The sequence below is a fragment of the Oncorhynchus kisutch genome, linkage group LG15 (genome assembly GCF_002021735.2).
Source record: "Oncorhynchus kisutch isolate 150728-3 linkage group LG15, Okis_V2, whole genome shotgun sequence".
NCBI classification, from domain to species: domain Eukaryota; kingdom Metazoa; phylum Chordata; class Actinopteri; order Salmoniformes; family Salmonidae; genus Oncorhynchus; species Oncorhynchus kisutch.
Genome location: NC_034188.2, coordinates 53,800,653 through 53,851,319, shown reverse-complemented (window position 1 = coordinate 53,851,319; position 50,667 = coordinate 53,800,653). Strand labels below are relative to the sequence as shown.

General features: G+C 41.6%; 3 protein-coding genes across 3 annotated transcripts; 2 read left to right on the top strand and 1 right to left on the bottom strand.

Moving 5' to 3' along the window:
* Window positions 1–11,652: 11,652 nt before the first annotated feature.
* LOC109905475 (cytochrome P450 2M1) lies at window positions 11,653–25,884 on the top strand. Its single transcript, XM_020502870.2, has 9 exons — window positions 11,653–11,877; window positions 15,939–16,101; window positions 16,253–16,402; window positions 23,885–24,045; window positions 24,211–24,387; window positions 24,647–24,788; window positions 24,990–25,174; window positions 25,334–25,475; window positions 25,693–25,884. The coding sequence occupies exons 1-9, from the start codon at window positions 11,668–11,670 to the stop codon at window positions 25,881–25,883; spliced, it is 1,521 nt and encodes a 506-aa protein (XP_020358459.1). The 5' UTR covers window positions 11,653–11,667; the 3' UTR covers window position 25,884.
* A 6,465-nt stretch (window positions 25,885–32,349) lies between these two features.
* LOC109904697 (cytochrome P450 2M1-like) lies at window positions 32,350–36,921 on the top strand. Its single transcript, XM_020501875.2, has 9 exons — window positions 32,350–32,633; window positions 33,235–33,397; window positions 33,543–33,692; window positions 34,178–34,338; window positions 35,250–35,426; window positions 35,619–35,760; window positions 35,980–36,167; window positions 36,267–36,408; window positions 36,648–36,921. The coding sequence occupies exons 1-9, from the start codon at window positions 32,442–32,444 to the stop codon at window positions 36,845–36,847; spliced, it is 1,515 nt and encodes a 504-aa protein (XP_020357464.1). The 5' UTR covers window positions 32,350–32,441; the 3' UTR covers window positions 36,848–36,921.
* A 69-nt stretch (window positions 36,922–36,990) lies between these two features.
* LOC109905471 (glucagon receptor-like) lies at window positions 36,991–48,829 on the bottom strand. The gene is made up of 13 exons (XM_020502861.2): window positions 48,266–48,829; window positions 47,674–47,770; window positions 47,191–47,298; window positions 45,082–45,203; window positions 43,823–43,929; window positions 43,246–43,399; window positions 42,948–43,107; window positions 42,776–42,836; window positions 42,611–42,680; window positions 41,522–41,610; window positions 40,519–40,657; window positions 40,266–40,307; window positions 36,991–39,781 (listed from the first exon to the last, which is right to left on the bottom strand). Exons 1-13 carry the CDS (start codon window positions 48,317–48,319, stop codon window positions 39,425–39,427), a joined length of 1,560 nt encoding a protein of 519 aa, XP_020358450.1. The 5' UTR covers window positions 48,320–48,829; the 3' UTR covers window positions 36,991–39,424.
* Between the last annotated feature and the right edge of the window lie 1,838 nt (window positions 48,830–50,667).

The window sequence follows — 50,667 nt, the reverse complement described above, 5'->3', positions numbered from 1 at the left end:
TTACTTTGGTCCCAGCTCTCTGCAGGTCATTCACTAAATCCCCCCGTGTGGTTCTGGGATTTTTGCTCACCGTTCTTGTGATCATTTTGACCCCACGGGGTGAGATCTTGTGTGGAGCCCCAGATCGAGGGAGATTATCAGTGTTCTTGTATGTCTTCCATTTCCTAATAATTGCTCACACAGTTGATTTTTTCAAACCAAGCTGCTTACCTATTGCAGATTCAGCCTTCCCAGCCTGGTGCAGGCCTACAATTTTGTTTCTGGTGTCCTTTGACAGCTCTTTGGTCTTGGCCATAGTGGAGTTTGGAGTGTGAATGTTTGAGGTTGTGGACAGGTGTCTTTTATACTGATAGCAAGTTCAAACAGGTGCCATTAATACAGGTAACGAGTGGAGGACAGAAGTTACAGGTCTGTGAGAGCCAGACATCTTGCTTGTTTTTAGGTGACCAAATACTTATTTTCCACCATAATTTGCAAATAAATTCATTAAAAATCCTACAATGTGATTTTCTGGATTTTATTTTCTCATTTTGTCTGTCATAGTTGAAGTGTACCTATGATGACAATTACAGGCCTCTCATCTTTTTAAGTGGGAGAACTTGCACAATTGGTGGCTGACTAAATACTTTTTTTGCCCCACTGTATACTGGGGTGTGAGGTAGAGGAATATGCAGTATAGGGGAAAATTGATATTATAACATTTAAAGTAAAACTATGCTACTGGAGGAATAATGATTATAGACATGTGAAGACGGGACATATGATACGCCACGTAGCAACAATAGCTAGAGATATTAAAGTAGCGTGGATAACAGTAGGTATGAGAGCATGGTCGAGCAATCCACTACTTAACAGACCACTAGGAAGAGATAGTCCAGGAAGGACAGGGATATATATTAAAGCAACAGAGGAGGATTGGTTTTAAATAGGTGAATTGCACAATAAAAAGAACTAAGACAGCATAGATAGTGCAGGTATTATAGGCAGCTAAAAGAATAACTAGACATTAAATAAACATTTGAAAGCAAGGATATCAGTAGCAATAGGACAAGAAAGAAAGATAAATATTGAGAATGTTTAAAGAAGGAGAAGGATTGTTGAAAAGTATAAAGATATCTAGAGGAATGTTGAAGAAGGACAAGGAAAAGTCAGACTGAAAGAAGATGGAATGGTTTGCAAAACCTAGAGTTGTGGAAATAAAGAGAAATAGAGGTGGAAGATAAAGAGGCTCTCTCTGTGCCCTCTTCTGTAATATAAAAAGACCTGGGAAGGACAGGGGAGGCTGAGCAAGGTCCAGGAAGGAACCCAGAAAAGTTTATGTGGAAATAGGAAGACAAGTGGGAATGGCTTTGGTAATGTTGGTTATCAATAATAGTGATGTTTGAGGCGCTATACTGGAATAAGACATGAAATCATCTGTATTATCCAGTAAAAAATGTGCAGACATTATAGAATAGATTCTAATACAAGGTATTAAGTGACGTGACTAATTAATTATTGTCCGGGGAAGTGGATAGCCCTACCTTGGAAAATAGTTATTTTGAAACCATGGATTCGCTGAAAGAAGCGCACAAACTACCAATTCGGCTCGAATATGAAAGAGTAAACTAGATAATGTAGGGCAATTTTACCCTGAAACAGTTGAATTCAAATCAAATTAAGAATTCAGGGAGGCAATTATGAATTGGAACAAACACATAAAACCAGAATAAGAAGCTCAATGTACAGGCATACTGAAATTAGCGTTCTATCAGCATCATTACTCTCACATTACTAATTTGAGAATGAATAGTGTAAAACGGGGTACTTGGTAATGTCGTTAAGGCTATTTTGGTTGGATTTCAAAGCACTAGATTGAATATACCAGAGTGCAGAATAACTGATGCATTTACAAAACCTCGAAGTTTGATTGAACATTGCCGGTGTCAGTGAATGTCAGGGAAATACCGTAATTTGAATTATTGCAAACGGCACAGTTAGTCCCCAACGTGTTTTAGGAAACAAGTAAAAGAGCCTAACCACTTTTGCTAGGTGAGTAGAATGGAGAGTGAAGGATGTATTTTCTTGTTTATATCAGAAAGTAGCGTTAGCTAAATTAGCCAACATTAGCAAGTTAACGTTAGCTTGGGTGCTTGACTGCCATGTGGGAGAAATAGTAAGAATTATGATTCAGACAGTTTGGATCAAACCCTGTTCATTAGCGGATTTTCGGGTTGAATAATCCTTCTGAGAATCAAGGACGAATATTGGGTAACATTAAAACGGGACGTATGGGCGAGAGCACGACTAAGTCATGTTTAAGAATAGTCTTAACATTGTATCACGCCGCATTCAAACGACCAGAAAATATTTAGATTTGGTGATTTTGTGTTGATACAATATGCATATGATAGAGCAGGAACCCAAGGAATTATAGCTATGGTAAAGTACTACTGGCGATAGACGACCTATTTGGGGTTCTGAGAACCATGCGACTCAAGAAAAACGTAGTATTTGTTTCGCTATAAATGTATAGAATTGACGTAAGGGGTGATGAGATAATAGTAATTCAAGTGGGCTCCCTGTAAAAAGTAGAAATAGGTTTGTTTTGACTATAATTAAAATGTAAAATTCACCTGGTAACAAACGTTAGCAAACAGAGAGGTGGCGTTAAATTGAGATTGAAGAGACATTTCTTAAATTAAGGGATGAGATGTAGACTAGTGAAGGTAACAAAAGACAGTAATTTGGAAAATAAGAATTTAGAATTTGTATTGATTAAGAATTGGCTGATGTCATTTCTACATTAGGCACATTACAGGTTAATCTTAAAATAGATGTTTAATGAGTATGAAGCCGTGGTTAGTAATAAAAATATAACTTTAGTCATTAATAAGGACGATGAGTGTTGCCAGTATGTGAATGGTAATATTGTAACGACCCTGAGTTTATAAGCGCGGAAATCGACTGCCGCACCAGTGTAACGGATGTGAACCGGATAGCTTAGTTAGCGGTGGTGAGCGCTAAATAGCGTTGCTCTGCAAGAGCCGTGGCTTTTGTGGAGCAATGGGTAACGATGCTTCGTGGGTGACTGTTGTTGCTGTGTGCAGAGGGTCGCTGGTTCGTGCCCGGATATGGGCGAGGGGATGGTCTAAAGTTATACTCTTACATTGGTGCCGTGACCCGGATCACTGGTTGCTGCGGAAAAGGAGGAAGTCAAAAGGGGGGTGAGTGTAACGGATGTGAAACAGCTAGCTTAGTTAGCGGTGGTGCGTGCTAAATAGCGTTTCAATCGGTGACGTCACTTGCTCTGAGACCTTGAAGTAGTGGTTCCCCTTGCTCTGCCGTGGCTTTTGTGGAGCGATGGGTAACGATGCTTCGTGGGTGACTGTTGTTGATGTGTGCAGAGGGACCCTGGTTCGCCCCCGGGTATGGGCGAGGGGACAGTCTAAAGTTATACAGTTACACGAGCATGCTTTTGCGGCACAGTCGAAAGCGCGCCGGACCTCGGTCTAGAAGGTTCGAGGGTTCGAGACCTGCTCCCTGCTGTTTCATTACAATATGTTATTATTATCTTTTTATAGCACTATAACGATGCGATATTTATGTAATTTGATAGGCTGATGATTCAATACAAGGTTAAAGGGTAGGTAGAGGGATTGAACCTGAAATGTAAAAAAGATTAGCTGCGGTTGAAAGCAAGCAGGCAATGGGACATTTGAAGTAGAAGTATGAGAAACATTCTTTAACAGTTTTTAAATATTGTTGCTTGGTTTTATAGTTAGGTAACTCCAGTGAATTTGAGCAGGAATTATAATATGTTTCCATTACGTGGAGCAGTGTCCAGTAATACAAACAGAATGAAATAACTATTAACCGCCAAGCTGATAAAACAGGACCAACTTTTTGAAGGTTCTGCATTTGTTAAACAACAGTTTTGTATTTTTACTAAACTAATGCAACCGTTTAAACTGAGAGGATTACTGGAAAAGGGGCTCTGGGATTGTTTATTTTGGATGGGGTCTTTTCAATTCAGTTTCAAATTGGGTATACAGAAGGATGGATATGTTTTTGAAAGGTATTTAAATGGTTTCGGGAAGGTCAGGGAAAGAAGAGGGAGAGGAAATATTTTAATGGTGCCGATTACTTTCCCATGAGACCTGATCAATCTCATTGGAAAGTGATCAAAAGTGGGATTAAACAATACAATGAATGAAAAACACCAGTCTATTCAAATCGTACCATTACTTTGAAATTCTATTATTTCGTGAGGAAATTATAAAGGAGTTGTAATCTAAGCTGACTAGTTATTCAAATATGTTTATTTTTTATTTAACGTGTTGTTTTTTAATCACGTGTTCAAAGGGAAAATTACCAGTTCCCTGGGGTCATGGTCTTCGGGTAAATATATATTAACAAGGGATGATAGTTACTCCAAATGGATTGTGATACATGTATTGATGATTTCATTTTTTGTTTTTGTTTCGATACAAATTTCACCAGATTGGGATTTATGGAGTGTGGGATTCTAGGAAGGGTTAGGGCAATAACTCCATGATCTGTAACTTGTCCTGAGAGGTCGCCAGTAGAATAAAGGAGTTATCTCAGAAGGTGATGTCAGATTGCATTAAGACACATGGTAGATTTTTTTTTACCACAGACAGTGTGTGTGAACCTCAAAGCCCTCCCTAACCGGCTGGAGAAAAGACAATAAGGGCGTGCAATTCAACAGCGACTTTTTGGCACTTCTGAGTCTACACGCATTGAGGTACTGATGTTTCATTACTTGGCTGTGATAAGTTATATTACTCATTTCATTATTTATAAATGTACATTTTAATAGGGATGATGTGTGCTAAATTGAGAAGTTTGAATGTGAGTTATAGTAAGCACTAAGGACTTTTATTCTAAATTTGGGTTGGATAATTTATAAAATGTTTTGGATATAGAACTGTTTAGATTTATGAGGCCTATGGAAGCCCTGGAAACCTTATCTCTAAGTATCCTTTGCTAGGGGGGTTAGAATTTATTGGGTGAAAGCTTTGGTTAACAAAAAGTTTTTGTTTATTTTGTTTAATTATGTCATAATGTTAATGTTACATTGTATTGATAAATAGAGATGTCTGGGTGATAGATTATAAGTAATTGCATGTAAGGTTTATAGTCTGTTTTGTAATGACACCCAACGATGGAGATGTTATTAAATATGGATGTATTTTAACATTTCTTTTTCTCTTTTCTTGTTAAGTCAATATGTTTTTAGGTTTTGTGGAACATAAGAGTGATCTTTGTTCCAAAGGAGGGATTGATGTATATTGACTAAATTGATATGAGAATGTTTTAAGTATGTTTCTAACTGTGGTAGTAAATTAGGAGTAGTGACGTGTGTTATGGGTTAGATGGAAGGATATTGTAGAGTTGCGTTTTTTTGAATCCGGTATCAGGAAGAATAAAAGTCAATCTGTCGTTAATTATCTTTAATTAAATTCAAGCAATAAATGGTAAATGCAATTTTCGTATATACGGGCTCTCTGTCCCACCTCGCAGGGCAAACAGAGAACTGACAGGATGTACGTAAACAGTTGTTCTTATACTGTGATAGGCCAACAGACGGGTTGGAACTATGTCTATCACACTAGATCCTGAGCGTGGTTTAGACTTTGCTCAGCCTATCGCAGGCGCTCAGACTAGTCCTAATCTCTTGGCGCTTCTTGGAGTCCACCCTCTGTCAATGTATAGATTCTCACTGTTCTGGTGCCATACCCTAGTTACTGCAACTACTCAGTTCCCGTTATCTGTTATTGTGTTATTCAGTATTTTCTAATACAATCAAACCTTGTGATGAGCCTCCCCTCCCTGTACCTGATTAATCACAACTTTGTAAGATAAAGCAAGTCACACCATGTGCTCAATATTGTCACATACAAACACAAGGACAAAGCATCTGCTGGGCTGTTATCTACAGTTTTGCAACATGCAGCAGTCTCAGCATGTTGCTCGGTCCTTCACAACTGCTGTTCAAACAATTCAATCTTACGTGATATAGTAGTGGGTTCTAGAGCATAGACATAAATCCTCACAATATGTAGGTTGAATATTCTTCCAACTCATTAATCTCTTTCCCAATTTCTAACAGCCGGCGAATACTTGATAGATTACAGGCAGTAGTTATTCTCACAGCAGTTGCCGAAGGGATCGCAATTGAAGGAGATTATAGGCATGGGCCATGTTAGTAGTAGCAGGGGTCACTTAAGTAGCATTGTTGGGATATCAGTTTATGAAGACTCATCCCACATGGATTGGTAACTGGGATACTGGTAGGAGTACAGGGGATGCGGTTATTCAAATGTCACAAATTATGGTGCCAGAAAATAACCCATGTGTTGCAGTGTATATCCTCAGGTGAAAGCAGAAATAATCAAGGGCATGGGCTGAATTCCGGAGATTGAGTGAACATCCACATACACCAGGAGGGGGTGTTGTGACAGATTTGGTCTGGTCCACACATACGGTAGTCCTTACAGCAGTGGTAAAGATAGTCATGTCTCTCTTCGGTGGGTGCATAATTCTCACAAGAAGTAAGGTCCAGCTGCATAATGGGTGAGCTTAAAAACACCATGACAGAGGAAGCGGAGCTAAAGAGAGAGAGACTAGATTCCACTGTAGACATACATACAGATGGGTTAAGTCTAGGCGTTACTTGTTCTATTGGTTAATGCATCATATGAAAAGGATAGATGTTAGGGTAATTGTACTCTAAACAACACGTTGAAGGCATTAATGTGAAAGCATATACAGTGCTGAAGTTACCTCAAGAGGAGGTAACGTTGATTAGGGATACGCACTTGCCTATCAGGAGATGTGCCTATTAAGTGGCAATAAAAAAGTTAAAATGACATGGCTTGGGAACACCTCTCAGAACCTGGGGCCAAAAGGGGAAGACTGGGCGAAAGCATGAGTAAGCTTCTTTAGGGCTTTTATTTTTGTGGAGTCCAGCAGAAAAGTATCCTGGAGGCATAGAATCCGGTGAAGAGAGAGTGGGAATTGTCATGGTCTCAGACTTTGGGTTTCATGAATATACTTATGAATAACTTATCACATGAATAATACTGTTGTGTTTTGTGTTTATCGTTGCTTTGTAAGTCCTACGCTATCTCACTCTCTTCGGAGCCAGCAGGAGAAAGTGGAGAAACTAAAGAAGTCACCAGCTTCAGCCAGAATAGCATTTTGTTGTGTGATGAGAGATAGAAATAAGATGGTGTAATCATAGAACAGAGGCCATAAAGTCTCTGAGTTTGAAAACCTTAAGCAAATAGCCTGAACCAGGATCAGAGGTTCCACGTCCGGTGATCCCAGGGGACCAGGACTACATCCGAGTGTTCCGGAGGAAGTGGAACAAGCCAAGGCGAGAGGGTCCCTACGGAGCGGTCCTAGCAACACCAACAGTCGTCCAGGTGAAAGGAAGCAACATCTGGTACCATCTAAACCACTGCACCAGAGTCCTAGCGGGGAGGAGGAGGCGGCGACCACCAAGCCATGAGGATGCTGATACACCAGGTGGGTGTCCGAAGGGAACGGGAGCAGAGGAGGTCGACACGCCAGGAAGAAGCCGAAGGAGAGGCGGATCAAGGAGCATCTTCTGAATATCCAGAGAGTCCAGGGATAGGGAGGAGTGACATGCCTGTTGCTCCTAATGACATATCTACTCTGGCAGATACCCCTGATGGAGGCACTGTCCAAGGGGACAAAGAAACAACGACAGGAGAATGGGAAGGAGACTTTCTTACCATCGACTTCTCTGCCATCACACCAGGACAGATGAAGAACGGTAGAATGGCCTTGACAGCAACAGCAACAGCGACCAACCTAGAAGAAATTGTAAACTCACCTCCCACATGCACTAGTACACCAACTAAGACAATGACAACCACAAGAAAGTGGGTTGATGCAGAAAATCTGGACATCTGTTACCAACTGGTGTAGCCATAATGAAGAAACTACCCCAGAATCAAACATTGACCAAAAATGTAGAAACGCATTAACAAATGGCTGGTATAAGTGGGTTCAGTGGGGCCAGAAAAAAGTATTACCATGTACTCAATGTAACAGTTGCTGAATGATAAATGCTGTTAGACCATCTGAATATCTGTTCTAGACATGTATGTGACATAGGGTTTGTCCTCAATCTTCTAACCGGTTTATTCACTTATGTCAAAAATAGATGTTAGAGAGGTGTCTTTGAGGAAGGGCAATATGTTTAGGTGTCATATTGAGAATGACAATATAAGGGTTTAGGATGTTTAGTTTATTGATTTGATTGTTTATTTATCTTGTATTCAACTGAGAACATCAGGTAAGGCTAAGAAATGCACATGCTTTAACATTATACAGTATGTCCTGACTCACCAGTGTATATGGGAAAGTGGAGCTCAAATTGTTAAAATGGATGTGAGGTTGATTATCTCTAGAGTTTCAGAAGGTCCCATTCTCATCTCTACTGGAAAATGTAATTGTGTGTGACACTGAGTTTCAAAGGGGGGGTTATGTTGGAGATTTTCCAGTCATCTGATGATTTTCAGTAACCTATACTGTTCTCTTTGAAGTAGATAGAATAATCAATATAAGCTTACATATTAGAGATATGTAAGCAGAATGAAGGCTAAACCTATGAGTGTCCAAGCTAGAGCAACATCGAATTGACCATTTGACATGTAAAGAACAGAACATAAGCAGAATCTGTGTAGATGCGGCAAGGTAAACCAACAGGACTTGAGTGGTCTGGGCCATATCTAATCTTGTGAAGGCTACTGGACACGCACATAAGTTAAGCATACATTGATAATGTAGGTCTGAACTTGTAAAGACCTTTGGGCAGGAACGTTAGCTAAGTGGTGTGCATGTCATGCCACCAATAGAATCTATGCCCCAATGTCTGAGCCAATTAGAGAATGGAAACTAAGTAAGACAACAAGATTCGTAAAATTGGGTGATGACAAGGGTAAGACTGTATAAAAACCAAGCAGTAAGAATAAAGATTCAGTTTCATGAACTAACTCGGCTTTGTTGCTCTCTGTGATAAAGTCTAATTGAATTCACAAGCTCTGGTATCTGAGAAGTATTTGAGTCAATATTTTTCCACATAAAAAAAACCTTTGCCCTCAGAACAGTTTCATTTTGTCAGGGCATGGACTCCACAGGAATGCTGGCCCATGTTGACTCTGTCACATTCTGACCTTAATTCCTTTTTTTATGTCTTTGTGTTAGGTTGGTCAGGGCGTGAGTTGAGGTGGGTAGTCTATGTCCTTTTTCTAGGTTGTTATATTTCTATGTGTTTGGCCTAGTATGGTTCTCAATCAGAGGCAGGTGTCGTTCGTTGTCTCTGATTGAGCATCATACTTAGGTAGCCTGTTTTTCCCCATTTTGGTTGTGGGTGTTTAATTTCTGTTTAGTGTCTGTTCACCTTGCAGAACTGTTTAGTTTTCTCTTCGTTGTTATTTCGTGTAGTGTTCAGTTTTTTCAATTAAATTATGACGAACACTTACCACGCTGCATATTGGATCCTTCTTACTCTTCCTCAGATGATGAGGGATATCGTTACAGACTCCAATGCTTCCCACAGTTGTCAAATTGGCTGGATGTATTTTTGGTGGTGGACCACTCTTCATATACACGGAAACTGTTGAGCGTAAAAAACCAAACCGCGTTGCAGTACTTGACACAATCTGGTGTGCCTTGTACCTACTACCATACCCCGTTCAAAGGTACTTAAATATTTTGTCTTGCCCATTCACCCTCTCAATGACACATATGCACAATCCATGTCTCAATTGTTCTTTACCCTGTCTCCTCCCCTTCATCTACAATGATTGAAGTGGATTTAACACGTTACCTCAATAAGGGATCATAGCTTTCACCTGGTCAGTCTATGTATTTGGATGCCAACCGCTGTAAAACCTAATCCAAGAAGAACAATGTCTATAATTCATATTTTTTGATAGACTAGAAGTTTGGTAATGTTTAGGCGTCCTCCGATACACAAATCAAATCAAATTGATTTATATAGCCCTTCGTACATCAGCTGATATCTCAAAGTGCTGTACAGAAACCCAGCCTAAAACCCCAAACAGCAAGCAATGCAGGTGTAGAAGCACGGTGGCTAGGAAAAACTCCCTAGAAAGGCCAATACCTAGGAAGAAACCTAGAGAGGAACCAGGCTATGTGGGGTGGCCAGTCCTCTTCTGGCTGTGCCGGGTGGAGATTATAACAGAACATGGCCAAGATGTTCAAATGTTCATAAATGACCAGCATGGTCGAATAATAATAAGGCAGAACAGTTGAAACTGGAGCAGCAGCACAGTCAGGTGGAAGTTGAAACTGGAGCAGCAGCATGGCCAGGTGGACTGGGTACAGCAAGGAGTCATCATGTCAGGTAGTCCTGGGGCATGGTCCTAGGGCTCAGGTCCTCCGAGAGAGAGAAAGAAAGAGAGAAGGAGAGAATTAGAGAACGCACACTTAGATTCACACAGGACACCGAATAGGACAGGAGAAGTACTCCAGATATAACAAACTGACCCCAGCCCCCCGACACATAAACTACTGCAGCATAAATACTGGAGGCTGAGACACAACCCAACCAAGCCGCACTGCTTCTTAACACAGTGCCATCCAACCCGGAAGCCAGCCGCACCAATGTGTCGGAGGAAACACCGTGCACCTGGCCCGTGACATTTTCTGGTGTTATTGGAGACTGATGTGAAAGCACCTATCGTTCTTACTCTTCTCAACGAGCAGCGAGTGCTGCCGTGGGCCCCACCCCAGTCCAAAGCACTCACAGGCGGCCCAGTCCTCGCCCTGCAGTCAGAGCAGGAGATGTTCAACCCTCCGCGTCCAGGATGCAAATGAATCTCGCATGAAGGAAGCTGCCGCTGGCTGATCCCGCCCTGGCTTACATAAAAAAAAACAATGAACCTGAATTAGGGCCAGAATAGTTACCATAATTTTCTCACATTGCCATTGACAGTTTTTTTTCTATTGTCTCTTTTTGGTCTATTTAGATTGTTAATGTAGATTTTATACAAACAAAATGTAACAAATGTTATGGTTAAAAATGTTCATGTTTTACTGTGACTTGTTGTAGGCTCCTAAGTGGACCATAAGATTAAAAACCAAACCAAATTAAATAAAACATGAAAAACGATGTAACTCCGCCAGAGTGTCTCTTTTGAGTCACTTTTGCCGATCCCAAGACCGGATAATGGAGGAGGGTTGGAATTGTTACATTAAAAAAAACAAGATTCGATAGAAAGTTAATTTGTAGTTCTAAACATATTTAGGGTGTTTTTGACTCAGTCTCTCCCACGACGTTATTCCTCTGCCCGATAGCATCACAATTACATTCACATGGGCAATTATACAAATTAGGCAATGATGTAATTTAGCGACTTAACTAGAGACATTTAGGACAGCCAATAGCTACTTTCCTTACTGAGGAGTTGGCAACACTGCACAATATTTGCACAGTTACTTGGCTTTCTTGTCAATATAATGGATCATCACTGATGAAACTCACAACTGTGCAAACTATTGCACAACTTCAACTTCTATCCACTTTTTGCAGTAGAAGGCTATGACCCGGTACAGCATAAAGCTTTCCGATATCAGATTTTCTGTTAACTCCGTAGGCGATCAATGTCCTCGACTCTACTGAAGATGGATGTACTTCATATTTTGCAGACGAACTTTGTGTCTATTGTAATCGGATTTGTCGTTATTATTTTATTGTGGATGAATCGAGGCAAACAAAGCAACTCACGTTTGCCTCCTGGTCCTTCACCGATTCCTCTGCTTGGTAACTTGTTACGAATGGATGTGAAAGCGCCATACAAGCTCTACATGCAGGTCAGTCAAATACTTGAGCTAGATCAGTGGGCAAGGTTAGGTCAAAGATGCAGAATCAGGTGTAGAATGGGATATCCATTTAATTACTTTTCCACAGAACTTGGCAAAAATTTATTATTTGCATTAATACAAGCTAAATGTAGGCGAGATTATTATTGTTTTACATTATTTTCTGTGTTGGTTACTTTAGCAACAAAGCAGTTCAGTATTTTCATGTGACTGCTTAGTTACCAGCCTTCTGTACATTTTAATTGAATTGCCCCTCTTGGTTCAATATTCATTCATGTATACTACATGCATGTATTTGAGAACTGAAAAAGTGTGTGTGTGTGTGTATATATATATCGATTACATAAATACATTTGTGGAATTTCTTTCCTTCTTCTTTGAGCCAATCAGTTGTGTTGTGACAAGGACATTTTCTGTTTTGACTGACCTTCATGTCTTAAAGTAATGATGGACTGTCGTTTCTCTTTGATTATTTGAGTTGATCTTGCCATAATATGGACTAGGTCTTTTACCAAATAGGGTTATCTTCTGTATACCACCCCTACCTTTTCACAATACAACTGATTGGCTCAAATGAATTCATTTGTAGATTTTCTTTCCTTCTTATCTTTTAAGAAGGCACACCGGTTAATTGAAAAGCATTCCAGGTGACTATCTCATAAAGCTGGTCAAGAGAATGCCAAGAGTGTGCAAAGCTGTCATCAAGGCAAATGGTGGCTACTTTGAAAAATCTGAAATATATATTTTGATTTGAACACTTTTTTAGTTAATACATGATTCCATATGTGTTATTTCATAGTTTTGAGGTCTACACTATTATTCTACTATGTAGAAAATAATTAAAAAGAAAGAAAGACACCTACTCATTCAAGGGTTCACTTTTGACTGGTACTGTAGTTGCTTGTTTGTGCGTGTGTTGGTTTGCATGCTCAAACCCACAGCCTTTGTGCATTTACTACTACTACTGTAAAATGCAGTGATGAAAATGAAGTACATACTAACAATTAACGTCACACCTTGCAAAATTTGGACTTTTTGTATAATGTGATATTATACATGATATTGTAGATGAACTTTTGGTTGAAGAGATTTGTTGTGGCCAAAAAATGTCTGTCTCTCTAGTTGTAGGCCATCTGTTTGATGCTGTCTGGTCCAAACGAGTATGACATTGTTCCAACCTCACTTTGCGGAATTGAAAATGATGATGTTTGTCTTCCATAATTCAGATATACGGTACCAGTTAAAAGTTTGGACACACCTACTCATTCCAGGGGTTTATAAAAAAATAAAAAATATTTTCTACATTGATGAATAATAGAAGACACCAAAACTATGAAATAACACATGGAATCATGTAGTCAACAAAAAAGTGTTAAACAAAACGAAATATGTTTTATATGAGATTCTTCAAAGAAGCCACACTTTGCCTTGATGACAGCTTTGCACAATATTGGCAGTATTGTCACCTGGAATGCATTTCAGTTAACAGGTGTGCCTTGTTTAAAGTTAATTTGTGGAATTTCTTTCCTTCTTAATTAATGTATTTGAGACAATCAGTTGTGACAAGGTAGGGGTGGTACACAGAATATAGCCCTATTTGGTAAAAATCCATATTATGGCAAGAGCAGCTCAAATAGGCAAGAGAAATGACAGTCTATCATTACTTTAAGAGACGAAGGTCAGTCATTCCGAAAAACTTTGAAAGTTTCTTCAAGTGCAGTCGCAAAAACCATCAAGCGCTATGATGAAACTGTCTCTCATGAGGACCGGCACTGGAAAGGAAGACCCAGCGTTACCTCTGCTGCAGAGGATAAGTTCATTAGAGTTGATGAGTCCAAATTTGAGATTTTTGGTCAAGTGAGGCTTCTGTTTGCTCCTCATTACACACCACGGACCAACAAATATTCTTTACATCAACATAGGAATCACTACAACTTTTTACGTGACATCTTATACACTATATTAGGCCCAGCCTTTGGAACGTTGATCTTCCTAGATATGGCTACGATATTGTGATCACTACATCCAATGGACCTAGATACTGCTTTCAAGCCTATTTCTGCAGCATTAGTCATGATTTGGTCAATACATGTTGATTTCATTCCTGTGCTGTTTGTAACTACCCTGGTAGGTTGACTGATAACCTGAACTAGTGCGCAGCTCGATGAAAGCCAGTCAATATTTAAATCACCCAGAAAATATACCTCTGTTCATATCACATGCATTTCACAAATGTTATCCAGATACTGACTGTTAGCACTTGGTGGTCTATAGCAGCTTCTCACAAGGATGGGCTTTAGGTGAGGCAGATGAACCTGTAGCCATATTACTTCAACAGTATTTAACATGAGATCCTCTCTAATCTTTACAGGAATGTGGTTCTGAATATAATCAGCAACACCTCCACCACTCGCATTTCTGTCTGGTCTGTAAATGTTATAACCGTGTATTGCTACCACTGTATCAAAGGTATTATCCAAGTAGGTTTCAGAGATAGTCAACATATGAATGTCATCTGTTACTAGCAAGTTATTAATTTCATTAACTTTGTTTTTAAGCTACATATGTTAACGTGGGCTATTTTGAGCACTTTTCTGGATGCTTGCTTGTTTTCATTGCTTTACTGGGAACTTTAGCAGAAGTAGATATTCTCACGTTATTTATATTAGTGCAGGGTTAAACCATGCATATTGTTTATAAGAGATGTGATTTGGAGACTGTATTCTGTCATTTACTATTGTATCTTTTTTTATTTCTTTACTTGCAGACCACGCACGCACACACACACACACACACACTTTGGTTAAAGCAAGTTGCCAGGCCACTTAGTGCCTTATCCCATCCATACTACATACACTGTGCAGTGCTGTTCTGTGCATCTTAACCGTTATTAAACCACCTCAACTGGAATCCTACCTGTCTGTCATCTGTGCCTTTACCAGTGTAATGTAGTGATCATTAAACCATAATTCAGTCCGTGTATTGGTACTGTAGGATTCCGGTTCCATGTTTTACAGTAGCCAGACAGCGGGAGTGATATGCCATGTGAACTGTGTAATACCAGCATACTCCTGAGTAAAGATAAACTAAAGTATACAAACGCCCCTACCTCAGTTCTTATAAACATAAGCAATCTAAATAACTGTGGATGTTACAACCAGCACACGGGAGGGAATACAAAGTAAACCTAACCTAAAGAATATACAGTCCACCAAGTCCTCACTTTCAGGTGTGGTTAAATGGTCCGTCACGCTCGTTGTATGGATGAGACCAAGGCACAGTGTGATGTGAATACATCTTCTATTTTAATGAAACAAAGAACACTTCAACAAACTTACAAAACGACCGTGACAGCTATATAGAATAAGTACAGGCAACTAATACATAGACAATTACCCAAGGAATATGGCTGCCTAAATATGGTTCCCAATCAGAGACAATGATAAACAGCTGCCTCTAATTGAGAACCAATCTAGGCAACCGTAGACATACAAAACACCTAGACTAGTTAACAACCCCATAAACATACAAAAATCCTAGACAGGAGAAAAACCCAACAAACCGCCCCTCATCACACCCTGACCTAACCAAAATAATAAAGAAAACAAAGATAACTAAGGTCAGTGCGTGACATGGTCCTCTTATTGGCTCTGCCTATATATATCGCAAAGCATATGAATTGAAAGGTTATGGAGCAAACAATTCAATTATCACAACACAGGTTGTAATATGGATTGGGGGGGCTCGACTTCCTCAGTGATTTTACCCACACACCGCTACTGTTGGGAACATAAAATGACATGCTATAAATACACTTATTTTGACACATTTTCTATATCTAAGTGAGTATAATGTACTCTATCAATTTGCCACTGCATTTCTTGCTCTCTTGTGTCTCTCCATCACTTATCCAAAGGAATAGCAAGGCCACAATCATTTCACTTCCATGTCATACATCCCAGGACTGTCAGCTGTGCTCCATATAAACCTGGGATCTGAGACATCACTGTACAAGTTCCCTAACTATAATCCTGTGGTTCTTCTCTCCTCAGCTCAGTAAGAAGTATGGCTCAGTGTTTACTGTATGGCTGGGCTCCAAACCTGTAGTGGTGATCTCTGGCTTTCAGGCTATCAAGGATGCTTTTGTCACACAAGGAGAAGAGTTCAGCGGCAGAGCCAACTACCCCGTGATCATGACAGTCTCTAAAGGATATGGTTGGTGATTTATATATATATTTTTAATGGGAGTGGTTAGGTGTCATTGTCCTTGCCAAAGTCAGTCTGTGTGGAAATTACGTTACATTAGGTTTATGTTATGCTATTCTAATTCTTCCTCTTTGTGCTTCTGTCATACTGTTTACTGTAGGGGTGATGGTGAGCAGTGGGAAGAGATCAAAAGATCTTCGCAGGTTCTCGCTGATGACCCTGAAAACCTTTGGGATGGGGCGCAGGAGCATCGAAGAACGTGTCCAAGAAGAGGCTAAGATGCTGGTGAAAGCCTTCGGTGAATATGGAGGTAGGTTGTTTTTCTTAGTATTTTTCTTGCCTTTGAAATACATTTTATAATAACTTTATGGGCAATATTACTCAGGTTGTTGGAATGTAAGAAACTGAAGATAAATGGTTTATTGCAGAATATAGTAACAGTAAAACCCATGGGGTGTACAGGGTTTTTATAGTATAGACATGTAATTTACCTGTAAACATGTACCTTTTTAAGTTCTGAGGGATTGCTGCTGTTTGAGGTCGTTTTGATTAGAAATCACGGTTTAAATGTTTTTTTAAACATGAAGTGCAGTATGCATTATGTGGGTTGAATGTTGTTATAACACAGAATGAAACAATCAATACAAGTGTTTGCCCGTTATTCATTTATTAACCCATCATTTCTTCACATTACTTTACTTTCCTTATTTTCAGCCACTTGCAAATTTATCTCATCGGAGAAAGCATTCGAGCGAAACAACGCCCCTCTGTCTCACGGACACTATTCAGACCCCTTGACTTTCCACATTTTGTTACGTTACAGCCCTATTCTAAAATGGATTAAATAATTTTTTCCCTCATCAGTCTACACACAATACCCCATAATGACAAAGTGTAAACAGGTTTTTAGAAAATGTAAAAAAATGTATACAAATAAAAAAGACACCTTATTTACATAAGTCAGACCCTTTGCTATGAGACCCAAAATTGAGCACTGGTGCATCCTGTTTCCGTTGATCATCCTTGATGTTTCTACAACTTGATTGGAGTCCACCTGTGGTAAATTCAATTGATTGGACATGATTTGGAAAGGCACGCACCTGTCTATATAAGGTCCCACAGTTGACAGTGCATGTCAGGGCAAAAACCAAGCCATGAGGTCGAAGGAATTGTCCGTAGAGCTCCGAGACAGGATTGTGTCGAGGCACAGATCTGGGGAAGGGTACCAAATAATTTCTTCAGCATTGAAGTTTACCAAGAACACAGTGGCCTCAAATGTTTTAATTGAAGAAGTTTGGAACCACCATGATTCTTCCGAGAAGGACAGCATCCGAGTCGCCTCTTCACTGTTGACGTTGAGACTGGTGTTTTGCGGGTACTATTTAATTAAGCTTTAATGAAGCTGAAGAAAGTGCTTTGTTTCTGGCCATTTTGAGCCTGTAATCGAACCCAGAAATGCAGATTTTTCTTATTTTGGAAAAGTTTTATTGACACAATTCCTTTAAAATCAGCTCATACATTTTTTACATCATTTATACACATAAAAACGGCAACAAAGCATAAAACACAGCATTTGAAAGTTACATTTAAATTTGTTAAAAAGTACAAAAAGTTAAAACCAATGAAAACAACCATGAATAAAAGTACTTTCCTTGTAAAAACATCAAATCTGTAAAAGCCATTTAAAATGTGTACTAATGATCTAACAAAGGTGAAACATTTTTAAGACATGAAAAACATGTTAAAAAGCCACTTTGTTAAAAGGCTGTCTTCAGCCCCTTGTACAGGAGCGGGGTGAGTCTTTATCAAGCTCACCTCATCCTGCTCTTCTGAATAGATCATCGTCCCGTCCTTCGGGGCCCAGAGGAGATCCCTCCCCTAGGCGCCGCAGTGCTGTCAGGCCGTGGCCGCCGGGACCTAGGGTGTTGTGGGGGACCCTTCGCCTGGGGTCGAGGCCCCCTTCCTTCCGTACCACCCCAGGGCTTCCGTGGCTACCATGGCCACTGCCTGGGGGGTGGTCTCTACGTTTTTCGCTACCAGCAGGTTACGGGAGGACCACAGTGCTTCCTTCAGGCACGTGAGGGTGGGCCAGAGCTTGGTGAAGGTCTTCGATGGAATGGGCCTGCGGCCCACCCCATACAGCACGAGCTGAGGTGTTAGGTCCTCCCCTGCTGGCAGACACGAGGTGATCAGGGGGCCTGCTTCCTTCCACAGGTCCCTGGCGGCTCTGCACTCCCAGAGCATGTGCCTCACCAACTCTTCTTGGCCGTAGCCTGGTCGGGGGCACGCGGATGTCCTCGCCAGTGCATAACGGCCCTGACCGGGAGGATCTCGTGGGCGACCATCCAGGACAGGTCCCGATGCCGATTCGGGAGAGCAGGATGGGCCACGTTGCGCCAAACCGTTGTGGGCTCACCTATAGCGAGCCCGCGCACTGGACATACTGGTTCCCGATCCTGCACAAGAGAGAGAAGAGAGCGGTGTTTTGTTAAGACCGTGACTGTTTCTTTTTCCAGTTTAAAATGTCTTAACTTCTGGAGCTGGACGTAGGGCGGGGGTAGCAGGAAAGAGATTGGGGCTCGCAGGTCGACTGGGATCAGCCTCAGAGTCCTGAGGTAAGATCCCAGCCAGAACCGTGCGAGGGCCTGAGTCTTGTTGTTGACCGGAGGAGGTGGCAAGAGTCAGATGTAGCGGCTGCCCAGGAACAAGTAGAGGTCAGGCAAGCCTTTCCCCCCCTTGGACCTGGGCCTCTTGACCACCTCCCTCCTCAGCCTCTCCCACTTGCCTCCCCACAGGAAGTAAAAAAGCATCCGCTCCAGGTCTAAAATACTCCTTCGAGGGGGGATAAAAACAAAACTGATTAATAAAAGCACAGGTAAAATCACAGCTTTAATGATTAAAACCTTGCCCTCAAAAGTCAGCTGTCGTAGTCCCCAAAAACCCAGTCTCTGTCTTACCGTCCCCAGGATTCCACTCCAGTTACCGCTCCCTCCTCCCCCCCCGGTCAAACTTTACCCCCAGTACCCTTATGTCCGTCGGTTTAACTGTCAGAGGTAGTCTGGTCAAGTCTGGGTCTGCCCATGGGCCGAAGAATTGGGCCTCTGTCTTGTCTCTGTTCAGTCTCGCCCCAGAGGCTCGTCCGTACCAGTCAGTCCTGTCCAGAGTCCTGTCGACGGATAAAAGGTCGGTACATAAAATGTTGACGTCGTCCATGTAAAAGACGCACTTGGCGGTCATCCCCCCACTCCCCGGGATACCCACCCCACTGATCCCTTGGTCCCTTCTCAAGACCTGTGCCAGTGGTTCAATACAGGCCACGAACAGAAGAGGAGATAACGGACAGCCCTGACGGACGCCGCAGTGTACTCCCACTGCTTTTGACAGATGCCCATTTACAAGGATTTTGCTGGTGATGTCCCCATACAGCAGTCCCACCCAAGCTAAGAACCTGCCCGGGAAACCCATTTTTTGCAGTACCTTAAAGAGGTACTGGTGCGAGACCCGATCAAAGGCTTTTTCAAAATCTAAATTTAGGACTAGAAGCCGCATGTTTCTGTCTCTCGCATAACAGATGGCATCTCGGATCAGTATCAGGCTGTCCGTGATCTTCCTTCCGGGCACGGCACAGGTTTGGTCCGGGTGGATCACCTCCGCTAAAACAGAAGACATTCTGAGTGTTAAAACCTTGGTAAAAAGTTTACAATCAAAGTTTAAAAGGGTAATCAGTCTCCAGTTTTTCAGGTCCGTCCTGTCGTTTTTCTTGTATAAAAGAGTCACGATCCCCACTCTAAAACTATCGGGTAGTCTGTCGAGGTGTTCGAAGTCAGTAAAAACAGTCAGAAGTTCGTCGGCTAAAACATCCCAAAAGGTCAGATAAAACTCCAAAGGGAGGCCGTCCTCCCCCGTTTTTTTACCCCTCGATTTCTGTCCTCGTCAGGTCTTTTTTCAGGTCGTCTGTATTGGGTAAGGTCTTGTCGATGTATGTTAAAATGTCCCCCATTGTTCCCTCGCACACATCTTTTACCCCAAACAGTTCCCCATAAAAGTCCTCGACCACTTCCTTTATTCCCTCTGTGTCTGTTTTTAAAACCCCGTCCTTGTTTCTCAATCCTGTCATAATCCTACCCGTACTAACAATTTTCTTAAAAAAGTACCTAGTGCACTTCTCCCCCTCTTCTAATTCCCTTTCCTTGCTTCTTAAAACAACCCCCTTGCTTCTCTGTTCTGCTAAAAGTGCCATTTCCTTTTTTACTTCTTTAATTTCTTGGTTAAAATCAAGGCCCTGTTGGCATAGGTTAAAATACCTTTCCAGTCGCTTTTGCAGTCCCACCATGCGTCTATCTTTTTCTTTGCTTTTTTTCTTTCCTATCTCTCTAAAAAAGGTCCTCGTCCTTCCCTTCACCATTTCCCACCACTGTGCTCGCGTGTCAAAGAAGTCCTGTAGCGTCTGCCACTGGCTGAACTGCTCTCTCGACTGACTAACTACTCTATCATCTTCTAAAAGGGAGCAGTTCAATTTCCAGGGCCCTCTTCCCACAGTCACACCCGAAGTTAGTGAAAGGGTGCACGTCAGCATTACGTGATCTGAGAAGAAAGCAGGGGTTATTCTAGCATCAGTTGGGGGACAGTCCCGGGTAAACAGATAATCAATGCGAGGGGCTCTGGTGCCATCACCACTGGTCCAGGTGAAGCCCTCCTCTCTTGGATGCAGGGTTTTAAAACAGTCAGTCAGTTTAAAATCCCTGCACAGCCCTTGCAATAAAACACTTGACCTGTCTACCTTAAAATCCCCTCCTGCCCCTCTCCTGTCTGCTCTACTGAAAACACAGTTAAAATCCCCACCCACCACTAGAGGATCCCTCCCTAGCATGTGGGACTGCAGGTCTTCTAAAAGTGTGCACCGGTCATGTTTATCGTTAAAACCATACACATTTAGCACGTTAAAATCCCTCCCCATAAAAGTACAATTTGCTAAAAGAGCACGCCCACCTACCACTACCGTGCTCCCCTTCACCACCACCTGTGTGGTCTTGATTAAAATGGCAACACCGTTGTTCTTGTTCAAATTGGAACCACTCCAAATGGAGGGCCCGTGCTGCCACTTATCCTCCCATTTCCAGTAAGAGGATAAAAAGGGTAGACCACACTCCTGTAGTAAAAACACATCACTTTCTAAAAAGGATCAAACCGACTGTGCTCTTGTTGCTGTTCTTACACTCCTCACATTTATAGTGGTCATTTTAAAAGCCATAAAAGGGGTGAATAAAAACAGTGCTAAAAGAAAAAGCATTGAACAGTTAAAAGGGGGTTAGTTTTCAGGGACTTTCTCTCTCTCCCTCTGGGGTAAAGGGGTTTGGAAGGGAGAGGAGGTTAAAACAGGACTTAAAAAGGAGACTTGATTGGGGGAGTTGGAGGGGAAGGTTCTGGGTTCTTCCTCCCCCTGGGAGCTCTCCCACTCTACCTTTCCCTTTTTCTCCTCACCCTGTTCGGGGTCAGAGAGCTCCTCAACGTTTCTTTTACGTGGGGGGAGGTGTTCCTCCAGAATCTCCCCCTCCTCCCCCGTACCTTCTGACACCGTCTCCATGGTGCTTTCCGACACCGACACTATTATATCTGACCCACTTGGGGAGCTTTCGCTGAACATCCACAAATGCTGATGCTCCAGATACTTTGAAGATGGCCAGTTGTATTGCTTCTTTAATGAGAACAGTTTTCAGCTGTGCTAACATTTGCAAAAGGGTTTTCTTGTCACGGTTGTGTGGAGAGACTGATCAAGGCGCAGCGTGATTAAAGTTCCACTTATTTATTTAAGCGAAACTTCCGAACAAAAATAAACAAACAACGAACCGTGACATCATCGGTGCTACATGCACTAACTCAAAACAGTATCCCACACAGCAGGTGGAAACAGGGAACAGTTAAGTATGATCCCCAATTAGAGACAACGAACCTCAGCTGCCTCTAATTGGGAACCATACCAAGAGCACCAACATAGAAATAATTAACCTAGAACAACCCCTAGTGACGCCCTGACCTACTATACCATAGAGAACCAAGGGCTCTCTATGGTCAGGGCGTGACATTTCTAATGATCAATTAGCCTTTTAAAATGATATGTTGTGTTAGCTAATTCAAGATTGTCATTGGAACACGAGTGATGGTTGCTGATAATGGGCCTCTGTGCGCCTATGTAGATATTCCATAAAAAAATCAGCCGTTTCCAGCTACAATAGTCATTTACAACTTAACAATGTCTACATTGTATTTCTGAACAATTTTATGTTATTTTAATGGACACATTTTTTTGCTTTTCTTTCAAAAACAAGGACATTTCTAAGGGACCTCAAACCTTTGAACAGTAGTGTATGTAAATTACATATTTCTGGTTTTTATTTTTATAAATTTGCTAAAATTTCTAAACCTGTTTTTGCTTTGTCATTATGGGCTATTGTGTGTCGATGGATGAGGGGGAAAAAAGGCTGTAACATAACGTGGATAAAGTCAAGGGGTCTGAAAGGTATGACATGCCATACTTTTTTGTCCAGACAGCATCAGATACATGGGCTACACATACATGTCCTCAGACCCCACCACAATGGCATTGTCAGCAGCACCTGTCCTTTTTACCAAATAAATGTAAGATTTAATTTGAACAAGAAATTATCTTTCTTTTCTCTGCCCTGCTCAGAAAGTGCCTCATTTTGCTGCAGCTTAATTTCAATAAGTTACTTTTGCAATAATATTGTGGGAACTGTAAGGGTGGAATGGTCCATTATTATGAACCTGTCCGTGGGTGATTAATGGGGCGGCAGGGCAGCCTAGTGGGTAGAGTGTTGAACTTGTAGTAACCGAAAGGTTGCAAGTTCAAATCCCCGAGCTGACAAGGTACAAATCTGTCATTCTGCCCCTAAACAGGCAGTTAACCCACTGTTCCTAGGCCGTCATTGAAAATAAGAATTTGTTCTTAACTGACTTGCCTAGTTAAATAAATTAATAAAAGTTTCTACTATTATGAGAAACTTTGATTATATTGATATGAAATATATGTATGGAAATAAGATATTTGTGTACCATGAATTATTATTGGATGGATTAATTTACTTTTTTCAAAGCCTTTCCCCCCCCCCCAACAATGTGGCCTCATCAACCTGGGCACAGTGGCCAGGCAAACCCCCCCCCTCCCTCCCAATTTCCCTTGCAAACTTAAAGCTTCCTGCAGATGTTTCTGCTTCTGAACCAACCTGATCATGCAAGACAGAATGAGAGCGACGAGCTGAGCAGTACACAACAGCGGGTTGGGGGGGGCCTCGAGTGGTGCATGGGGGGGGCATCAAGCTTTGAAATGATTTATTTAAAACAACAAAGATATTATGCCCAGCTCACGAGCGAGGCCCCTTGATCATGTGAGCCTAATAGTAATTCCACCATTGGTTAAACCTCCACACTACAAAACCAGACAGAGCACTTTCCCAGGGCCTGCCTGTCCCTCCAGGACCCTAGCGGTAACGTTTGTTTTCTAATCAGTGTAACTGAGATACATTATTCTGTAATCCATGTAACTGTATACATTATTCTCAGTATATTATCTTCAGCAAGGTTTTTACGCTAAACATGTCATTGGAAAGGTACCATTTTACGTTAAAATACATGGAAAATTGAGTGTTTAATTCAAACGTAGTTGTTGCTTCTCACAGCTATTTCTAAAAGTTTCACCATCACAATATTATATATGGATAACCAATCAGGTATTTTAAAAGTATCTGTGTGTTCTTGCCTTCCTTCTCTAATCTAGATTCAGTTGTCAATCCCAAAGAATTGCTTTGCAATTGTGTTGGCAATGTGATCTGCTCCATAGTCTTTGGGCACAGGTTTGAAAATGACGACCCAATGTTTCAGCTCATCCAAAAGGCTGTTGATGCCTACTTCCTTGTACTCAGCAGCCCTATTGGAGCGGTACAGTAACTTTTCAGCTCATCTCTTTTCATAGAATCTTCCATTGCTCCCAACGCCCTGCTAAACTGAAGGTCTATCACAGTAATTGCACAAAATGTCCTTGGGCTGACCAAGCCATTGTTTTCACTAACAAAACCCCCTCCCCTTCCATCCCCTTTCTTTAAGATGTACAACATGTTCCCTAGAATCGTTTGGTGCTTTCCAGGCAAACACCATGAGATGTTTGCTATCGTAAACAAGGCCAAAGATTACATACAAGGGCAAGCAGAAATCCGTCTTAAAACCCTTAACATCTCTGAACCTCAGGACTTCATCGAGGCCTTCCTGGTTAAAATGATGGAGGTAGAAAACACATCATGATCCTCACATTGGAGGTTGAACCTCTTACACATTATGAAAATATGGAATGTGGCTTGAATTAAGATACCATCCATGTCCACTTATGTGAGTTTGGCTATCATGAGTGAATAGACAAGTGAGAGGCCAATCTCTGGTTTTCCAACGTATTTAGAGGCAATAAGTATGTGGAGATGGCAACAACTAGCCACCAGATGTCGCTGTTTACTTACATAACTGATGGTGACTTATTCTCTTCTCTTAGGAGAAAGATGATCCTAACACTGAGTTCAACAATGATAATATGGTGATGACTGCATGGAGCCTGTTTGCTGCTGGAACAGAAACCACATCATCCACCCTAAGACAATCATTTCTGATGATGATAAAGTACCCTCACATTCAAGGTACCCTACTACCCAAGTCTTTATCGATTGTGTCCAAGTCACCTAGACCTATTAGATAACATTGTAATACAAAAAAGTATAATTCTGGACTATGAATTGTTTAAAATGTGTTAATACGATGTGACATGTAATAACTCCAACAACAATCCGTACATAGTATCAGTGCAACATATTATAAAGTGTGACTTAAATCTTCCTAAGAGAGTGTTCAGAAGGAGATAGATGAGGTGATTGGCTCAAGAGTGCCCACGGTTGACGACAGAGTTAAAATGCCCTACACGGATGCTGTCATTCACGAAGTCCAGCGATACATGGACCTCAGTCCCACCTCTGTACCCCACAAAGTGATCAGAGATACAGAGTTCTACAACTACCACATTCCAGAGGTGACCACAATTGTGTAACTGTACAACCACTGAATGTTCAATCTCACTGTATCTTGTTTGACGTGGTGGAACTGTTGTTTAAAAAAGATGATTTACATTTTATGGATCAACATGCATTTTTCATAGCAAGTGATGGGTGTTATTTTGTCATTCTTTCAGGGTACCATGGTCCTGCCTCTGCTGTCCTCTGTGCTTGCTGATCCCAAACTGTTTAAAAACCCAGATGAGTTTGACCCAGAGAACTTCCTGGATGAAAATGGAGTCTTTAAGAAAAATGATGGATTCTTTGCTTTTGGAGTGGGTAAGATCATGGTCCAAGTAGTTTGTGGATTATGTGTTAAAATCAAGAAACCTAGTGGCCTGGGGTGGTCTTGCAGTCGACGGTAAGCTGCTGCCTCTCTGGAGGTACTATGTTCCGCTGCCAGCATGGGTTTGGTTTGAATCTGACCCGCTGCTTATCAGCACACTCTCCTAATAACTTTCCTGTATCTCTCTATCCTATCCACAAAAAAAAACAGGGAAGCGGGCTTGTCCTGGGGAGGCTCTGGCCAGAGTGGAGCTCTTTCTCTTCTTTACCTCCCTCCTGCAGCGCTTCACTTTCACCGGCACCAAACCTCCAGAGGAGATCAACATCGAGCCATCGTGCTCCAGCTTTGGCCGCGTGCCGCATTCCTATGATTGCTACATCAAACTCAGGACTGAGGAGTGACCACTTTACTGTGGAGACGTCACAGGCTCAGCTTCACAGTCAGCTGCTTGTCATTATATAGTAACCATAGCCTTACATTTACCACCTTTTTTTTCTTGTAGACAACTATATAAGCGTTAGTGAGTCGTATGCCTCTTGCTATCATCCTCAGGTAGGATCTCTAAAGTATGGGTTGATATTTTAATGCTAATAAGCAACTGTAAGCAACTGAAATTGGTCTTGTTTTGTAGGTTGTTACGTGGTTAGGACTGTACATCTATACTGGCAAAGTACTTAGGGGTACTGTACACTATGTATACTGTGGGGGTCACTTTGTTATTCTGCTGATATATTGTAACAACATTTGGTTGTCATTTTTGCTTCAACTAATAAATAGTACTGCACACTTCAGCCAGATTCAAACAATATCTTGTGTGTCCAGACCTGTCATTAATAAGCAAGCTTCGTGTTCCAATTACCTGCTCACATATAACTGTTGTTTTGGCCTTAAGTGTAGACACACAAGTATAGCCATATCCATGTCCACATATAATATCTGTTTGACAGAAGAAGAACACTGTTACTGGAATGTTAGTGGTTACCAGAAAAATGTATCAACTAACTCATGAAAATAGTGACTTGTAACCTTTTCTGAAAATGTTTACGTAACAGCCTCATTCTAAAATTGATTACACACAATACCCCAGAATGACAAAGTGAAAACAGATTTTTTGACATTTTTGGAAATCTATTTATCACATTACCTAAGTATTCATACCCTTTACTCAGTACTTTGTTGAAGCACCTTTGGCAACGATTACAACCTCAAATCAAATCAAAATGTCTTTGTCACATACACATGGTTAGCAGATGTTAATGCGAGTGTAGCGAAATGCTTGTGCTTCTAGTTCCGACCATGCAGTAATATCTAACAAGTAATATAACCTCACAATTTAACAACTACCTTATACACACAAGTGTAAAGGAATGAATACAAATATCTACATAAAAAATATATGAATGAGTGATGCCCAAACGGCATAGGCTAGATGCAGTAGATGGTATAGAGTACAGTATATACATATGAGATGAGTGATGTAGGGTATGAAAACATTATGTAAAGTGGCATTGTTTAAAGTGGCTAGTTACACAATTCATTACATCAAGATGGCAAGATGCAGTAGATGGTATAGCGTACAGTATATACAGTGCCTTGCGTAAGTATTCGGCCCCCTTGAACTTTGCGACCTTTTGCCACATTTCAGGCTTCAAACATAAAGATATAAAACTGTATTTTATAAGTGGGACACAATCATGAAGTGGAACGACATTTATTGGATATTTCAAACTTTTTTAACAAATCAAAAACTGAAAAATTGGGCGTGCAAAATTATTAGCCCCTTTACTTTCAGTGCAACAAACTCTCTCCAGAAGTTCAGTGAGGATCTCTGAATGATCCAATGTTGACCTAAATGACTAATGATGATAAATACAATCCACCTGTGTGTAATCAAGTCTCCGTATAAATGCACCTGCACTGTGATAGTCTCAGAGGTCCGTTAAAAGCGCAGAGAGCATCATGAAGAACAAGGAACACACCAGGCAGGTCAGAGATACTGTTGTGAAGAAGTTTAAAGCCGGATTTGGATACAAAAAGATTTCCCAAGCTTTAAACATCCCAAGGAGCACTGTGCAAGCGATAATATTGAAATGGAAGGAGTATCAGACCACTGCAAATCTACCAAGACCTGGCCGTCCCTCTAAACTTTCAGCTCATACAAGGAGAAGACTGATCAGAGATGCAGCCAAGAGGCCCATGATCACTCTGGATGAACTGCAGAGATCTACAGCTGAGGTGGGAGACTCTGTCCATAGGACAACAATCAGTCGTATATTGCACAAATCTGGCCTTTATGGAAGAGTGACAAGAATAAAGCCATTTCTTAAAGATATCCATAAAAAGTGTCGTTTAAAGTTTGCCACAAGCCACCTGGGAGACACACCAAACATGTGGAAGAAGGTGCTCTGGTCAGATGAAACCAAAATTGAACTTTTTGGCAACAATGCAAAACGTTATGTTTGGCGTAAAAGCAACACAGCTCATCACAATGAACACACCATCCCCACTGTCAAACATGGTGGTGGCAGCATCATGGTTTGGGCCTGCTTTTCTTCAGCAGGGACAGGGAAGATGGTTAAAATTGATGGGAAGATGAATGGAGCCAAATACAGAACCATTCTGGAAGAAAACCTGATGGAGTCTGCAAAAGACCTGAGACTGGGACGGAGATTTGTCTTCCAACAAGACAATGATCCAAAACATAAAGCAAAATCTACAATGGAATGGTTCAAAAATAAACATATCCAGGTGTTAGAATGGCCAAGTCAAAGTCCAGACCTGAATCCAATCGAGAATCTGTGGAAAGAACTGAAAACTGCTGTTCACAAATGCTCTCCATCCAACCTCACTGAGCTCGAGCTGTTTTGCAAGGAGGAATGTGAAAAAATTTCAGTCTCTCGATGTGCAAAACTGATAGAGACATACCCCAAGTGACTTACAGCTGTAATCGCAGCAAAAGGTGGCGCTACAAAGTATTAACTTAAGGGGGCTGAATAATTTTGCACGCCCAATTTTCCAGTTTTTGATTTGTTAAAAAAGTTTGAAATATCCAATAAATGTCGTTCCACTTCATGATTGTGTCCCACTTGTTGTTGATTCTTCACAAAAAAATACAGTTTTATATCTTTATGTTTGAAGCCTGAAATGTGGCAAAAGGTCGCAAAGTTCAAGGGGGCCGAATACTTTCGCAAGGCACTGTAACTGTTGTTTTGGACTTGTGTAGACACACAAGTATATCCATGTACACATATATCTGTTTGACAGAAGCAGAACACTGCGACTGGAATGTTAGAGGTTACCAGAAAAATAAATCAATTAACTCATGAAAATAGTCTTGTGATGGTACAACACAATTTGCATATGCTTTTGACACAATGGTTGTGATTGGCACAACTGATATTATTGGTTGTGCCAGATTTTGCTGCAATGACTCCAACCAAACTCTTGCTATGGTTGTTAATCAGTCTCTCACGTCGCTGTGGAGAAGTTTTGGCCCACTCTTGCATGCAGAACTTCTTTAACTTTCAAGCATTAACTGCTCGTTTCAAGTCTTGCCACAACAGCTCAATTGGGATATGGTCTGGACTTTTGATAACTTTGTTCATTAAATAAATTAAATAAGTATACATTTGGTTTGTTATTTGTAAATGCAGGTTTCCCTTATCTAATAAGATCTGAAAGTAATCAGTTTTAAAAAATGTGCAACAATAGAGAAAATCAGAAAGGGGGCAAGTACTTTTTCACTGTCAGTGATACTGGCAAGAAACTAGACTGGCTAGCTAACAACGTCATGAAAACAATGTTCGCTTCAAATGGACGGAAAGTATGTATGTTATGGTTCTGGATGGCCAGATAGCTAACAACAATGACACGAAACTGCCATGTCGTGGACCGTAAGTGGCTCGTTTCAGCTCATTTGATCTTGCTGTTGATACAATATCTTGTTTTGAGGTGTTTTGACTGTCACATTTCTGCTAATATGGCTAATATTAGCTATCTAGCTAGCTACCAACAACCATAATGATGTATTTGAGAGACCGGTGCTCACAAAATATAGTTTACATGTTATCAACAATCTAAGCCAATTCAGTCTGTTTTGCCCCATAGTTGTGCACACATCGGTTTTGTTGCTAGACAACCAACACCATAGTGCACTCCAAGCTCATCATTAAGCTTCAAGTTCATCTGCTTCCACATCCCTGACAACCTGAAATGGTCAGTCCATACAGACAATGTGGTCAAGAAGGTGCAAATTTGGCTTTGCCCCTGCCCCTGCCCCATCCTCAAGGACCTCAGCCACAGCCTGTTCACCCCATTACAATCTAGAAGGAGGAGACAGTACAGGTGCATCAAAGGTTGCACAGAGAGCCTGAAAAACAGCTTCTATCTCTAGGCCATCAGACTGTTAAATAGTCACCACAAGCTGGCCTCCACCCAGTACTCTGCCCTGTTCTTAGTCACTGTTACTAGCCAGTCTCCGCCCAGTACCCTGCCCTGAACTTAGTCACTGTTACTAGCCAGCCTCCGCCCAGTACCCTGCCCTGAACTTAGTCAATGTTACGAGTCGGCTACCACCCGATACTTTACTCTGCACCTTAGAGACTGCTGCCCTATATACAGTTGAAGTCAGAAGTTTACATACACTTAGGTTGGAATCATTAAAACTCATTTTTCAACCACTCCACACATTTCTTGTTAACAAACTATAGTTTTGGCAAGTCGGTTAGGACATCTACTTTGTGCATGACACAAGTAATTTTTCCAACAATTGTTTTCAGATTATTTCACCTATAATTCACTGTATCACAATTCCAGTGGGTCAGAAGTTTACATACACTGAGTTGACTATGCCTTTAAACAGCTTGGAAAATTCCAGAAAAGGATGTCATGGCTTTAGAAGCTTCTGATTGACTAATTGACATAATTTGAGTCAATTGGAGGTGTACCTGTGGATGTATTTCAAGGCCTATCTTCAAACTCAGTGCCTCTTTGCTTGACATCATGGGAAAATCAAAAGAAATCAGCCAAGACCTCAGAAAAAGTTGGTAGACCTCCACAAGTCTGGTTCATCCCTGGGAGCAATTTCCAAACGCCTGAAGGTACCACGTTCATCTGTACAAACAATAGTACGCAAGTATAAAAACCATGGGACCACGCAGCTGTCATACTGCTCAGGAAGGAGAGGCGTTCTGTCTCCTAGAGATGAACGTACTTTGCTGCAAAAAGTGCAAATCAATCCCAGAACAACAGCAAAGGACCTTGTGAAGATGCTAGAGGAAACAGGTACAAAAGTATCTATATCCACAGTAAAACTAGTCTTATATCGACATAACCTGAAAGGCCATTCAGCAAGGAAGAAGCCACTGCTTCAAAAACGCCATAAAAAAGTCAGACTACGGTTTGCAACTGCACATGGGGACAAAGATTGTACTTTGTGGAGAAATGTCCTCTGGTCTGATGAACAAAAATAGAACTGTTTGGCCATAATGACCATCTTTATGTTTGGAGGGAAAAGGGTGAGGCTTGTAAGCCGAAGAACAGCATCCCAACTGTGAAGCACGGGGATGGCAGCATCATGTTGTGGGGGTGCTTTGCTGCACGAGGGACTGGTGCACTTCACAAAATAGATGGCGTCATGAGGAAGGAAAATTATGTGGATATATTGAAGCAACATCTCAAGACATCAGTCAGGAAGTTAAAGCTTGGTCGCAAATGGGTCTTCCAAATAAACAATGACCCCAAGCATACTTCCAAAGTTGTGGCAAAATGGCTTAAGGACAACAACGTCAAAGTATTGGAGTGGCCATCACAAAGCCCTGACCTCAACCTATAGACAATTTGTGGGCAGAACTGAAAAAGCGTGTGCGAGCAAGGAGGCCAACAATCCTGACTCAGTTACACCAGCTCTGTCAGGAGGAATGGGCCAAAATTCACCCAACATATTGTGGGAAGCTTGTGGAAGGCTGCCCAAAATGTTTGACCCAAGTTAAACAATTTAAAGGCAATGCTACCAAATCCTAATTGAGTGTATGTAAACTTCTGACCCACTGGGAATGTGATGAAAGAAATAAAAGCTGAAATAAATCATTCTCTCTGCTATTATTCTGACATTTCACATTCTTAAAAGAAAGTGGGGATCCTAACTGACCTAAGACAGGGAATTTTTACTAGGATTACATTTCAGGAATTGTGAAAAACTGAGTTTAAATGTGTTTGGCTAAGCTGTATGTAAATTGCCGACTTCAACTGTACAATAGTCATTTAACACTGGTGACTTTAATAATGTTTACATACTGTTTTACCCACTTCATATGTATATACTGTTGTCTAGGCAAGGCTCATCCTTATAGAACAGGTGCTGTTCACACCTTTTCACACCTTTTCTATTCATATACTGTCCATAATGTCTATACACACCATCATAAACATATATATTTATATTCTAGAGTCTGACGTTGCTCGTTCTGAAATGTCTTAATTGAATTTTTGGGCTTTGTGTGTATTGTCTTCTATTGTTAGGTATTACTGCACTGGTGGAGCTAGAAACAGAAGCATTTCGTTGCACCTGCAATAACATCTGCAACATATGTGTACACAACCAATACATTTCGATTTGAACCCGTCTATTGTGCGGTTTATTTTCTTAACTGATTTTGTCTGCGTAGCGTTTTTACAAATCAGCTATACACGTTGTCTGTTAAAATAGGCTACATACAGTGCAGGAGAGTGTACTCTACATACCCCAGCCCTTAAAAGAGTCACTATTTTTTATGACAGTCGTCAGACACATCTTTCTTGTTTATTAGTCATTCACTAAATGATAGTTCCTGTCTACCCTCCAACCACAGCTTACCTGTAACATCTTGCACACAACGTTCCACTTTCTCTCTTTGCCTACAGTACATAGCTAAGAGTTGCCACACTGCTCGGACACATCTTAGTCCTTATGTGACTTGAACATGGATTTACTACATGTACTGCAGACTAACATTTTGTCCATAATAATGGCTATAGTGGTTATTATTTTACTTTGGAAGTACATGGGGAAACAGAGCAGCTATGGACGTTTGCCTCCGGGTCCTTCACCAATTCCTCTGCTTGGTAACCTGTTACAAATGGATCTGAAACAACCGGACAAGTCCTACATGAAGGTCAGTTAATTTGACGCTACAGTATACATTGTTTGCAGTGTTGAGGATGAACTAATTACATGTACTGTGATCAGTTACATGTAATCTGATTACAATACGAATCAGTTACGTACCACCAAAAATATTGTAATCAGATTACAGATATTTTTGAAAAATGAGATGATTACTTATTGGATTATTCAGAAAGGATGTTCGCAATAAAAATATATAGTTTTTTGTAAATGATATTTAATTCTGCATTTAAAAAAGGCACATGTTGAAGTTTGTTCCACCTGAGCGAGTCTGATCACGAGTCAGAGACCACTATGAAGACACACCAAATGAGTTTGATGGATCATTTGTGTCTTTTTCTAATGCCTCTTGAGGGGAAACTAATGTTACTGAGTTTGGATATTTCAAAAGTTAACATTACTGATTCTTATTTTGGACAGTTACCTAGCAACTGTAACAGATTATATTTCCAAAATAATATACTCAGCCCTGATTGTTTGCTTAAAGACAATGGGATAAAATGAAGGGATAAGACAGTTGTACAAAGTTCATGAAGGAGTTATAAGTTATATTCTTCAAGAATCAATGGGTTCCTCTCATCTCTCCTCAGCTCAGTAAGACATATGGCTCAGTGTTTACTGTATGGCTGGGCTCCAAACCTGTAGTGGTGATCTCTGGCTATCAGGCTATCAAGGATGCTTTTGTCAACCAAGGAGAAGAGTTCAATGGAAGAGCCAACTCTGCCATTACCCTGAAACTCGTTAACGAACACGGTGAGTAAAATGACTGGAAGAGGGATGTAGTAAGATACACGTGTAATAGTGTCGTAATCTGTGTGGAAATGGACTTTGCTTAGAAAAGGGATGTACTGTGCATTGTTCATCCTATCTCTCTGTCCTGTTGTACACATCAATCTAGGGGTGGGATTGAGTAATGGGCAGAGGTGGAAAACTCTTCGCAGTTTCTCCTTGATGTCCCTGAAAAACCTTGGAAAAGGATGCAGGAGCCTCGAGGAGAGGGTCCAAGAGGAAGCTAAGAGTCTAGTGAAAGCCTTCAGTGAATATGGAGGTATGTTGTTTTTGTCTGTGACATCTGTCGGTACATAATAATGTCTGGAAAAGAGTGAATGGAATGGCATCAAACACATAGAAACCATGTGTTTTAATGTATTTGATACCTTACCACTTATTCCGGCCGGGATATCCTTGTCCCATCGCGCTCTAGTGACTCCTTGTGGCGGGTCGGGCGCATGCACGCTGACTTCTGTCAAGAAGCAGTAAGGCTGGGCAGAGTCGTGTTTCGGAGGACGCATGGCTCTCGACCTTCGCCTCCCAATTCCGTACAGGAGTTGCAGCGATGGGACAAGTCTGTAACTACCAATTGGATATCATGAAATTGGGGAGAAAAAGGGGTAAATATATATATATATATATAAATAAATATAAGTAAATATATACTTATATACTTATATATATATATATATATAATTTGCCACCAACCTCCTGTGATGTGCAAGCATGTGTGTTTATGCTTGTCTGCTGTCTCTATTCCAGATTCTACTGTCAACCCCAAAGAACTCCTGTTCCATTCTATTATCAACCTATTCTGGTCCATCGTCTTTGGGCGCAAGTTTGAATACAACGACCCAGAGTTTCAGATCCTCTACAAGCCTGTCTATACATACTTCGACATGCTAAAAAGCAAAATGGCAATGGTATGGTAGCACATACAGTGCCTTCAATTACCTGTAAGGTCCCTCAGTCAACCAGTGAATTTCAAATGCAGAGTCAAACACAAAGACCAGGAAGGTTTTCCAATGTCTTGAAAAGATGGGCCCCTATTGATAGATGGGACGGGGGGGGGGGGGGGGGGGGGCGGGTGTCCTTCCTGACTCAGTTGCCAGAAAGGAAGGAAACCGCTCAGCGATGTAAATTTTTTTTTAGGATTGGTTGTATTGATACACAATCTAAAGCCTAATTAATAACTTTACCATGCTCAAGGAGTTATTCAGTGTCTGTAAATTTTTATTTATTTTGTATATACCAATTGGTGCCTTTCTTTGCGAGGCATTGGAAAAGCCAATGTGGTTGAATCTGTGCTCAAAAAACATTACTCAAGGGAAGGTACTTACAGATAATTGTATGTGTGGGGTACAGAGATGGTGTCGTCATTCAATAAATCATGTTAACCCCTATTATTGTCCATGCAACTTCTATGATTTGTTAGGTAAATGGACTCCTGAACCCAATAAGGCTTGCCACAACAAAGGGGGCAAATACTTACATAACCAATTTAATTTGTAGAAATGTATAGAATGTTATTTTCACTGACATTATTTGGTATTTTGTGTAGATCAGTGACAAAGAAATCATCAATATATACATTTCAAACCCAGTTTGTAATGCAACAAAATGTTTAAAAAAAACCAATGTGGATAAATACTTATGATATGCACTGTATGCCTGTTATTTATCTATACCAGCTCTTCCAAAGCATGACTTGATTGTGTCTTATAAGCTTGCCTGCCGAAATGGATAATGATAACACAAGTATGTGGGTCACCATTTGAATATAACAACCACCACTTCTTTCCTTCCCATGTTTCCAATGTTGCGTCTCTTCTAGCTGTACAACATTTCCCCGAGAATTGTTGAGTGCTTTCCAGGAAAACACCATGAGCTGTTTAAGGCCATAGACAAGGCCAAAGCTTACATACGAGAGGAAGCAGATCGTCGCCTTAAAAACCTGGACACCTTTAACCCCCAGGACTACTTCGACGTCTTCCTGGTTAAAATGCTGGAGGTAAAACAGTGATTGATTCCTGGAATTTGATGTTGAACCTCTTACACGGTATCAAAATATTGTAATAGCACCAACAATATATGATCAATGTTTACGTGTGTCTGAATCTTTGTCTGACTCTTTGTGCAAAAATCATACTTTTTCACAAATCAATCAGTATAGGATTTAGAGGTGTCTTCCAACTTTCCTTAGGAGAAGGGTCAGCCCGAGACCGAGTTCAACTATGACAACTTGTTTCCGTGTGTGTGGGATCTGTTTGCTGCCAGCACGGAGACCCAGTCCTCCACCCTATCACATGCCTGTCTGATGATGATCAAGTACCCTGACATCCAAGGTATTCTTTCTTCTGTATCACTGTTATTGAAATTATACTAATTTATTGCTAAATAGAAAATAGTTCTGGTAAACCAGCCAAATAGCTGCAACATAGAGTTTACATTACACACCATGTAAGCAGCACATACATGCGGGCATTTCTTAATTCCCAACAGACTATAAACACTGTATATTAACCCAAATGCTATGAAGGCCTATGACTGTCTATCTCCCTCAGAGAAAGTTCAGAAGGAGATAGACGAGGTGATTGGCTCAAACAGAGTCCCCACAGTTGACGACAGACATAAGATGCCCTACACGGACGCTGTCATCCACGAAATACAGAGAAGTATGAGTCTTGCTCCCATTGCTTTCCCTCACCAAATGACCCGAGACACAACGTTCCACAACTACCGCATCCCAAAGGTGACCACCATTTCCGCAAACCTATCCTACACGTCTATTATTTTTGACTTGTTAAACTGTCAATTGTTTTATGTAATTACTCTTTTGTAATTCTTCCAGGGAACCACAGTGTTTCCACTGTTGTCATCTGTGCTGTTTGACCCCAAACTGTTCAAGAACCCGGATGAGTTTGACCCAGAGAACTTCCTGGATGACAATGGAGTCTTTAAGGAAAACAACGGATTTCTTGTTTTTGGACTGGGTAAAATGATGTTACAATTGTCTAATAGAATAATATGAGAATGTGAAAAACAATAAGCACTCTGTAGTAGCTCTCAGAGAAAAAAAGACTCAACATCATCACACAATGTACATACACATGGCTAGCATCTTGTTTGATAGGTTTTGCATACATCAATCGAGGCCAATGTGTAGGTTTCAGTCTCAGGATTGTAGGTTGACCGCTGAAGGTAACTTCTCTCCTCTCTCACTGTCCATCAGGGAAGCGGTGCTGCCTGGGAGATGAGATGGGGATTCCCAGGACGGTGCTCTTCCTATTCTTTACTTCCCTTCTTCAGCGCTTCACCTTCAGGGGCACCAAACCTCCAGAGGAAATTGACGCCAGTGTAGTATCCTACTTCCATGGTCGCCTGGCGCGCCCCTACACCTGCTATGTCAAACTCAGGACACCAAATATTTAATTTCTCAAACAGCTTTTAATCTGGATGAAATTCAATGTGATTTACTTTTTGAATAAAGGAAGCTCAACAGCAAAGTTGTCATGTCATTATTAATTTATCTCTTATTTTTTGTTAGTTACAAAAAAAACAATAGACAAACACTGTCAGATTAAGAATAATTTAATTTAAATAACAAACATGTAAATAAAAAGTGAGTAAAAATAGTGTCCATTCATGTCACATAGTCTTATATGTGAGATTTTGTGATGCTCTTTGTACAGTAATCTCCCTGTGATGATAACCTACTCACACGGAGTTAAATATAATTTGAGTGTCAGTGCGCCAAGTTTACCCGTTGACAGGTATATAGAACATGTGGAGTCACGTCAGAAGGTCATGTCCGTTTATGTAACACGTTCCACCTCTGCCACAATGGACCCAATGTATTTTGGGTCCAGGGTGACAGTACAGTCCTAACGCACTGCAAGGTTCTAACATAAGCATCCACTGAATCTACCTCCCTTTGACCTCGGTTTACTGGGTCCACTCTCTAGATCCAGGTCACGGCACCACTGTAACACATACTAGCAATGCTAACTAACTATATGCTACATCTGGTAATTTTTTAATTTAAAGGTCAATGTCTGACATAAGCTGTTTTACAAACAACACAGTATTTTGTAATGTTTGCCAAAGAAATTCCAAAGGCTACGCGTGCATGTTGCCAAAGGTACATTATACTAGAAGATATTTGTGAAGTGCAATGCTCAGTTTGTGAATGCTATTTCAGTTGTGAGGATCAGCCAAGCCACTTTGGAAATTAAGATAATAACACACACATACACACACACACACTAGGGTAATGATCTATGCCACCAGAGGCGTTGAGGCCCCTCTGTCAAGCACCAGTAATGACCCTAGTAGGAATACTCCTGGTGATAAAATGCATGTTCATTAGTCTGACATGCTACATTTTGATGAGAGATGGTGGACATGTTTGGGTAACGGGTTAGCCCCATTTGGAGTGAATGGGAAGACAGAAAGACAAGGCTACCTCATTACTCCATTGGTATGTGTGAAGATGGGGCCTCTGTGTATGCGGGTTAGAGGAGCTATTTCAAAAGGGAAGTTGGAAATTGTCTGGTTTAATTGCCTACATTTATACAGAACCCCTGTTCAACCGGTGGGGAGCCATTAGGTGCAATGTGACCCTCAAGAAGAGACTAATTACAAAAGGTAAAATGAATTGAGGGCTCTGGACGCTCAGACAGATCCATACACACCGAGTAGTCAAGCTATATCTGGAGAAGTTAGGGTTGTGCTGTACTAGTTTTAGATTGAAACCAGTCTTTAAATAGGACTGGGGGATTGTTAGCTGGGTTAAAATAAAGCACCTTTAGCTAAACTCATATTGGGTAATTGGTATTTCAAAACTTCACTGAGGGTGAGATCAGTGCAAAATATTTAGTTTCTCACAGATTCCAGCATGGAGTTTTTGGCAACCTTACACAGATGTATGTAACGTACCAGACATCTTCACAGAGGATGAACAGAATGGATCCTAGCTTTGCAAACATGACGTCAGACATGTAGACCTACAGCATACCATCGACACACACGCAGCAGAATACTAAATGTGTATTTTGTGGCTGTGGTCTATCGTGTAGAGAGCCATTTCCTATTGCCCCATTTTGATTTAAGCTACATGGCAGCAGGGGTGCTGGGACCTTAATCCCCAGAAGCAGAGGAGAGATGCCATCTTGGCATGTTACGACCTGTGCTCAGCGGGATGTAAAGCCTTCAGCTGGGTGGTAAGTGGTTGTGGTTAGTCTGGAAAAGATACAAGAAAAAGTAACAGGCTACCATAACTATGACTATAAGGTTGCCATAAATGTATGACTAGAGAGCAAGGGGCATGACAGGTTTTCAACGGTTGGGTGATAGGAATTCAAAACACAGAATTGCCTAGGGAAACCATAGTGTGTGTGTGTGTGTGTGTGTGGCTAACTCACTGGGGAAGACAATATTGGTTTGCTCACCTCTTGCCTTCTCTAAGTCCCTCACAGAGACTTTTTCCAATACCATCATATAAAACAAACTATTGTTATAATATCCATTGCACATGAAAAGACGGTCCACGGTTGGTACGTAACCTTTCCATTTTGTCCACAAGTAGAGCGAGAGGTAGAGAACAAAGAGGCAAACCCCCCAAAACAGTCAAATCTGAGCAGATAAAGGTTGGACAGTGTTCATTTTTCTAATTTAAGTAGTAGCTTTCCTCAACATCTGGGTCGATTGCGGCGATATTGCACTTGGGATGGGTCATCTTATCTCCCACTGGAAGCCTATGGGAGTCACAACACATAGCCTGATTGGCCAGGGCAGAAAAGGCATTCTGGCAATCATCCAAAGAGTCCCGGATCATGTTCACACAATTATTAAGACATGGGTTCCACGAAACACCAAGTAGGCCACATAGATCTGGGAGTATACAACTGAATTGGAAGCAGGTGATTGTCTGGTTCGGATTCCTTCCACTAGAAATTACAAAAGGTAGCCAGCTACTCGTTAGCCCTCATTAGACCCCAACAGGGCCACTCAGCAGTAGCTCTCAGAGTATTTGATGACTCCTTCTCCTCCCCCGTTGCCCAGCGGAGTTCCATCAAGGCCGTTCAGCGCCTGCTTGCGGGCGGAAATGTAGCAGTAGGCCTTGCCCTTCTTGGCCCCTGGGTGGTGGTGTGGGCGCGGGTGGGCATGCGGCCCTGAGGCGGAGGCGTCTGAGGAGAGGTTGTGGGTATCCTCCTGTGGACAGTCAGGCTGGCAGGGCGGGTCGTGGTGGCACTGCCCTCCGCTGGTGCCCCCCTGTAGCGTGTTGCTGCCGGTGTTGCGAAGGTCGTCCAGGACGTTCATGCCCAGCTTCCATCGCTGCCACTTCTTCTTTATCTCTGACTGCACCTGGGACAGATGGACAGATGGACAGATGGACAGATGGAGAGAGAGGGATGAACGAGGGAAAGTCATGAGTTTTCCCTGACCTTTTGATCTGGTCAGACCAAAAGACAAATTATTTCAAATTTGATCATTATTCTCTTTACTCACTACTCTGTAGGCTACCTCAACCAAACTAGCCCATATCTCCACAGGAGATACATTGGACCCTTCATGTCACAGTGGCCTATACACTTCTTGACTCTACACATGGCTGGGTCCCTCACTGACATCCCCTTGCCCCATTGATGTAGGTACTGAGCTTCTCTGTGTGACAGATAACCCACAGTGACAAGGTGACATACCCAGCAGGTCACAGAAAGCGCTGGCTTCTCATAGGAACAAACAGAGGTGAATGTGCCATCACCTCAGGTGTTTGCTACTGATGTTCAAGTGCACTTGTTTTGACCTGGGCTTGGTTGAGAGCACACTTCACTTCATTACTACTCACCTCTTTATTGACGAAGCAGTACAGGATGGCAACCAGGAGACCCTGCGGGAAGAGAGAGAGACAGGTATCAGAAGAAGAGTGCTCTCCATTTTCTAACACACACATCTAACACACACCTAACAGAAGCACCACTGAGAGAAATAACATGCAGTAACAAGAAAGAATGCCTGCACGCATGCACACACACACACACACACACACACACACACACACACACACTCAAATGCGTAACCTTTGTACCTCATCATATTACCTGGAAAGAATTGAAGAAAAGTTCAAAGAAGAGGTTGATATTTCGGAGGATGCCCTCTGTCTGTTCCTCTGACATCACGGCAAAGACAACCTCATGGATGCCCAGGAGAGGGATGAGGATCAGAGTGGACTTTGCCAACCTGCACACACAGAGCATCCTTTACAGAGCCACGCAAGGGCAACTATTTGAGAGGTCTGTTTGGTCCTATATGGTGAATCTCTTTCATCAATGACATCAATGGATGGTTCACGTTTCACACAAACACAAACACATAAAACGCCAAACAAGGAAAGCCACAACTTCCACACCTGGACTCAGAGTCAGGGATGGTAAGTAACGGCTTCAAACAAAGCATCTTGGGAAATCAAAAAAAGCCTCCTCTTCCCGTGACTCTTTTGGTGGATCAGAATCTTGTGTATCAGCTGCATTTGTGCTTAGATTCCAATCAGACTCATGTTGTCCAGCGTGCCTCGAGGCCAGTCTTAGTTCAGAGGATTAGGTATGCGACTGGTTTCCTGGATGTGGCTGGTTCCATTAAAAAAAGTCTATGCCGTCTCAAAGGACCACGGCTCACAATCAAAGGACGGGAAGGCCCCTTCGAATACCACAGAAACATCAAAGGGATTCCACAGCTCCCTTTACTCTGCGTGCCATAAAGGGTTAGTAGAAGTGCAAGTCAACTTAGTTATGGTTTATTGAGGTAATGGATGTCAACGGAGTTTGAAGCAAATGTCTTTAGTGTGGATAGTGTTAGGTCATCACAATGTCTTCTGGCTCGCACAAGAGCAGAGTCCTTGCGTGTTCACGCCAGACGATAGTTGACAATAATATAAGGCAATACGACAGAGACAACAGTTACGTGGCAAGAAACACGTAGACATGTGTAAGCAATGAGTTGACTAAATCAGTTTCAGAAGCTACAAAACACGGTGTTTGTTTTGTGTTTTTATTCTGGTTTGCTGTTACGTAATTCATGGATTAGAAGGTGCTGTATCTTTCTTACCTGAATTTATAATCTGTGTACCTCATTTGGCGTGCCTTTAATTTGGAGACAAGGATCTGTATGATCCGAATAAATATGAAAAAGTTGACCTGGAAAAAAAAAAAAAATGAACATCAAAGCACCCAATATTAGCTTTATTGACGCCAACAAGAAAATGTAACAATCTGACATCTAAAAAGGATATATATCCTAATAGGTCTGTTCTGCGGCATTTCAGTATTATATGAGAAAGGGAAACAAGGATAACTGCTACTGTTGAAGCAGGGTGAGTATGTGAGAATTCCACAATAATGTGAAAAGCTAAAGTTTGAGATCCAAAGTCAGACTGCAGCATGTTAGGGGTATTAACTGCAAAGTCCAGGTGACAGAGTGCAGCTGCACGCCATATTACGTATGAATTACTCCTTTTATTTATTTAACCTTTATTTTGACAGGGAGTCATGCTGAGACCTCTTTTACAGATGAGCCGTGTAATTACAAAAATATACACATTAGTACAATACGGAAGGTGAAACAGAAATGCAAAACACAGTAATTGTCTAACATTAGTGATTATGTCAAACCATGTTAGGCATTTTGTCCTGAGGGGAAATGCGAGAGTTGTGGGACAAATGGCAAGTCATATGTGAATCCTCATCTCTTCTGGCATGTTGCTTCTGATGCAAAATACCACAGGAAAAAAGTATATTCTCTTCCTTGCGGATTTTTACTGAGAGATGCTAATTAAACACTCTCAAGATAAGGTGGATTCAAGCTTCAAGAACGTGTTAAGCATAAATATTAAAAGTCTAGGTCCTTATTCCTAAGTGTTACTAAGAAAAGAAAAGAAACCAGGTGACATTCATTTTTATCTCTTCTAGGTTTATGAGTCATCCATTCATTTTAAGGCATTCCGGAAACCAAAACATGCACCAGTCAGCTTTCACGTACGCACAATTTCCCCAGGTTTGTCACGGTCTGCTAACTTCAAAGAGACAAAACTGTGCGGGGGGGGGGGGGGGGGGGGGGGTTGACGAATGACTCACCCATAGGCCCCCATTGCTTTAGGGTCGCACAACACAGTCGACACGCACATCAACACACACTCACCAGAATGGCCAGGAGGATGGGTGTGCGGATGATCCACCAGTGTGCCATGTTCTCGTTGATCTCCCAGCACCTGGGAGGAGGTGAGTCACAATCTCTTAGTTGTAATTTTGTTTTTAGTAACAGATGAGGAGGAAATAAAACGGAATGGAAATGAGAGTGACTCACCGTGTGTTTTCGTACAGGTACCGAACTATAATCCAGGGGACCACAAATAACACTGGGGTTCCTACACACAGTGTCATAAACCCATACATTACTGTCAGGAAACAGCATTTATATAATTTATCATATGTGTGTGTGTGTCCATCTGTATGTGTGAGTGTGTGTATGTATCTACCCCAGCCGATGAAGAGGTATCCACAGAAGTAGCTGTTCTCAGAGAAGACCATGAGCACCAGCAGGTTGTGAAGGTACAGTCCTTCCACCAGCAGCCAGTAGTAGTTAGCCCCCACACAGTACTGCATCAGCACCTGGGCCACACGGCAGCCAGAGAGAGCCTGGGGGCAAAGGTCAGGGGAAGAGGTCAAGGATGGCTGTCCAAAGTACGAGTGATGAATTGAGTCTGTAAACTGTTTGTTTGTGTGAGTGCGTGTTTCTATAACCTGCATTAGTGTGTATAGCCTTTAGTTCCCGACCTGATCACTGAGGACATTGGACACGTCTCTGTTGTCTCTGAACTCGGGGGTGTCCCTGGTGAGAACAGCATCTCTGGTGAGGATGGATATGGCTCGCAGGATGAAGGACGCAAACAGATTGGTGTGGATATAGTTCCTGGTGCACCTTAGTTTCCTAGGGTACAACACTTGACATTGAGATTACTGTATCACAAAATTCTTTCCAGCATCATGTATATGTCATATACAGATGTAGGATCTTAATTTGATCACGCTTTTGTTACTGAGAATTTTCCTGCACAGCAGGAAATGCAAACTTGTAGTGTATCCAAGGTTCTAAAGTTTGTAATTTACACTTTAAAATGTCAGAATTTGCAGTAACAAAAAATATCCATTCATTATAATCCACATAATAATTCAAATGTCCTGTTGCTGCAGGGTTATTTCCCTACTACTGTATGATTTACATTTTCCTAATTCACATCAGAATACTAGAAGTGAAGCCATTGCCTTGTCCAAACAGTCCCATAGAGTCAAATCCGGACATATAAAGATGTACTGTATGCTGTTAACGACTGTGGTCAGAGCCAGTATTTACCTGAAGATGAGCAGTATGACAAGGGCCAGGGAAAGGCTGGCCAGGGATAGAGAGTAGCCCACAGTGTACATCACCCGGAAGTAGGCCAAGATCACCATCTGGTTCTCCTGTGGACACATAAAGACCTGCACTCAAATCCTAAGTAGACGAGGGAACAACATGACCCTGTTTTCATCCTATAACTCTCCGACTCTCTTATGGATGTGCTGTACTGAACAAATGACCTGTCCTTTTAGTAGAGTCCAAACAGAGACACAGATACAGACGAAGCAGATGCACTGACTGCAAGAAGTCCTCGTCTTGATGCCTATTATGCCTCGGAAGATGCTCATGAACGCTTTAATGACGCTCAGTACACTAATAAGCTCCTGTTGAAAATATGTGACACTCCATTATTGTATACTCTAGGTTTATGAATCTCACAGATTAGAACATGTGAGTGTAACTGGTGTCAAACAATGGTGAAGTGGAGCGTAAAACGCACATTTACCCACCTATCATGGAAAAATGCATTGGAAACATAGGGAGCGTTGTTTTATTCACTACGAATGGCCGTGAACGGTGATAAACGTTTGCCCACCTATTTTTCTTATCATCAGAAAGTCTGGCTGCAGACTGGAGTACATTTCAGTTGTGGGGCCAATGAGGCAATGCAGCGTTGCGTCATCGGTTGCCAGCAACAACGTAACCCCTAGGTGACGGCTGTCTCCCTCTTCATAAAGAAAGGACTGTGTGTCTTTCAGCGCTCACCCCCGTAGCCCTGGCAGATCTATAACCCTGTATGTAATACCGACTAAGTATTGAGATCTTTTATATGTACGTAGTAAACGGGCCATTCATTACTGAGCTCGTAATGGAGTGCAGCACTAGATGTGAAATTAAGAGAGGGTAAGGAGGACGCGAGTTGAGCATGCTGATAGGGATGAGTGGACGTCAACATTGGGGCACAGCGACGGCTGCTGCTGCTGCTAGCCTACCTCAACATTCATAAGCAATCAGAGCACTCTGGTAGAATCCCAATGGAGTACCTACTCTATTAATCCTTGCTTTTTGAATGGCTATTAATTAGTTTACCTCTCAAAACATCTGTCAGTACTTGGTGGGTCTCCTAAGACTACTGGTGTAGTTTTCTAAAAGTCACATTCAGTCATTAAAAGCATGAATCCTTTAAAAGTCTACTGTCCTACTCTTAGCCATGCATGTTATTATGTGCTCTGAGAGGAGGGTCTACTTCAGGAATGGTGCATGATGGGTATTACCTGTGCCACCTGCTGGTTATTGTCTGCGTTGCACTGGGAGTGGTCCCTCCAGGTGCTACTGGTGTTGTTAATGGCCCACTGGCCATCAGGCCCACACTCCCGCAACACATATCCATTACGAACTGCACAGACACGGGGAGGGAGAGATAAAGGAAGAAGGCAAACAGATGAGACAAATTCAATTCTGCACATAGACATTAAAACCAGCAGATAGTGATAGCGCTGACATCATACACGTATTCCCGATGGCGCATGAAGCCGGAACTATTTGAATGTTAAGCACGCCATATCGCTGAATGGATCTGAATGGCACCACAAAATTGTTAAGGATCATGTTGAAAGTGGCAATAACTAGCAAAGGATCATGGTTAATGTAGTCGCTTTCATCCTGACTGAGCGTTGAGGGGAGCCTCCTAATAGCCTCCCGGTCTGTGTCAGCACACGGTCCTGTGTGACGACAAATGTAGTAGTCAGAATGGATCACAATTTAATTTAATATCTCAATTTGTAGTGGACTTTAAAATTATTCACAGTGGGGATCGAACATAATCATAATTAACACATTTTAGAGGCCAAAATAGTTTTTTGCTGGGTCCGTTCTGTCGATCGTAATTTACATAGGCTTTTTAGGGCAGACCAGGGGCCTCATTTATAAACCATGTGTATGTACAAAATATAGCCCAAAATGTGCGTGCGCCAGTTTTCACACAAAAGTTGGTATTTACTTAAAAAAAATACATGACATGAGAATGTGTTCACTTTCCCACAAACTTTAAACCATGCAAAAGCACATCTGCTAGTGGTTGAGATATTGTATGGCAAGCTGGCAAGTAAGTGTTTTGTGGAAATGGGGGATATGATGAAAAGCTTACTCATAAAAAACTAAAATCAGGAAAACATATTAACAAGAATGCAACATTTTCCATTAGTTAGAAGGGTGCGAAAATCTATGTTAGATTCGTTTGGTAAAAAACAATTTGACATAGGAATCTTATCATTTGACGTAGAGATGTCTTTCCTATTTTCATAACTATTGCAGAATATATTCCTCACTTTTCTGTCCGTGATGGGTTCATATTCCCGAAGGAGCCATACAACAATTACCATGTGCATCTCTCGTTTAATTGGACCTAGTAGCCATGTAAAGAGGCTATATGTATTTCAGGATTTGCAATAGCATAGGCAGCGCAGTTTATAATACAGAATTTAGAGTCTACAGTCGAATTTAACAGCCGATCGTTTACATCGAAGTAGGTCTACAGTATGAATTAAGTTTCACATTTTAATTGTCACTTGCACAAATACAGTGAAATGCCTTTCTTGCATGCTCTTTCCCAACAATACAGTAATGAAAATCAGTATTACTATAATAAATAAAAAAGCCAAATAGAACTAAAGTACACGAGAAATAGAACTGTAAGTACTAAGTACTATAATTTCTAAATGTAGCAGCCCTACAATGTTTCAGAATGCGCGGACAGTCCATCGTATTTAGGTTGGGGGAAAAGTTGATATAAAATTGAATTCAAACGTTCTGCTGGCAGGCCCATGACAATTTGCCATTGTTTTCACGTTCAGAAACAGACACAGTCCTGTTCCAGACACATCATAAAACACTGCTACATTTTGCCAACACAGTAAATAGGCTGGTAGCTTATGTAAAATATTTGACAAATAAATGGTGTTATTGTCACCATAAAAGGTGAAGCGTTTTCCAGGCAAATTTTTAATGCTCGTTCACGTATCCACAGTTTTACGACAGGGCTTATAATGGATTTATAATGGGAAATATGCATACACATATGGCGTGCGTCGAGTTTATAAATCTCAATATTTTTGTACGTGCGCAGACTTCCAGAAATGGAGCACGGTTATAAATAAGGCCCCAGGGCCCCCCCCCCCCCCCCCCCCCCCCCCCCCCCCCCCCCTCTAGGTTTCCGACGAGCAGAGCTTGTGATTTCACGCACCAGACCAGACACTGGGGGCCTGATTCTGCACGGCTTTAGATAGAAACGGTGTTAGCATTAACCTCCTAGCTAGAAGTTGGATGAAACAGAATCTCATTTCTTCTACCAAACCATAAAGCACTAACCAATGCCACACCAGTACCTTGGTTGTACCAGGGGAGGTACCACGGGCAGGGCACTTTAACGGTGGTGTTGGGGATGCCCTCCGGCCAGCAGGCGTACATGTCAAACATGCGGCTGCAGAATAAGCCTGGGGGTAGAAGTAAGTATATAAGCAGTAGCAGACCCTGAATCCCTAAGATTTTGTCTTAAACTAAGCAGGATAGAGACTGTTTAGTGTTTGGAGGAAGACCACCTGGGAAAACAGTAGCAATGATGAGGATACTGCCCTGCAATGGATCCAGTCCTTTGGGTCAGACATTAAGTTGAAGCCTGACTCATGGTACTTATCCTAAGAATTGGGTAGATTCTGTGGATGAAGCTCCTGGTGTTTTTTTATAACTGTGAAGCCAAAGGCATATTTCCACTGTCTACCCAATAACGTTTTATATGTTATTCTATTCTATTAGTTAACCCACAATCGGGTGTGCCTGATTAGGACATAGGACAGGTCTTTGAGTCTTACCTGGGGGAGTGGGGTCCGTGCTCATTCTCAGCAGGCACTCGCTCCTGTATTTGTTCCATTCCTCCACTGTGTGCTTCACCGACTTCGTTGACACAAGCTGCCAGACACAAATCACAGGATGGATGGTCAGGGGTCAACCCCAGCGGGCTCATCTGGGTAAGCCCCACAATATCTAACTGTAGTGGGCCTGACTGGGTGTAAAATCTGACTGGATATAAAACACAAATTCCTTGGCTTACTGTAGTGGTGTAACTTAAGTTCTCCATAAAAGCTGACACATCCACTAAACCAGCTGCATCGATTGAGGATACAAAGCACATTACACTGGCACTGCTGTTCGGATCAGCTTCCCAGCACTCTGATTGTATTCTATATAGCACACTGAGACCATTATGAACCGCAGTGATTCAGAACGGTGAATCATCTTCGCATGACTTACATTTCATAACAGCTCCTAAGGATAATCCAACAAACTAACGACGGCAGCCTCTAATGACCTGACACACTTCTATGGATGGATTGAAGTTGAAAAGTAATGTTAAGTACAATCACTACTGCCGTAATGAGCAGAAACAAAGTTAAAAGTGCCTACCACAGTTCTGCACAGGACAGACAGGATGAGGAGGAGGATGGCAGGGGTCTTCATCACTTAGAGGAGTGCCAGGGCGGAGGGCCACTCATCATCTCAGGGCTACTGGGTGTTGTTCACCCAGGGGGCCCAGAACCAGGCCATGCCTCAGACCTCCACACCATAGCCCGCACCCTGCAAAACAACACACACAATCAGTTAGACCTACGGCATACAGTACAGAGCAATCACATAATATGGGTTTGGGTTACAATCCTTATCACCGATTACGCTAAAACAAGCTTGTGGTCCACAATGGGCATAGGATTTGGCATTTGATTTGTGGAAAGGAAGTCAAAATGTTGGCCAATTAGAACATGTAGCTGATTAGAGCACTAAAGGTTTCAGCCCACTATTTCCCAATGACATTGACAACAAGACACCCATTTTGTTGCTACTGTAGTGTAGGCTAATTACGGGCTTTCTCTGTGAGCATGACACTAATGGGGACACTTCGTTACTTGGGACTGGATTGGAGACAATGGCATTCGTTACTAGACAAATGGCAGCACAATTTGAGCATTGACGTCGTGTCCACACCCACATCTCCCAAAAACTTCTAAATGAAATCTAACCAGAGTGCTATCTGACAATCTGATGGGAGAGCCAATCGTTGTAATGTTGTGAACATCTACATAAAGAAGCCCAGAGACATGTACTGTATTTAGAGAGGACATTGAGGTTTCTGCATTGTGATGCATTTGCATGACACTACAACATTCTATGGCAGCCATGTTTGCCAACCACTGACATTACATGGGGAATATTTAAACAAGTAAGGGATAATTAACACGGGGCTACTGAAGTAGCTAACAAGTTTAATAGATACCGTATCTACAGTAGGTGCCTTGGTAACCATACATACAGACTTGCTAGTTTAGCTAACCAAACCATCAGTCCTAGCTTGCTATTATACACCGTGTACCGTGCGTTATAGGAAAATAATCCACACTCTGGAATGCCCTTCAAGCTAATCAGAAACGAGTACTCAACAATGCCATGGTATAATGCTATATAACTGAATATCTCAAATGAAAACAATATTCAAAATTCTAAAAGTTGGCCTAACTCTATAAATATAGCTCTGAAGAAGCCTGTATCCAGAGACAAAGTGTTCTGTTAAATCATGTATGACCGGGTTGCAGTCAATTATTAATAGTTTTGTGTGTGTGGTGGGGGGGGGGTGTTGTGCTAAACAGTGTAGACAACTGCGTGATTTCTCTTTAAAAAAAATACAAACGCTGAACATAACATATTGTTCCCATTGTCCCTGCTATGTTACTTAAAGAGCTGGAACACATTGGTCTATACAGCAACTCCCTGAATGTACATACTGTACTGTGATAGCATCATTGTTTGTGCTTTTGGGGCCTTGCTTCATGCACGCAGAGGATCCAATTAAAGTGCTGTAATCTAATCAACTAATCTAATCCATTTATTTTCCTTTATGACGGGTCATTTTTTTTCTGCACAAGTAATTTGGAAATTTGTATGCATTAACATCAGTCACATTGACAAGATGTATTTTTCTCTGAATTCTATTTTTTCTTGTGCTAATGCTCTCATGATTTGAAAAACATTCTAAGCCTACAAAAATAACCCCAAATGTGTACATTTATCGAACATGACATGTTTTAGGCCAGAAAAGAGTTGAGGGGGAGTTGCACTTTATCCTGCTTTCAATTTCAATAGCTTATTTTTCTTTTCAGGGGCCAATTCCCAGCAGGTGTCTCTATTTTTTCCCTCTATACAAAATAATCCAGTAGGTCTGCAGTCAAACACTGTATCATACACACAACATCAAGAGTAGCTACTCAAAAGACAGATTGTGATCCAAAGTACACTGTGTGGACTTTATTCCTTCGCATACTATGAGCAGCCATTTCAAAACACCCTGAAAAGCTTTGACTTCACTCCAGAAAAATGCTCTGAAAATAACAATTAAGGTCCAAAGCTGGAGATGCCATTGGATTAACTTGTTTAGTAACTCTTGAACAAGCACACTAACTGTGAGGGTTTCCTTGACCCATGAAGGTATTAGACTAAAACCAAGAAGCCACACATAACAACAACCTGATAGGCCATTATTACCATGTCATCTCATCATGATAAACACCTTTTCGTTTAAGTCAACATGTCAGCCAAGCTACTGAACCCTAATCCAACCCTTACAGGTACTATGGACGCACAAAACAGAAAAGGAAGTTCCACATTATCCAACAAACAATATTTTACATCGTAATATACAGTGACAACCCGGCAGAGCCCCACATTTTTTGCTAAATAAATAAAGAATATCTCTTTTGGGGGGCAGCTCCAAAATGCAGGTGTTTCAGCCTAGCTCAGTGCTTTCTGTGATGGTGGGG

What these genes read in the sequence shown, in the direction of transcription:
- LOC109905475 (XM_020502870.2), top strand. Translation starts at nt 11,668, where the DNA reads ATGTCCTCGACTCTACTGAAGATGGATGTACTTCATATTTTGCAGACG. An exon ending in AGCCTTCGGTGAATATGGAG is followed by an intron (nt 16,403 to 23,884) that starts GTAGGTTGTTTT and finishes TCTCTAATCTAG; the next exon opens with ATTCAGTTGTCAATCCCAAA. An exon ending in TCAGCAGCCCTATTGGAGCG is followed by an intron (nt 24,046 to 24,210) that starts GTACAGTAACTT and finishes CCTTTCTTTAAG; the next exon opens with ATGTACAACATGTTCCCTAG.
- LOC109904697 (XM_020501875.2), top strand. Translation starts at nt 32,442, where the DNA reads ATGGATTTACTACATGTACTGCAGACTAACATTTTGTCCATAATAATG. An exon ending in TCCTGGTTAAAATGCTGGAG is followed by an intron (nt 35,427 to 35,618) that starts GTAAAACAGTGA and finishes AACTTTCCTTAG; the next exon opens with GAGAAGGGTCAGCCCGAGAC. An exon ending in ATTTCTTGTTTTTGGACTGG is followed by an intron (nt 36,409 to 36,647) that starts GTAAAATGATGT and finishes ACTGTCCATCAG; the next exon opens with GGAAGCGGTGCTGCCTGGGA.
- LOC109905471 (XM_020502861.2), bottom strand. Translation starts at nt 48,319, where the DNA reads ATGAAGACCCCTGCCATCCTCCTCCTCATCCTGTCTGTCCTGTGCAGA. An exon ending in ATAACCAGCAGGTGGCACAG is followed by an intron (nt 43,930 to 45,081) that starts GTAATACCCATC and finishes ATGTGTCCACAG; the next exon opens with GAGAACCAGATGGTGATCTT. An exon ending in GTCATACTGCTCATCTTCAG is followed by an intron (nt 43,400 to 43,822) that starts GTAAATACTGGC and finishes GTTGTACCCTAG; the next exon opens with GAAACTAAGGTGCACCAGGA.